This window comes from Streptopelia decaocto (genome assembly GCF_964273445.1).
Source record: "Streptopelia decaocto genome assembly, chromosome: 6".
Lineage (NCBI taxonomy): Eukaryota > Metazoa > Chordata > Aves > Columbiformes > Columbidae > Streptopelia > Streptopelia decaocto.
In genome coordinates this window covers 53,666,555-53,738,643 of record NC_138660.1, presented here as the reverse complement: position 1 = coordinate 53,738,643, position 72,089 = coordinate 53,666,555, and the positions used below count along the sequence as shown (strand labels likewise).

At 39.3% G+C, this 72,089-nt stretch overlaps 1 protein-coding gene across 1 annotated transcript; it reads left to right on the top strand.

Annotated features, from left to right (window-relative positions):
* Positions 1-15,817: 15,817 nt before the first annotated feature.
* GYPC (glycophorin C (Gerbich blood group)) lies at positions 15,818-49,931 on the top strand. Its single transcript, XM_082057260.1, has 4 exons — positions 15,818-15,957; positions 16,187-16,372; positions 41,758-41,808; positions 44,217-49,931. Exons 2-4 carry the CDS (start codon positions 16,339-16,341, stop codon positions 44,411-44,413), a joined length of 282 nt encoding a protein of 93 aa, XP_081913386.1. The 5' UTR covers positions 15,818-15,957; positions 16,187-16,338; the 3' UTR covers positions 44,414-49,931.
* Positions 49,932-72,089: the final 22,158 nt, after the last annotated feature.

The following is a 72,089-nucleotide window of genomic DNA, read 5'->3' as shown; positions in this document are numbered from 1 at the left end:
ATAGGCCAGTGGCAAAGAAGAACAGTGGAGGCAGGGAAAAGGACCAGGGGCGTAGTATGCAGAAGGTTCAAAGATGTAACATTTAAGCATTGCAAGTACACAGAAATTGTTGCTGGTAAACACAGCATATAAGGATCTAGAAAAAGTAAGGGGTCTGTCACTATTTATCCATGCTCTTCTTAGGCTTCATATTGGATCAGTACAATTAATGACATCTCTTTGAAAAGAATGGCATTCAGTTAGGATAGCCAGGATCAGACTCTCAGTTTGGAGAACTCAAACCTTAAGTGTACTAGTTGAAACAATTAAAGTATCAGAAAATTTCAAGTGGTCCTTGCTAGCACAGGAACAACAAGCTGATAAAATACGAATTTCCAAGGTTTCAGAAATCATACAGCAATACCTCAGAAGAAAATGGACAAACAAACCCTCAATTAAGCAAAAGTCCTCCATTTTTTTTTTTTAAAAGAACTGGTGAAACTATGAACAACCAATACGATAACTGTATCCTAGTCAATATTTTTGTGTTACATATATACAGAACAATTAACAGCATCCAACACAGAGCCAGGCTTTAATAAATAACACAGTGATAGATGAACGGATAGAAGATCAGGCTTATGGTCTGAGACAGGGAAAGGCTCCAAAAAGCTCAGAAGAAAAAACATGTTGAATTTAGGAAGGAAGCGGCTAGGTGATTTCACTATCATTTTGCTTACCTTAAGGGAAAGTGCAGCAATTTAGAGTGACACAGCTGTTTTTCCCTGGGTATCCACTTAAATATTGGTCCTTCCTTTTAGGGATCATCTCCAAAAAAAGTATGGGAAGCAAAGATCTGTTTTTTTTAAAGTTTATCTGCCTCTACAGGAAAAAAAACAATGAGATGGTCTCTCATTTCCAAGGACATCCTGAAAGCAGGCAGCAAGCACTCAGCTTCAACAAATGGAAAATGCATTAGAGAATCCAGAAGAAACATAACAAAAAGCTTCAGCACTCCTTTTGTTTTGGGACATTTCCTTTGTGCATCTTTATGACTGGATATTTAACATTGTTCCACATCAACTGGCTGCATATTCTACTGTACTAAAGGGCACTAAGCAGAGCCTTCAGATTTTGTAAATGTTAATGACTATTAGAGTCATGCTAAACTACCACAGTGCATATGTATAACTATGGACATGACTGATTTGCAGCCAATCAAGTGAGATACAAGTCAGATTACATGTCAGTTTTCAGCACTTAAAGGGGTTGAACTGTATAATAAATGCTAAGAGATGCTGGCTGGTCTTCTGTCTTCTGGATTATGATACCACAAGAACTGGAACTTGGTCCCACAGTGAATGTGATGTGATGGACCTACCTATGTAGAAAAGTAGATTAAATACTTGGGTGACTGATGTGCATATGCAACTATTATTTTGCTCACATAAAGTATGTAATTACAATCACTTAATTTGCATATTTTATCCTAATTGACTATGGTATATCAGCAAACCTCACAGATGAGATGATGACTTTATGCCTTTTTTACAGACATGATCTTACCACCAAAGTTTTCAGTGATTTGGGGTCTTGTTATTTATTTCTATTGTCTTAATCTATTTCCACACAGACAGGAATTACAGGAATTTCTAACTGTTTGGTATAGAATTATCTAGACGCAACGGTTTCAAAACCATGAAAAATATTAATCATAGGAAAAGGAGGAATCAGAGACATTTCAAAAGGCAAATAATGATTCAAGCTTTTTGCCAAGACAGTTTTTATTCGTACACTTAGAGAAGCAATGGCATAACTGTATACAAAAAGCTATAAGAGGTTCCTCTACATAAAGGAATAATAAAATGTTTGCCCTGACATTGACAAAGCAACCTTTTTCTAGTGAAGGCATCCACTGGTAGCAGTCTGGATTCATCATTGATACTGATGTTTTGGAAGCCTCTTTTCTGCCAAAATGCTCTCAATGACGGTTCATCTTCATTGGTCTCCATATTTTTCTTCATTGTCTCCCCAAGATATATTCCCTTTTGGTGAAATGCATATGTACAACTCAGATCTTTGAAGCCTACTGGTAAATCATCACTTGTGCTATTTTACAAACAGTTTTCCAGGAGGGTGGCATTTGGTTCCAGCGTCTGCAGCCTTGTCCTGGGCACACAGCACTGCTTTGATACAAGCTCCTTCCATAAACTTCAGTAGAATTGCACATCATGTAATTCAAACTGAGTGAATTTAGTAACAGGTGCCCTCAGCTTTGAAAACAGATGCCTCATAAATAGCATCCAGACGTTAGAAAACCTGAAGACTCCTGAGGACTTCACAAAGCGTAAAAGAAAGTAATATTAGTACATGATTTGGAGAAATCTGATGCCAAAAGAAGAGCAGATATTAAAAGCAAACATCAAAAAGAAATAACAGCTGTTTTGAATAGTTGCTATAGATTTAGGTATTGGGGAGCCATAAAACCTTCTCAGCCATTCTTATTGCTATCATTTTCCTGCATTGTCACTAATACCCAAGATACTGTAGCAATTTAATTTTACTTTATTGCACTGCTTTTCCGGCCTTTCTAATGAGATAAACATTTCTGACAATGTTAAAACTTAAGGTGACAGGAAGACAGACCAGAAACAGAGTATGAACTGCATAAGTTAGAAACAAAAAGGAGGAGGGGAAAAAAAGTATATTTTGCATTCCTTGGAGTCAGATCAGAGAAGGAGGACCCCAGTTCTCACTGCTGAGAGGTACTTGAGATAGTGAGGAGCTGGCTCAGCACATGACTATCCATAAAGTTTGGCTCCAAGACAAAACGGGCTTTCTGGTTACATTAAACAAAAGGATGGCTGCCTTTGTGATCCACGTACTTGGACCATGCTCAGGAGGATAACCAGTTTGAACCATATGGGTGACCTTTTACAGGGGACATAGAAAATACTATTTTGTGCAAGGAGGGTATGTCATGAAAAGCTAGTTTTCATAGTTATATGCAGAAGCAATCCAGCTATGGAAGTACAGAGCTTTCCAGGGCTGCTTTCCTTCCTAGAAGAGCTCCTTGCAGTATTGGCACACCATCCCTGCTTCCTAAAACCCTGAATGACAGAGCCAGACAGACTGTCTCATTCAGAGGTAGCTTGGTTTACTTTATTGCACCCTTGCTCTGGACAGAATAGCCATAGTCTGTCTCTGCTCCTCCTTTGCCTGTGTCTAAAAGAAGGGAGAATTTCTTTCCCACTCCTTTTTCTGGAGCTCTTCCCCACTTCATCTTTGCTCTGCAATATTACCTAATTTCCTATTGTTTACTACAATACTACATACTACAATACTTCATCAATGATTATTTTTTATCTTGTTACCTTTAACCAAATGATGACTACCTTCTATTTCTCACTTGTATGCACTAAACCATCCTTGACCTCTTTGTTTGCTATAAGTTTTGTCAGCATAACATTTGTTGGTAACACCACATCCTTTTGAGAGTATTTTGGGAAGGTAACAAAAAACAGGTTATTTTTGGTAGAGCACATTTGGTCACACCAGGGAAGAAGAGGTTACACCACAAAGGCAAATGTGTCATGACTTCCAGGGGACATCAATCTGTTGAGAAGCTGCAACTGCAGGTGCAAGAGAGCTTGTGGCATTGCGCTGACGTCCACAGCAGGAGAGCAGAGAAAGCCTGTAGTGAATGACTCTACAGTGAGAAACTTTGATGACTTGGGCTCACGCTGAGAGTAGTTGTGCTGAAGTCATGGAATAAAGCAGAAAACAACATATCCTCCTACTCAATTATTCTCTCTGGGTAGTTTTAAAGTATTCTGAACCCCAGGTCAGAATCTCTTTTATATCTAACTGAGGTCTATTGTTTTATATCAGTGGAGAATTTGGTCCTCTCTATTTTGTGCAGGGAAGGGTTATATTGAATTTAACACCTAATATCACTCTCAGTTACATAGTGATAAATCTGAAGTTACTGTACTCTTTTTGAGCTAAAAATGCTGAGCACAAATCCAGTAGGTTTATCCCACATTTACAGTGAGATAATAGAAAATAGGCTGTGCTTCAAGACATTAACAACAGAAGTAACATACAGTAAAATGACTAATCTTGGAAATAAATTATTGGGATTGTACAAATACATGAAATAAAATTCTCCATAGGCAAGGAGAGAAGAGTTAAGACACTCTGCCTGGAATTGCAATATATTTTCTTCTCCTGGTAAAGCTGTCCTGGACCTGATATGCCAGCTGCTGTCTCTGATACATGTCTCCTGCCTTCCCATATGCTTCATCTATATACTTGCATATCACTCTGCAGTCAGCCAGCAGCTTCAAAATGTCACACTGATAGCTCACTTGGTGACACTCCCCACCCTCTGTGCTCATGACTTAATTTGTAGTTCTTGAGTTTACTTATTTACACATAAAGGCAGAACCAAGCAGGGGGTTTACAGTGAATTTCTTGATCAGTGCTGTAACAGTGAATGCTGGAGAGAGCTAATACAGATGGTTTCATTGGCCTATGGGTTGTAGGGGCAGAAGCAACAACACAATCATGTCGTCAGACACTCTGCTCTTTACAGGCCACAGATTTTCGTTGGCTGATTCACAGATTAATACCTTCAAGGTCACTCAGGCCACAGAATGACGTTGAACAAATTACTTCTGTTTGAATCATAAATGTTCCAGCAAGGTGTCTATAAGATTTCAAGAAATAGAAAAATTCATACTTTTTCCCAGTAATTTGTTCCAAATCTTGATTGTTTTTCTCATTTACATCGTTACAAAGTAAATGCACAATTGTTCACTCTCGTTAAGCTTTACTCCACTAGATTCAAAACTCCTTTTGCTACCCAGTTTTTCCTTCCCTTGGAGACACTTGCAAGCAATAATCAAATTGCCTCTTGATCTTCTTTTGGATAAGCTAAACAGATGTATTACTGCAGCAAGGCCTTGGCTTTGTATGAATCATAAACCCAATATACTTAAAATATCTACCTTCCATGCTTTCAAAATGGAAAATAAAAAGCTCCTCCATTATGCTGATTCTTGTTTTCCAAAATGTTGACAAGACCACAGAAGTTAGCTCAGGCCACCACAGTTCCCAGAAGAGGTGAGGTCAGCCACTGGTTGTTCATGTCAGACTTTTTGCAAAGATTTGCAGCTGATGAGATATTTTTAGAAGTGAAAGGACACGTTTAGTTTCAAGCAATCAAATGGCCTTCCCAGGGAATTCAGACAGTCTGTGTAAGGATGCAAAAGTCCCTGTACAGTCAATGGAGGAAAATGAAATGACACAAAAAGGCAATTTAGCATGCCTAAGAGAGGTAATCCCTCTTCTGTGCTTCAATTGGTAGCCTCCATTTCTTCATGGGGTGGTCAGACCTTCTCACACTGAGTGGGTTCCCATGTGAACCTCACATCATAGAAATGGTGGGGCACAGGGGAAGTCCAAATACGAACCCAAATGAGTCCTGTGTAGCAACCATTCTGGATTAAGAGTGACAAATTCACTATTCAAAGCAGTCACCTGATAGTGAAAAAACAAGGAAGAAGCTAAATCATTCAGTGGCCAGATAGCCTACCCAGAAACCTGGAGCGCTCCCTAAGGGCTTTTCACCCCGGGAGCAAGAAATCGATTATCTCAGTTGTCCACAAATAGCTCGAACAGCACTATGCCATGACCCCAGAGGAAGATAATCTCTCGGCAGACAGATTTACCTTGAGAGAGGTAAAAAAAAGTCAAGAGTTATCAATGTATTTCTGTGGCAAAGACATCAGTTAAGAGCAAAGTGGACATGCATTGACTTCTTGTTTTGCTTGCATATGTTTTACAAGGAAAGACTATGTTGACATAATTTTTAGTCTGACAGATTTGTCCACATCTATACTTTCAGACTGAAAAATATTTTTACCTGATTTAGATTGAACTAATGTGTATTCTAAATGGAGAAAAGGCCATCATATCTCAATATTATAGGTGTGTTTCTCTTTCTAGATAATATTTGCAGTACAGGATGCCTTTAAACTTTTTTTTTTTTTCCCCCAGTGATCAAAAAACTCAACATTTCCAACCTTTTCTGTCAATACGTTGTAGGTGATCTTCTGTTCCTCTAAGGAATCCAAATAATTTTTAGCTGTCTGCCAGCAAACTGCAATTTTGCGATATCAGCTCGCTAGCAGAGTATGGAGAATTGCTAGAAACATTCAGTCTTCCTTCTGCTATTAGGATAAACCTGTGAATAGAATTACTGAATCTCCCCACATACCTTCCAAAACTTGAAAGACACTGACTTGACACTGTTGAAAAGCTGACTATAAACATAAATACTCCTTTTTTGTGTGTGCATGTGTGGAATTAATGTTTAGGTATTGCCCACAGCCATTCAATTTGCCATTGCATTGACTACTAAGTCAATGCTGACTTTAGTGAATAATGTAAAAGTGTTAACTGATATGATTACAGCAGGGTTAGATTATCCATATACATGCACAGCTAATTTGTTATGAGGTACAGCTAACTGGATGCAGCTGTTAGCACACTCTGTGTCTGTGCTGGGCTGACCACAGGGTAGTTGTGCTGGACCACCCATGGTTTAGGAGGAGTTAGATGGGAAGATTAATAGGTCAGAGCTAGAAGCAAAAGAAGTATGTGGTAACATTAGGGAAAAGCAACAGCGTTATTTGGTGGAGACATTTCTGATTTTTTTCATGTGAATTGCATGTTTTGAATACCTTAGAAGGACAAATCATCATCATAACCATTGTGAACAACATGGCTTTATACATAGATGATATCTGGGTACTCTATTCAGTAAGATCAGATACCAGCAAGACACTACCATTTTATTTTTCATTTTATTTTTTAGCTGAGATACTCTAAGTTAGATTTTTTTTTTTTACATGGGAACCGGGCCCAGATTCCCTAGATATCTTTGAGCACTTCTTTTTCTCCTTTGTTTCTGCACCTAAAAAAAATCACAGAACTATTTGCACAGATATCAACTGTGTGATCTCACAGCCCAAAGATTAGTTATTTTAGGGCATTATGTACCACAAAATCATGAAACTTTGAAGGCACTACAGGGAAAACACTGTTGCAACAGTAAAAGAAACAAAATAAGTCAACATTTACTTGGCAGTAATTACTGTATTTTTCAAGCAATTAAAGCTTTTATGGCATTATGTCTAACATGCAATAACCCCACTTTATTTAAAATTATTTAACCTATAAGCAGGACATTTCAGAGGATGTTTGACAATTGTTTTTTGAAGTTAAAAGAAGAAAACAACAGAAGATGATAGCAGGTGAAATTTCAAATGATGGAATATGAATACAGAGTGTTAATTAACAGGGTGTTTATTCATGCTACATGGTGCATATAAACAGTTACATTTACTAAATGAGGACTTGATTGCTCAATATTCCAAATCATACCAGCACTTTTACATGGTAAAGACAGCGACTCTGTCCATTTGTATTTGCTGAGTGTAAGAGGGATACTCTTTGTGAGGAGCATGACATGGCACCAGAATACAAATAGCAAATCTAAATATTCTTGGAAATGTTGCAACATCTTTTATGTCTGGATATCAGCAAAGAAGGGTGTTGTCTTTTTCCTTAGAGAGGAAACAAAATTATTGGACATGAATCACCTTCTGGAAACCTCTATCTCCGCTTTTGACTCCAAGGGGAATGCAGAACACTAGAATAGATTATGTGACTAATATATCAATCACTGAAGTTACATAAAATGACACTAACCCCTTATCTTTAAAAAGCTTCTTCAATAGACTGCTTTATCGCAGAGTCTAATTAGGAAATTTAATTTGGATGATGTGCTAAGAGTAAGTGACCATGTATGAATATTTATATGAAGCCTTCAGTAATCAGGAAAACCTCTAAGCGTGCTTTCAACTTGGAAAGAAACCTAAGAATATGTTTAAAATTAAGAGCCTGCTTTGGGTTTTCTTAAATCAAGGTAGCCATAAGGACATTCTTCAGTGCTCTCCTAATAACAGAATTGAGCTCCCAGAGATGAATCAGCAGTGTAGCACTGGTGCTACACAGAATTTCCCCAGCTCTCATTTCAGTGTTTGAAAACAACTGACAAGATCTAGTGATCCTAGAGTTTTCTGAACCTAGGTCTTTCCCAAAACTTCCTGATATAAACCAATTACATTCCTGAATTCTCCCCATCAGATCTAGATCTCCTTTCAACCTGACTTCACAACCCAAAATACATATTAATCTACTTGGTAGAGAAAATATATGTTTAGATTATTAAGATTTTTTTTTTTCCTGTGGTTATATTTATTGTCCTGACTTATAACTTCCTTGGCAGCTCTTTGATTTAATAAGGAAGAAAACATAGCATTGCACATTTCACAGTATGTATATACAGTAGAGTTTGCTTGCAGCTCATTACAAGAAGAGAGTAATCTCTACATATTCTCTTTCAGCATTTCACCTTTTCTTTTCAGTGTAATGCCTACCATGTCCAACAGGAAGAAAAGGACAATAAAAAGTAGATCTGCAGGAGTGTTGCAAAATTTGCAGCTAAAATTTTCAACTATGATAATGCATGTCATTTAACTAAATTGCAAGAAAATCTGTAACATTGTATCCAGAGTCTGCATTTGGACTCTGCATTAAAACAAAACAAAACTTGTTATAATTTAGTCAGCAAAAGCATTCATTGTGTGTCCCAGTGCCTGATTAGTAGTGAGTGGGTCTGGTGAGCTATTGCAGTTGGGCTTGTTGCCATTCCAGCATGTGCAGTTTTAGAGTTTTTTGCTTTGTTTTGGTTTTCCAGCTGTATATTCTTCTCCTGCTGAACTTCAAAAATCTTGAAGTGGTGCCAATCAGTTACAGCTGAATTGCCTTTTCTGCAGTAAAAGAAAAAAAAAGAAAAAAAAACCTGATCAGCATGCAATTTATTATTAGAATAGACCCTTCTAAATTTTTACTCACATCACAGCAGACAACTATATCAATTTTTGTATAAAAAATTACTTAGCATAAGTAAAAGGAACAGCAGATTAGCTGGTTTTAAGACCATATCCTATTTTAGCTGGACTCACTGGGAAGTGGACCTCCAGGATAGCCATATCCAGTGCCTTTACTTGCACTTCGGGAACTCTTTCTCTCCCATTCCCTGTACAAAGCTTGTAAAACAAATTTATTCTCAGTGGCTTAGGTACCTCAGTTAAATGAGAGAACTACAAAACATCCATTAAGCAGGGGTGGGTGAATTTCCTTTAAAATTAAAAGGAAAAATGAGGCACCCACTTGTGTCTTGCTGAAAGACAGTGGGGAATCACATATCTAATGTTTGGTTTTGGCTTTGAAATTCCTCCCTAGGGCTCTGATTTTATAGTCACTTTCTCATCTGCTTAATTCCTGTGAATAGTCTTTTGAAAGCAAAGGGTGGAACTGACTGCAGGATGTTAGTAAATCCAGTCACATGATTGCCTTGGGAAGACACACGTGTTCATATGACAGGGGTCAAAAAACACGCTGTTTTTTTTTTCCTTAGAGTACACCAGTGAGAAGATTAGGTAAATTTATTTCTACACTGTAGCTGTACATTTACACCAGGGTTTCAGCCAAGGATCTCCAGATCCTAGGTCTATTAATTCAGGAATTGTTTTGAATAAGACTTAATTTAAAAAAAAAAAAAAAAAAGTGCCACCTAGGGGAAAAAAAAAAAAAACACACCACAAGCATAAAAGTGTTTATTGCTTTGGGAGCTTCCAAATTTCATCTCTGAGGTCCTAAGGGATGCCCAGCATTCAGGATATGGTAACCACTTGCCACTTTGGGAACGATCTCCAAGAGGCTAAGGATTTGCAAACACTACAACTACAGTTCAGAGGAGAACACACCCTGAGGGAGCTTGGGAGGACCCAGATCTCTGCTAACTGCTTGTAAGCCCTTTTTTCTTGCTGCAGTACTGAGTTATTGGTGCGATTCTAATGAACTCCACAAGGATTGCTAACTATGTATTCTAATTATTTATTTAATCAATTAACAAAGGAAGCAACTTGACTGAGTAAATACAAACATCTTCATGATTGCTCAGACAAGTTGCAGAATAAGAGAAAAAACTATGCAAGTCTAAGGCTGTTTTAAAAGAAATACAACTAAAATCACATGACTCATGAGAAAAATGAAGTTCAAGCCTCCCTTGGGATAGGAATTTTGTGTAGTTATTTTTAAAGCAATGATAGGAGCCCTGTTAAGCAACAGGGTCTCAGGATCATCAGACACGTCCTCATGGTGCTCTCATTTCATTCACTGTAACTATGCCTTTATCACATGCCAGCTTTGTGCTCATTGTGGGTTGAAACACTAAACCCTGCACTGAAGTATCTCTGTTTTATAATAAATCCAAGGCTATGGAAAGCAGTCTGATAATCAAAGTGAAGACTGCTTCAACATCAATATGATGAGGAGGATATCTAGCACAGTTATTATAAAGTGTGCTTGTAAAAATTACCAGGACAGCATTAATTTGATAGGATAAGTACCTTTGAGTAAATTTAGCCTGCGATCCTGCACAGATTGACAGTTATGGATTGTCCAGAGGTGCAGGCAAAAAAGCAAGAGCTTTCTGCTCATGCACATATAGAAGAAACTATTCTTAATCTGATGCCCTTTTATCCAGAGAGGATAGTACACACAAGCTAAAAATGAGAGCAAATGCCTCAGTGTTATGTTTCAAGAAAAATCATCTGCCAGTCCAACTGTGTCTGTTTGGCTCCATGTCGCTGCAACATGGGAAGCAGACGCAGGAATGCATTTAAAGCACACACACTTATCCAACACCTTTGTTGGATGCAACCCAGCTACTGCTTTGGTGAAAGCATTCACACTGTGATTAGAAAGGTCTCAATTTTGGATGTGTCCTATTTGAGCCTGATCTATCAAGACTAGAAAGGGACGAAAAGAGGCTGAAGCCCTTGCTAAAGTACCAAAGAGTTTATGATCCAGCCTGTCAGAAAGCTCAGGCTGAGACAAGGCCATAGTTCATGTTACACAAAGACAGTCCAGGTGATGGACAAGCAAACACTGAGAGGATTAAGTCCTGCACTTAATTGGCAGTGAAAGCATAATTTAACTCTTGGGTAGCAAAACACGCCAGGCTTTATAGGCATGAGGACTCTTGACTTTCAACTTTCCAGTCATTTTGGAGTTATGCAATGACTCAGAAAAAACAACAACAAAACTTATTGAAATTATGCTATAGATAATACAGTTACAACTATGCAAACAAGAATGAAGGTTTTCAGTCAAACTTAAGGTCTAATGACACCAGATCCCCTAGGAACAATGACTTCCAGTGTTTAATTCTGTTTCCACAGAATCACAGAATCACAGAATGTTAGGGATTGGAAGGGACCTCAAAAGATCATCTAGTCCAATCCCCCTGCCGGAGCGGGGGGATTGAATTTTGTGTGAGCAAGTCTTCCCTGATGTTTGTTCTAAAGTTGAGCATGATTATTTTATTTATCTTTTAGTTCTTTTGTTATGAGAAACCCATGTGCCAAAGCCTGCTCTCAGATTTCTTGAACTCAGCAAGAGTCGATAGCGTGATTCACCCCTTCCATGTCTACCCAGCTTACGTTACCACTGTACCAAATGTGCACTATCAAACTGCATGTCAACATCCTGGTGACTGATTTAGAGTATGAGCAGATGATGTGATTTTCAGTGGTATCAGGTATTAGATTGGAGAGGAGGCAGGATTCAGTGGCTCTAAGACATCCTGTCTAATCTTTGGACATGATAACATTATAGACAGTCACAAAGAATTTGTAACACTTTGTCCACTTATACCTTCACCTTATCTGTTTTCCCTCCATGGTGTCATTAAATGAACTACATTTCATGGAAAGCCAAGAACAGGGCTGTAGAGAAGATGTTGAGTCTCCTCATATTTCCATTTCACAGAGTGATGGCATATTTTGAGAAGGATTTGTATTGTAGTGACACTGGAGGTTCCCCTGAGAACACAGATACTTTAGACACAAATGGAAAAGAACTTTCCCAAATAAACTAACAGCCTAGGTGGTGATGCCCTAAACACAAACAGGCACGCTACGTACTTTAACAGCAAACAGTTGTGAAATAGGTCAAAGCAGTGGACACGCTGTGTTCCAGGGACAGGAATATATCCCAAAGGTTCAAGTAGAAGTCAGAGTGGTGATAAAAATGAAGACATATGCCTGAGATACAAAATAAGGAGGAGTGCTGATCTCTTATCTCCAGAGTAAACACTTCGCTTTTGGCCTTATGCGAGGGTCAATAACTTGTTCAGTAGCAATTACTGTTACGACTACAGACAAAATTCCTCCTCTGTGCCCCAAGGTTTTCACAAGCTAGTTGCACTTACAGTCACTGGCAGCAAAGGCACCACATAAAATGTGAGTTATACTAGCATCATAGTCCATCCCGGGTAATAAATCTACTTTGATCCCTTTTGTATGATCACAAAGGTTTTGTTCTCAATGACATTCTCCAGAGATGAGTTGGCCCACTAGGGGGATGGGTAGTCTTTGGCCAGTAATCCCCACTCTCTTAGCACAAAAATAAATGGGAAACAGGAAGGAAACAAGAGGACTGAAGTCAGGGGGGAGACCCTCTTGCACAAGGTAACAAACAAATAGGGTATTATCCCTTCCAGAGATAGAGAGGAAGGTTATTGGTAGAAAATAGTTTTTCACAGAGCCAAATATGTTCCTGAAGCATCTTTCTTATGAAGTATCCCTCCTTCAGGATTTTGCCTAGCTTCTGCTGCACCATAGCTATATCTCTGCTTGACATGCAGAAAGTATTCAAAGTTTGGGATCCATTCCATCCACACATAGCTCACCTAGCTTACCATCCTGGCATGTTTAAGATACCCTGAAGTGTGTAACCAGCAGAGGAGAGAAGAAAGCCAACACCATCTCTCATGCAAGCTGACCAGGTGACAATAGCACATGGCCTGGTAAGACACACTGCTGGCTCATGCAAATGTGTCCATCAGTACCATAGGGTGGACAATGAAGGGTATTACTGAGAGCTTTCCATTCAGCATCTTTCAATCTTGTCACTGTTTTTACAGGCTGAAATTAAAGATTTTGCATTATGTTTTGTCATGAAAATCCAGAGAAGACAGGTATTTCTAGTCTGATGTCCTATTGTTGTCAGGCATAACTTCCTGAAGAGACATTTCTTCCTTTGGCTTGTTTATTTATTTTCCTTCGAGTGCAGCCTTAACCCTCCCTTCCTGTTGGGAACAACAGCTGTAGCACACAGCATTAGCTTGCCAGGCCTGAGTGTGAAATATCATTTATCCTGGAGCAAGATGGTATCAAAGAGAACAATCATGTGGGCCTGACTATGAATTCATCACATAGCCGTGCTTCAGAGGAGGAGCACTATCAGAGGCAATAGAGGTCCCAGTTCTGAGCTGACATTCTTGGACCTGAAAGGACTGTCATATCTGAAAGCACTACTGAGACAAAAAGGGATTTTTGGTTTCCTTGCTCAGAAAAACACTCTGAGTTTTCAAAGACTGGAGATAAAAAGTATACATCAGGGCAGGAAACCGGTACTTTTTCTGTATAACCTACAGAACCTATTAACCATAGGAACATGGTGGCCCCAGAAGATTAAGTAATTGGCTGTTGAAGGCCACATGGCTGACACACACACTTCCCAGCATACCTGCACGATCTCACAGATCCGGTGGATCCTGTACGAACCCTACAGCCCTCAGGTAAAAAATTCTTTCAGCTACCCTTATGTTATCTTCACCCTTTCACCTTTTTGAGGGTCTTTTTTTACCAGAAACAACCGTTGTATTTAAAGTTTAGGAGAGAGTTCAGGCAATCTGGAAATTAGCAACTAATTTTCCCCACCACCACCTCACTCCTATTTTTCCTCTGGATTCCTTTGGTGCCTCCTGTCCCCTTGGGGCAGTCAGCTGAGGGTCGGGGCAGGCAGTGAGCACTGTGCTGCCCTTTGTTTTGCAACCCGGTCTCAGACTCCTCTGGAAGCGTGCTGAGCTGCATGGAGCTGTCATCCTCACTTCCCTTTTCAACCTCACATATTTCCCATTAATGAGTGGGAAAGGTCAAGGAGGGTCTCTATAATGACTTGCTTGAGGACATGAAACAGCCCTGGGAAATGGGTCCCAGGCTTTCTTATTTCCTGGCAATCCCAGTCTTTTCAATAAGCAAAGAAAGTCCTAAGAAAATTGAAAATATCAAGGTGCTAAAGGGGATTTCCCCATGTGGGCTTGGTTCTCCTGGAATCCTCTTCTGTGAGCTTGGGTATAACTCTCCCAGTGATATTGGTGGTAGGACAGTAGCCTTAATAAGAACAAAGAAGTCAGATGCAGGGAGTGTTGCAGAGATGCAAAGAGATTAAGCATTAGGAGATCACCAGGATCAGTTTAGAGCCGCCCACTTGCAGGTGTGTATGCCATTTTGAGTAGTCTGCCACAAAACTCCTGTGAAGTATCTAGACCACTGGCACTAACATAACGAAGGCATCAGTACCTTCCATCCTTCAACTCAGCTATAATGGCTGAGAGGTCTTTTCTCGACAGCAGTTCTGAAATTCTCAGGGATGAGGATGATGAAAAATTTAAATGTAATAACTTTTCATGACAATAATTCTCATGCCCCAGGGCAGAAAGCCCAAATTTTAACCATGCACACTGTGCTTCAAATCTAGAAGAATAGATAGATACTATGCCTATTAGTATTTTCATAAAGAAGTTATCTGGTGTGAATCAATGTTACACTATAAAGTTGAAGCCAGCGGAGCAACGTCAGGAGTTTTTGCTATTATTTTTCCCTCTTTGTTTTGTGCCTTGCTTTGCTCTGTCTATCACTAAATGTTCCAGGGCTCTCTACCATCAGCCAAGAGCATGGAAAAAGCTGACCGAAGCTGTTTACTGTATCCATGCTCACAAACAAGCTGTTACTTGTCATTGGCATGTAAAGAAGTCACTGTTTTTTTCGTACTATAGCTGTTAAATAAATAGTGTGAACCAAGTTCACAGCATTGATTTCTTGTAGGAGGCCACTGAGATAATTTCACAGAAATATCCTGCATCAGTTTTGCAAAACAGGATGAGTCTCAGCCTGAATTTCATGACTCTGTTTTTTTCCACTTCCATTCCAATGGTTACTGTGTTTTTGCTGTCACAGGCAGGCAGTTAATTCATCGTGACTCACAAAGACCAGGGAAATGAAAACTTTGTCCACTATTCTTAGTGTTGAAGATGTACGTGTTATAAACTACTTGGATTTTGGTGTGACCTAGAAGTCCTAGCCCATGTAAACCACAGGCTGATTGTATATAAACACAACAACTACATACTGCTGATTGCAGTATAGCACGCAGATAGCCAAAGAGAGAGCTTTAAATGGTAGCACTATAAATGCTATAACAGCTGGTAGCCTAGTCCAGGCTGAAGAACTTGCTGCAAAGTATGAGTAAATTAACCCACGCAGACGCAGAAATATCTTATTTATAAACAACATCTGCCTGCAGATTAAAATAAAAATACCAAGACTGGAAGGAAATCAGTTCTATCATCTTAGTTCTACAAATGACAAACTGGGGCAGAGATTAAGTGCTTTGCCCAAGGTGCCATGAGAAGCCTATGCCAGAGCCAGGACTGGAGTCACCTGTGCCTCAGCCTGTACTGCAGCCACAGATTCCTCCTTGTTCTGAGCACAGTGTAGGTTCGTGCCACACGCTGACGTAACTGCTCTGACCCAGTAAAAGTCACTCTCAGTTTTCACCTGTTAAAATGACAGGATCAGTTAGACTGTGAGTGTAAGGATGCTGCTGGGCAATGAAAATCGAAAGCTCTACTTTTTATCTCACCCACTGCTGATAGGCATTTTGGGAAGAGATTCAGCAGCAAGTTTTTTACTCAAATAATATCAACAGTGGGTGAGTAGGGGTTTGGGAAGCAAATCTAATAGGTGTGTCTAGATTTGGCTAAGAATGAAAGGAGCATTTTCTTTCCCCTGGTTGCTGGTTAGTAAAAGCAAAGGGGTGGAATACATCCAACTTGCAAAACTCGAATACAGTTACTGCTATCTGCAAATGGGTGCCCCTCCCCGCTCATGTGAGCTACACAGGCAAAAGAGAATGACACATGTGCTGTTTCCTTTTCCAGTTGTAAAAGGGTCAGGAGCCAGGCAAGGAGAGCCCGAACAAGAGGAGCATTTTCCTGGGCTCTTCCAGCTGTTCTGTTCAATCCCGCCGTCGGTTCTGAGCAGGCAAGAGAGACTGTCAACACAAATAAGGCATTTTTCAAAGGCGTAAATTATGAGTAACCAAAACAATACGACAACTCAACCACGTGAGTACCCGTATCCCCCTCCTCCTTACAATAAGAGTGGATTTACCAGTCTGCTGCTTAAGGAAAAGATTGTCTAACGCATTTCATGTGAAAAAAAAAAAAGAAAAAAAAAAAAAAGAACGCCTGAGACTAACCCTGAAGAAAATAAGTTGTGATGAAACTGTTTTCCTTTTTTATTCTTTGTGTTTGTGTGCACGAGTGTGTGTGAAGAGCCGAGACAAGCTCTGCAAACGCCAGCTCCTAAACAAGACCTAGCAAAGTTAGTAATGTTTCCGCTTAAACCATGGCTTAGAAAAGTTTCGTTTGAATGTTTTCCCTCCCCCCCCGCTTTCAGGAATGAAAATATAGAGCATTTTGTAACTGTACTGACACTTTTCTAAGATATTAATGGTCCTGCCCAACTTGTGTTTAGAGCCTCAAGCTGTCTGTGTGTAATATGAGACTCAAGCCACAAACTGACAGTCTATATTTAAAGCCACAACGCGTTACAGCTCCTGGAAATTTAGAACCGTGGTCTTAAGGACAAGCAAATTAGTTTCTCAGCAAGTGAGAGTACAGGATGGCAAGTCCTCTGCTGGCATAACTCTGCATATTTCAGTAAATCTGAAAAGAGAGAATTTGGCCCAAACAGTCAAACGAGCAAGAGGTTTAGCTGCAGCTTGGTAGCACTCATTTTGGGACAGTACTAAAAACGAAGTGGAGGGGAAGGAGGTGGATTCTGATTTGATAAGCTGTGAAGAGTCAATGGGAAAACTCTTGAGATTTTGGCACTGCAATAGCAACTCCATATCTCTTTTATGGCTTTAGTACAATCTTTCCTGCTTTAAGTTAAGACAGTAGTTTTGTATTATTTTTAATAAACTTCAGATAACAGAATTGTTTATCATACTGTGGTATCAGTAATGAATACTGCCAGCATTGCTGGGAGCTGCCTGCGATTCAGGCTTTCATCCAGAGATTGCTGTAAGAGTCTGTAAGGATGTTGACACTGACAATGTTTCTCAAGCTCTGAATGAGGCAGGCTGATCCAGCATGACACAGAGAGCAGCATTTCTGGAATCCTACACAGCAATTTCTATTTACCTTTGTGTCCTTTTTCAAGTTCTAACCAACAAGAAAGATTAGATGCTAGCTTTATAGTACATTTTATTCTATTTTATTCAGGAGTTTTGATTTTTATAGCTTGTTTTCTATTGTTTCTATTACAGCTTATTTTCTATGATTGATATGGAAGAAACATGTAGGCTAATTCAAGATTCTGAGTGTTTGGGTTTGGAAAAGCTTGAGTAAATTACTGCCATTGGTGTTCTTCAAGTGTGTGCAGGAGGGTGGTCGTGACTCACTGATGTGCATTTTGCTCATTGTGCAATATCTACAAGGGTACAGACCTGATCTTGTACCTTTAGTGACAGGCTTGGTCAGGTGACAAGTCCAGGACCAGCTCTACAGTCCTGAATACATTATGAATCACTTCTCTGACAGACCCAGGCTGTCAAAAGATCCCACAGAAAGCCCCAGGGTGGATTTGGATGAGGAATTAGTACTCCATAGGGCCTTTTGTCTGTTCATAATGGAAACAGGCTGATGCATCAGGTTCTCCTGTTTTTTTCCAAAATCTAGACGCGAGTTCTCAGCTTGCATCATTTTAAGATCATCTGATTGCCAGTGAAAATAAATGGCTTACAATCCAGCTAGAAGAAGTATTATGACTGAAAAATAGTGACTGTCTATTGTTTATTTGCCCTTATAATTTCCCTTACTTATTCAAACAGGATGCTACTGTATTTTCAGTCTGCCTCTCTTTGTTTTTTGTTTGTGTTTGTTTTTTTAATGAAATGGATCAAATTTACAGAACAAAATTAAATTAGAGGGAAGTTTGATAGTACTATAATCCTGTATAATGAAAGTATGGTGCATTTTTTAAATAATGATTGAGGTTTTCAGGGTAGGTCTTATTTCTTCGTAAAATTCCAGGAATTTTTGCAAGAAACAAGATATTGAAAGATCAGTGTATTGAAAGGCACTGCACAGCATGGACAGTGGATGTTTGCCAGAGAGATAGAGTAATTGGGAAAACAAATTTGCTTCATAACTATAGTGAAAATCTCTGAAATGGGTGTGAAAATGCATAAAGAATCAGCAAAAACCTTTGACTATACTGAACTTATCAATTCTTTGCTAAGTACCTGCAGGTGAAACCACAGAGCAGCTGCCTACTGATGTAAACTGAACAACCTTAAGTAATCTAATTACTCATGTTATTTGCTTATCTCCTTGTATTCACTTGCAGCTGATAAGGAATTTTTATTCATTTCATAAATACAGTATTATCCTGGCAAACCAGGTAGGAGCAGACTACCATTTCAGATTCAAAATATTCAGTTCGGTGAACCCTACAAATGTATTCTGCCTCTATATGAGGATGCCACACAGTCTAACCTCGAGCACTTCCCATGCCTGGCTCAGATATCCCATTGCTCTGAGTGGGTTCTCTCTGTACTCAATGGCAGACGAGCCAGTAATTCAGCCTGCTGATGTTAGGTGGTGTGTGTATATTTACTCCATCATAGTTAATGGCCATTTGTCTGTAGCTGAATCAAAATGGAATACCTAAATATAGAAGTCTGCTACCAAATCCAAAAATGGAGTTGGGCTTCAATTTTGTTGGCTGGGATTCAATACAATATTGTGTTGAGAATGTATCTCCAGTTTCTTTTTTTTTTCTTCTTTCTCTTGTGACGTAAAGGTGATCTAGCCTGATAGCAGGAATGTAAACTTCCCAATTTTTAAATGTGTCTTTTTCAAATGTGCTATTACCAGAAGGTGATGCATTTTCTTCCTCCCACCTCTGCTCAAATGTACAGGCAGTAGCTGCCTCACTTATTACAAAATCTAAGGAATTGCACAGTTTTGGCAACCTCTGTTCAGACTGCAGCTTTTGCCCTCTTGCTTTTAGGCTGCAATGACCCAGTTCCAAGGTAATGCACACGTCAAATGAGGTGAAGGACTTACACAAACATCACTGGGTCAAAGAGTCAATCTGAGGAAGCAGTGATCTATCTTTGGGGGTCAGAGGCATTCATCCCCTTGGAGAAGGTGTTCTGCACCTTACAGGATTTAATCTGTACTCAGCATGCGGGGAATGTTTTATTGGGGACCTCTTATACTCCAAATGCCAGAATTAGTGGTTAAGGACAGTAGCTTGTGGAGGCTTCTCTTCTTCATAATCTACTAGCAGATAACGTCTTCCTTCTGAGTGGGTAGGGAAGCAATGCGGTCTCTGCTATGTAGAAGAACTGGCCCAAAAGGAAATCAGGAGGCAAGAATGGACCTCAGGCCATGGCTCAGCTGCAGAGAGGGGAAGAGGGTCAAGAACAGTGTGAAGCCCAGCAAGCCTTATGAGCTGCATGCTTTCCTTCTGCATGGCCAGCTGTAGTTCAGCAATAGCCCAGGTGCAAGCCCTGCCCTGCTTAGGAGGAGCAGACTCTGGTGCTAACTCTGTCCTGTGAGCAGGAGACCTTAGGTCCACCATGCTCAGCATCTCCACCTGCAACAGCTTGAGCTTCTGGCAAAAAGAGCCAAGTATGTGTGGGCTACCTCCTCCAGAGAGGCTGAGAGCTTGGCAAAAGCGGCACCTGATAAAGGCAAAGTGAGTTATAGCTGTGCACAGAGAGTCTGGTTCTGAGAACAGTCTTGACCTATCTTTAACTCATTCTAAGATATATTTTGGGGCTACAAACTGTTCCTTTAAATGTTCCTGTAGCAATACCGCTACCTTTCACACAAGGCCTGTGAAAAGCTGCAAGTGATCCCCATAGACTTTTAACCATGTTGTTCACTGCCTTGGCAACAGATTTTATTTCATTGCCATTAATCAACAGAAGCACTTGTCTGTGGCAGTGACTAATAAACAAAAATAGAGACTATCGATTATGAAAATTTTGGTCTTAACTGGTGAACCTGTGAGCATTTATAAACAAGGAAACCTATAGATTATAACCTCTCATTTTTAGCACAGAAGTCTCAAAATATATCCCACAAGCATTTATGTAAATTGCATGTCTCTGCTTGTATATTTGTCTTCCACCACTGTGCATGTGAGTTGGAAAATTTGCTCTCCCTGACATCCTCATTGCCTGAGATGTTGATATGAATGTCTGCAAACTGAAGGGCTCAGAATGCACCTGAAATTTCGATAATTAAGAGCAGAAATGTTGGCAAACTGCTGTGCTGGAGGGAATAGGAGGGATGTCCACCCACACAGGAGTCTGCTTTTTGAAAGTACACAGTTCTCAGCATTTCTGGGCACTGCTTTTAACACACACACACACACACACAAAAGACAATTATTTACTCAGTAGAGGTTAAAGATTTAAAGATTCAGGTCATGGCTGACTACATACTTAAGCATATTATAATAGTATTACAGACTTGTGCAGTGTCTGCATCCCATTGCTGATACTGCTGCACCTTTCTTTCTAGGCTCTTGTAGAACATACCCCATACCCATGACTGTTCAAATGACTGAGTCCAATCAGCAAAGCCTTTTGTGAAACAGGCTTTTAGGACTGCATTCTGTAATGAAAGTCTGTTTGTGTGTCTGCTCTGTGGTGTGCCTGTCTCTATTGTTGGGAAGGGATTAGTATTCCTATAGCATAGAGAAATTTAAGCCAACAGAGGAATGTGATTGTGCTAGGTGCTGTACAAAAGGCTGGTAGAGAGGACAGATTACAGGTAGGAGAGAAATGACTGCTTTCCAGAGGCACTGCTGGAGAGGCAGCTTTTGGCTATGGGAAAGAATTTATAGCAACCAGGAGGCAGGAATTAGTATTGATTCCAGTAGATCCACTGGGGCAACATCTCTTTGCTTCACACCCTCTAATTTTGTAATACATACTTAGGAAAAAACACAGAAGTCGGTTGCAATTGGCCGATTTGTTTCCCATAGAGAGATCAGAAACCTTTTAAACATGGTGTTTGACACTAGGAAGATCTTTCTTTACTTTTTTTCTTTTTGCTTTACATCCAAGTTGTGATAGGAAATGTATGAAAAACTGGGGGACACTCAGGTGCTGCAGTGACAAGAATACATGAACACCCTAGTTGGGCAAGTATTTGGACAGCAGACAGACTGTGTTTTACTTATTTTTGGAATACTTAAGTTCTTAATTCAAATTAATTTGGCAGTGTTTCCCCAGTAATGAGTTGATGAAAAATTCACCAGCTGCTAAACACTCTGAAAAACTACGTGGCAAATAAAGAAAAGCGGCACTTGGAGAAATCAGGTTTGGTTTGCCAACAATTTATGAATACAAATGGAGAAAAGGACCGTCTTCTCTGAATAATTTATTTGTAACCCATAACTCAACTGCATCAAGTAATGATACTGCAACGTTATAATAATAGGCATGCAACTCATAATTTGTAGCCAAAATAAGACCTGTACTCCATTTCTCCAAGAGTCAGCATGATCTAATTGACACCAGATTCCTATCTCTCCAATGTTAGCATGGAAATCAAATGCATTGGTGCTCCCTTATTGCAGATGTACCTTGCACGTGAAGTTTCACCAATAAAACATCTGGCTAAGTTATGTTCCTATTAGTTAATCTGCTCATCTGCAAAGTAGGCCAGTTTCTCATATCTTCTTCTCTTCTGACATACGTTTCACCACACGGTTCTTCCTGATAGAGCAGAAAACTTCACTTAAAATCTCAATGGGTTAAACTTATTCTGCTGCATTGAAGTTTTAAAGTGATTTTTTTCCCTTTCCTCTCCCTCTCTCTTTCATCTCAGAAAAAGAATTCAGTTATTTCATGAGGGCCTACCTCTTTCTTGCTCAGATAAGCCCTGAAATGTAGTTAAGCTTTTTATCAGTAAGTTGCAGGGGGGCTTTCGAACACACCCTGAGACAGCTCCATGTTATCATGAGTGATAAATGCCTGTTTTACTGGGGACTGCATGTATAAAATGTCTGCTTTCATGAGACAGTCCACATTGTGAAAAGCATGTGTGACAAGGTCACAGCAATGTAGAATCAGACATCGAGTTTTTACATATGCATAGGTGTTTAGATTTGCAAACAGAGACTATTTTAGTAACATCAAACCTAGAAAATGGATTTGAATTCTTTATATATGTACATATATACACAAGGTATATGTATATATAATATATTGTATATATGTATACACAGGCATACATATACATACACACACAGCCTTTTTCACGACCTATGTGGCTTTTCACTAATCAGACTTCTGGATATGGAGAGTTTTAATTCCCTGACAATATCTCTGTTCAGAGACCATTACCCATAAGCTCATGTTTCCCTTTTTATATGATAGATGCCTCTAAAAGTAGCAGAAAAAATTACTAGATTTTTGAAGGGTTCATGGAGACATAAACTCAGTGACAAGAAAGAAAGTGAGAGGAAGATTTGAGCTATATATAAGGAATTGGGAAATATATAACAATGTCCTTTGTATATGATATAGTAAAACATCAGTGAAGCAGCCTTATGCAAACTATCCCTTGCAGATGCCAGATTCAGATGTGTCTCTGCTGACTGTATATACAGTAAGAGCCTGGCAGCTCATGATTGTATAGACACTGAATCACTCCATGTTTTGAATTCAGACATCACAGTATTTGCCTGAATCCATCTTGGAGATTATTATAGGGCGCAGTCCACATAAGCAAAGATCCAGACAAAAGCAACCACAATGACTTCAGAAACAAGGAATGAGTAGATGTTCCAAGTGGATCATCCTATTTAAAAGGGGAATCCAGATTAGGAAAGGCCAAGTGTGCACTCATGATGCAGTGAAGGGTACAAATTCATACCTCAAGGGTGATTTGGTCAGGGATAGGTTTCTCTCATAACTCATCTGTGCTGGGAGAATTTGGTAGTTTCAGGACAGTTTTCCAGAAACACTGAACATTTTAGCATATTCATGGTGAAATAAAAGTTATTTTTTAGAGTAACTACCCTCCTTTGGAGATAGAATACTTATTCAGGAATCAGTTCAACCATATTATGTAATTCTTGTCCACCTCAAACAGTTATGAGAAAATTTATTTATACTGGAATAACTTTCATAGAATTGTTACTCCAAGTTAACTTGATCCTTTTGTGTATGCCGATTTGTTCTTTGAAAAATAAACTTGTTTTCTCTGAAAAAGCAAGATGCTTCTCATCAGCTAATTAGATATTTCAAAAATTTCTGTCACTCAACAGGGATGGAAAAGCAGCTCCTGATGACCAACTTTAGCTAAACCAAATAATCCTTAGGTAAAATAAATAGCCCCAAAATCACTTAAACATAGGTGATTAAAGAGTTACATTTTCAAAAATTGTGAAGTATGTTTAAAATTACACTCTGTATTTTTGTATTTTATTTATATTTTCTGGGATCTATATGGGTATGTTCAAGTCTGTTTTCAAGGTTTTCTTAGCATGTATTAGGGCAAGAAATTTACCAATTTATTATGAAATTACATTTTCAGTAGAGTCTTTTATTTTTTTAGGTCTTAATAACCAGCACTCATGAGCTAGCAGAGGTTGTTCTCAGTATTGATGGTTCACTCGAATGTTATGACCACAGTCTGTCCTACACAATACAGGGAGCAGAAAATTAAATTCTTGATGCATCCATGATGCAAGGATACCCTGAGAGAGTGGACCAGTCTTGATCATTACCTCTCTCTCACACCTGACCTCTCCAGTTGCCTAGTTCAGATATCCTCTGCACCTCATAATCCTCCCTGCCTGTCCCTGTCTCAGCCCACAAATAAGTGCTCGTTCAGCAATACGGGAGAGACAGACAGGTCCCAGTTGTTAAATGACATTTCCTCCCTTCTTTCAAGGACCTTCCACAGCCTTGGCAGTAGGAAGGAAGGAAAGCACAGGCAAGGAAGACATAAATCTTCCCTTGTCACCTTCTGGGTTAAGGCCTTGTTTCCTTTGGGAGTCACCCCCTCTTCCATCTCCCTCCCTCTTCTCCCTTAGTTTCTGTTTACTGCCTCATCTTCACAGCTCGCTATGAAACAGCACATTTCCCCACTCCAGATCTTTCCTGTCATCACACAGGAATTTTTATTCACAACTTGGGACACACTTTTTGCATCCTGGATCCCATGACTGAGAGAGTTTACTATTGTCTGTCTCCCTTGAATTTCCATAATTGAGTCAGTGGACTCTGATTTTTGGAGCCTGATGCATACAAATCCAGGTTTTTTCTTATGGAACTCATCAGGATTTTTTTTTTTTTTTAAGAAGTCTGTACTGCCAGTTATTAATGGCAATTAACCCTCAGTGGAAAATGGGGATATACACAGGATTAGGCTGCATCTCTGCAGAAAACCCTGCAGAGCAGACCAGGAAACAAAACTGCCATTGAGAGCCATTCTTCCGCTCTAGCTTCCCCTTTGCTTTGGGAAAAGAAGAAGTCATGGTTGTCTTGCTCTTTTTCAAAAACACTCAGTGTGCTCTGCACACCCAGCTGCTTTTCCTATTACTCTTCCTATCCCTGCTCCAGTCGTGAAGAAGGTGAATGGTTTCAGCTAACATCAGTGTGGCCAAGAAGAATAGCACCAGGTCAGGGAGGAGAAGGGTGCTTTATAGTTCCTTCTTGTGCAGGCTGTGTCTGCCTAATGGAAAGGGACCTATGCTAAATAAAAATCACCAAATAATTTTTTGCCACTTCAGTGTTCATGATAAGGAGCACTGACCACATGCATCTTCCCAACTTACCTTATCAAGTTGCTTATTCTGGGCAGAGATCTAGGCCTCCTGAAGCATAAAGATAACATGCAAAAACAACCTTAGGTATGACATCAGTTGACAAAGCGTATCAAGTTGGAAGGATTTTAGGGTTTTCTCCTTGAAAATATTTTTTTGCTAAACATATTCATTTGTATTCTCTGAGATAGTCTATAGACTGTGGAGATCAAAGCAAACTGGAAATCCAGCAGAGTTTTCAAGTACATTAAAGGTAGCGTGTTTTGAAGCCACATGCCTGAACATTTAAGCACCATGGAAGAAATGAAGTAGCAGGTGTAAACATGTAAATCATGTAAACATGATCGTTCTAATCTTCACACTTTCAACTTGTCAAAGACACAAAGTTTGGCAAAGACTAAAAATAGGGGATGCTGCATGCACACACATACACACAAGAGAGAGCACAAAACCCAAGGACACCAGACAGTTTGGATTTTCTCTTTCAGCCATATTTGGGATCTTGTAGGTCATTTACAACAATAAGGATGTGAATTTACCAGACTTAAATGGAACCTGGAAAATCTGGGCCTGGAGTGAGTGCTTTTTGGGAGATTTAAATACAGAAATGTAGTTCTCTGCTTGACATTTTTTTACCAAGGTAAAGAGTATAAAATGCCATCCACTACAGACTAGTGGCATTTTGTAAATGTCTGTGTATTTTGAACAGAGATAACAAGCCTTTAATGTTCTTTACTTAGCAATTGAGACATTGTGAAAATTTTTTCAGGTGTTTTCAGAGAGTGTAAGACAAAATAAGACTATTTTTCTTTATCTTACCCCTAAAGCAATGAGAACATAATAACAAGAGGTGTCCACCAGATCTACCCCCTTTCCAACTAACTTGGTGCATGCTTTCTGATCAGCTCTAGCTGCGAACACACAGCTTCCTCACCTGAGGTCCTGGCATGTAAACAAATAGCTGACCATTTCTGTCTCCTTCACATTTCTGCTGAGCTTCTCAGGAAATGCTTTACTTGCTGCAAGTTATCATTGTGTTGCCAAAGTCAGTGGTGTTGAGATACTTGTACCCTGGAATTTGAGATTGCCTGTATTGATTTCATTGGACTTTGGATCAGAATTTACTGATTTCAGATCTTCATTTTTTAATATTACTCTCCTTCAAATGCCTTGTTTTAGCTCACAGCAGCCTTGTCTACTATCACCACAGATTTTAATGAAGGCAAAGTTATTTATCAGTGGGAACTGGAGCTTTGGTAGCAACCTCCAATGAAAGCAAAAGGTAGTGGGGAGCAAATAAACTGATCCTGTATGCTATCAAAGAAGAAAACGTCCTGCCGATTCAAATTCTTGCACATTAAAAAAAGCTGTCAATGGCTCCTGAGCTCATTCTAATTTTGGATTAATGATCCATAAGGGACTCCTTTTACCACTCCTTTTACCTCCCACTTTTGGCAGGCAGGAATGCAACCGGGGAGATAAATGCTTTTGCATCTCTCTGAACTTTGTTTTGCTCCTCAGTAAAAGATTTCCACTTCTGGAATCCATTAAAATCTGCGTATCTCAGACAAAGACTCTTCTTCCCCCTCCCATGTTCTGTGTGAGATGCTTAATTGCTGCATCCTGGGGACATAACCAGTTGTGAGCTGGAAACAGAACATGAGCCAAGCCCTTCTCCTCTGGGTTACCTCCACTGATTTCCTTTGCTTGCGATGAATAAAACCTTTCATTTCAACAGCATCTGACTTATGTCAGAAGGTTCATGATTCAATTTAGAAACAATGGGATGGCAGAGATGGATGAAACTGTTTTAAAAGTGTCATTGCTAAATGAATAAGGATTAGCTTTAAACACAGGGGGAGAAAGCATGAGGAGGTACGGCTGCATGGCATTTTCTTAAGATAAAATGTAGCCTGGACTCTTCCCCCCTACTCGTCTTCATGACTTACATTTCCTTTAAGGAAAAGGTCATGCCTTCTCTCCAGCGCTGCTACAAGCCTTCCACAGGCAGGAAGCATATCCTGTGTCCTGTTTTCTCCAGAGGCCAGTAGCAGAGCAGATGGGAGTACAACTCCCACGTCGCTGCTTCCAGTGTGCTGTTTTTAAGTGACCTGAGTCCCAAACTGCTGCCTGAATCTCCCTCACTTTCAAGTGTGGTGCAGCCCAGCCCCAGGACCTTGCAGAGGCTGGCAGCTGCTGGAGGGGGAAATGCAAGCTACTCCCTTTAGAGGTCTGGATGCCTATTTTTGTCAGATATAAAATTGCAGCAGTCATTGGGGGGTGGGAGGGAGAACATGCGTCCTGTAATTAAAGATTGTGTCTGTGATTCATTCTGGAAGAGAGGCATGTATTTTCCTCATAGAATGAGGAAAATAAGCTTGGGAACTGGAACATCTAGCACATGCTATTTTCCACCACAGTGATTTCCTTCACAGCTCACACCTGAGAAGAGGCTCTCAAGCCCTAAAGTATCAAGCACGCCAGGTTGTGCGCTGCTGCCTGCAGCACACAGCAAGGTCCGGGACTTGTGGGTGGCTGAGGGAAGTCTGTCAAGGGGATACTGATAAATGTGAGTGTCCAGCTCAGCAATTGATTTTGTTTGCCACTATTCAGCACTTTAAAGTAGCAACTTGCTGTCCATGGTCATGAGCATCTATATCCCCTCTGTAGAACATAATCCTGGGTGAGGGGAGATGAAGCAAGAAATGCAAATTCAGTCCCTTGCCAAGTGCAAAGCCATGGCACACCAGCTGTGGCCACAGGCCATATCATCTCTCCAGATTCCCAGGACACATATGTCTGTTTTTCCCATTCCCCACCCTTGGTGGGATATATCCAATCCATCTTCTAGCTAATGGGATTTGGTACTAGTTTTTCCCATCCTTTGTTTCACTTCCATTGCACAATGAAGCGATGTTGCGGCGTTACCAGAGCTGCCTGTGTTTTTTCCTTGACCATCACCATCTGGCTGTTAGGTTACGCGAGTATGAAGAAAAAGAGATTTTCTTTCCCAGGGACACTGCCACCTCTTCTCATCTGCTACAGTATCCATGACAAGTGATTGCTAATGTACCTTTGATTCTGATGGTGCTGGGTGTTCTCGTCTATCCAGGACTTTAATGCTTTTTCAGCTGTGCCCATGAAGTGCTGTAGCGAGCATGGAGTTGATGGTCCATCATCCCTGTTAGAGCCAGTAGCAGATGCCTAATGGAGAGTTAAAGCACAGGTCAACCATCTAGGGATCTGAGGCATGGGAAATTCTTGAACCAGTCAGTATTTCAGCTTTTAAAGGGTTGCCTTGGGCTATGAAAGCTTTTGCATTTACCAGAGTTTCTCATACGAAATACTTTAACCTCCTGCTCACATCCAGCCTTACCGCTTGGCAGGACTGAGCCTTACCTCCCCCTCTTCCCTCTTCTTGAATGAGCTCTTTTAACTTGTAGTTGAAAGAATTCAGCTTTGGGAGCTCAGAATTACTGAAAGGCACAGCTTACTGAAGGGTACGACTCATGTCAGGGAGCAAGACACTCCTCTGCCTTGCTCCCCCAGGTAACCACAGCACCTCCAGCAGCCATGAAGAAATGCATGTGGCTATGACCTTATCTTTTTGTCCCCTCTCACAGCACTTGTGCATTAGGAGCTGGCCCCAGCAACTACAAAGGCTGTTGCCTGACTATCCATGCTGCTGTCATTCCTGACCCCTGTCTGGGAATGCAAATGGGATTGGGAAAGTCTTTGCCACTCCCTCTTTCCTCTTCACTCAGCTGAGCTCCTGTTTGTCAGACAAAAATGTTCAGTGGAAGGCTTCAAGGAGTATGAGCAGCCAGACTGCTGTTTGTATCCCTTCTTTATAAAGCATGTGTGTATCCTAGGGAACACTTCTTGCTGGCCATCTCCTAAAGGGAGTCCCAAGGGCAAAGAAGACAGAAAGACAAGCCTTAGAGCTTCTGCCCGCGTATTTAACTCTGGTGGGGCAGCAGGGGCACAGGGAAATGCTTCAATATCTCATGAAAATAGCTTAGTGAATACAGAAACACAGGCATTCAGGTCTTGTAGAAGAAGGAATTGAATTTGACAGAGAGGCCCTGTAAAATGTGGGCTGTTTTATCCACTTCTTTCACTTTTCTATTCCACCTAGGCAGGCGGAACCAAAAAATGCAAAAAGGATGTGGGCTTCACTCCTCTCTGACTGGTAACAGATACATACTTGTGTCCAAGCCTTGCCCTGACATGAAATACAGCACAGCTCCCCCTGAAATAAACTGCAGCTCACACATATCTCAGGGTGGAACTTGGCTCTTAAACAAAATTTAATGGGAGTCTGCTCTGGCTGAACTCTACTTATGACTTCATATTTTCCAGGGCTGAGCTAGTGTTGTTGGTTTGTTCTTTTTTTTTTTTTTTCTTCATTCTCTTCATACTCATAGGTGTTTCAGTGGGATAACTTGACCTCATAATACTGTTCCGAAGCAGACTTCTCTGGAGGCAATGGTAAATAGTTTGGGTATGTTAAGAAAGGGCTTTGGGAAATTTGCAGGCTCTCTCATGACTACTTGAGAAAGCAGATTTTTACAGCCTGTTAGACAGGATCAACTAGCAAATTAAATTGGGAATCTGGAAAACAGAGAGGATGGACAGAGGCTATGTATGATGACCTTGACGATGAATTCTTCATTTTATCATTTTTCTAATATGCCTAAAACAGATTTTTTAAAAGCTTCCACCATGGTCCAGCTGAGCAGTTGGAATGTGTGGGAGATCTCTTACCGGCTGGTGCCCCGCTTTGATGCCAGTGTAAACGGGATCGCAGTGACTGCTGCTGCTGCTGCTGTGCTGCAGAATGTGATTGCCTCTGATTCAGCTATGGAAGAGCAGCATCCATCCAGGCAGAGAGGGACGTACAGAGTAACAATTCTGCCCTAGGGTCCCTATTTTGACTGCTGAGAGAGGGCCCTTACTTCTTAATGCATTCCAATAAATTCTTACACAGTGAATACCAAGCCAAACTTTTTCCATGGCCTTCTAGAGCTGTTGTACTTCAAAGGAGTCATTTGGCTGTGAAAATCTGAAGTTTTCTGCTCTGTTCAGGCCAACCTAGCAAGGAAATCTCCAGCTTTATCCAGCTGCTTTTCTCCTTATGCTTCTCTTTTGGGTAACCTGCTTATTCTGAGTGCAGATTTATAATGTACTTCACCCACTCAAAAATGCATTCCTGCTTTTTGCCCTCACTGTCTGCACCTAACAAACCCCTTCCTGTTAACAGATCGACTGACAGTCAGACCACACGGTGACTTAGATCAATTTGCCAATAAGTAAGTAGCCCCCACCTCATTCCTTTTGGTGGGCTGGTGTTCTGCTGGATCAGCTTGAAAGGAAAAGGGTTAGGAACCAGAATACCCTTTTCTGCTGGAATATAGCAGCCAGTTCAAATCACAATGATTCACTCTCAGCTTTCCTGCATTTATATTTAATACATTTAGGAAAGGAGCAGCCCAAAGGCTTCACAGTAAGTCAAAAATATGTTTATCAGAGAAGCACCATAGCAAGCATTTGTTGCTATTGAAAAGTACTAGACCATATTTCTTTGCTTAATAGCACACATTAATCCTCCATTGAAATTACAAGGCTGTCCATGCTGAATCTGGCTTTAAAGGTTTAAAATATAGCCCAAACTATAAAAATGTAGAATTCTGACCAAAAAAGGAACTGAAAAAAAAAATCTCAGCAATATCTCTTTGTTTTGTTCTTTTCTTTTACAACCACTAAGGACATGGTCTACAAGCTTTGAAATGGTTGCAAAAAATGGCATTTTTAAAATTGGTTACCAAAATATTAATATTATCCAAGTACTCACTGGTATTTCTGGTTTCAGTCCAGTTGCTTAATGAAATGAGTCTTATGTGTTCCTGCTGTATATCTGTCTCCTTAATCATCTGTTCATCCATCTGTCACTTCCCATCAAGAACTTTTGGATTCACTGACCACTTTCAAACAGATTCGAAAGAGAAGCAGAAGTCTCAGAAATTATTATCATTCTCCAAGTTGTATGAAAGTCAACATTTGTTTACAGAGAGCCATTCAAGTGAGCAGTAACACAAAAAGGACTCCTTATTAGAAGACTGAACTAAATGGATTTATTTTCTAGTCAGGAATGTAATAGTATCGAACTTTAGTGTGATACAGTTGCTTGCATAAACAGAACTGCAATTTAACAGACAAAATCAGAGTTTAAGACACTATCTAAGCACCTGTGGAAGAGATCTAGCCCTTCTGACCAGTGCATGTTGAAAGCTCTTTAAAAAGGGCTCTGAGTACCCCATGGAAATGCTAAACCCTCAGCACAGTCTGTGGAAAGGGATGGTTGAGTAATGCTAACAGTAATGACTGAGATTTATTTTCCCTTATTATAGATCCCAGAAAGCTAGGCTTCTAATCTAAACTTATCTTCTACATTTGCTGCTTCGTTGATGGGAAGAGAAATTCCTACTCCATCCTCAAGTATTCATCACACCTCCATTGGAGCTGAATGGATCTCCTTGCAAGAAGGCGTGTCAGGAATAGAATAGAATAGAATAGAATAGAATAGAATAGAATAGAATAGAATAGAATAGAATAGAATAGAATAGAATAGAATAGAATAGAATAGAATAGAATAGAATAGAATAGTTCCTGTTGGAAGGGACCTACAATGTTCAGCTAGTCCAACTGCCAGCCTGTGTCCTCTCTGCAGCACCTGTGGAGACAGTTTTGATCACATAGACTCCTTTCCAATAGTCAAAAATCTCACCAGACTGGTTATTAGCTCTCCATTTACTTGATACTTACCCTTCAGGTTTCATTAGGAGAGAGGAACACTTATAATGAGTTGTTAATGAATCTCACAACAATATAAGTCCCACACTGAAAAACATTCTGTATATGGCTTCAATTAAGGTTTTTTTTCATGCTCAGCTCTGTTAATGTATTCAATATGCTATTTGTTAAATAATGCCAGACATCTGTCCAGAAATAATAGACAAGCAAGACTTCTTTCGTTTTCTTTTTTTTTCCTCTTTTAAACAATTATTGCACAATCTGTCTAGAATTTTGAAAATGAATGGTAGATGTTAAAGAAGTTTTGCTAGAATTGTTCCACACAATTCAGACAGCTTGGACTTATACATACACCTTTTTCAGATAAGAAAATGAGCTTTGTCTTTTTAAATGAAGCAGATATGCAAAAGAAATCTGAATATTCATTGCAGAATCCTTGGAAAATGAAAATTATTATTGCTCTGAGCTACTATTTGCCTTGCTAGCTTCCAAGGTGTTTCGGTATGTTATATTTTCTTTTTTTAATATGCTCAATATTTAAAGCAGTTGGAACATTGTTTCCACTACAGATATCTCCATTAATAATATTAACCTCATCAGTGCTCCAGGAAAGATCTCTGTGTCTCTAAAGAGCATATGCTAAACATCCTGACATTTCCACTTGCAGTGCTTAGTAGACAGTGCCTTAGGCAAGCACTGGTGTATGAGCTGGATGTAGCTGAATACAATTCATATCAAATAAGCTAAGGGATGGAGAACAGAGAGCTCATGTTCCCAAGAATTGTCACCTGTCACACTACTTTGTTACAAAATGTTGGTGATGGGAATGAGACAGAAAGGAAGAAACTTGCCCATGTTGGGAAAATGATTATGCTTTTCTAAGGATAGTAGCCTGGCACTACATTCTTTGAATTGTCAGGATAACATCTTTGTGCATAACTGCAGGCTTTTGACAAGTTCCAGGTGATTTCTAGATGATATCACCTCTAATTTGATCATATCAACTGTGATTTAGGTACAAGGTCAAGCTTTTTAATCTCAAACCAAGAAACAGACGTTTATCAACCTTAATAGAATAATGGCCATGTTTCTCCCCTTGCATGTCAGTGTTCATTATACAAGTTTTCTGCCAGCAACAGAACCAGTGAAATACTCTTGCTTTTGGATTTATGTCTCTGACTCCTAAATCCCACCTCAGCATACACTGGCTCCCTCCCCCAGCAGCTCCCCATGGGACAGGGAAGCACCTTCCTGCAGCTCCTCTGGATCTACTGCATGATGACTGGAAAGCACATGGTGACCAGAGAACTGGCTGCTGCTAAACAGAGCTTAAAAAAACAGAGTCCTCATTGCCCTTCCCTCACTGCTGGGCTACTCTAGTCCAGCTTTTTTCTCCAGCCTATAGCTTTCATGAAAATTGAGCCAAAGTGCTTATCTTTGTCCGCTCTTCCTTTAAAAACAGCTGGAGTTGAATAATGGAGTCAAAACTTCTAAAGGTTACAAGGACAGTCAGGCACACAGCAGGAACAGAGAGAATCAGTGCAAAAATTCTGCCAAATCTATTTGATGGAAATATTTCAAATACTAACATATAGTTCAGGCTGTCTTAGTTGAGGGGACTAATTTTAACTAGTGTTTGTCTTGAATACTGCTACACCCGTTAAAAGGGTATGTTTTAAATGGAAACTAAAACCTAATCTTAAGTTATTAAGGTCATAAATTCAAGCATAACAACATTAAGGAACACAGAGATCAACTTATCTTCTGATGACACAGTCAAAAAGCCTGGAAGTCAGGACTGAGACTGGTAGACCTGTTAGGTACAAATTAAAAGCACGTCTTGGTAAATAATTACAAGCAGTTTAGCAGTTAAATTGTCTTACTGCATCATATAACCATTTATGCAATTATCATGCCCTCCAAGACCTCTTGGCCTCTGACTTTACACTCAAAGGCTCTGGCTCAAATTTTTATGCTTATGTTTCTAACATACAAGGTTCAGGTCAGAGAGTTGTGCTTCTTTCACACACTTTCTGAAGAACTACAAGTGTCTGTTACAAGCTGTCATAGGGGCTTTCACTATATCCATAACCAACTCCTTTGATTACCTATGATCATTTGCAACATTTGCAATGCTTAATCAATTAAGCAAGCCAGTCACTCCTTTCCATTCAGCTTTGATCTCACTGAATGAGCAAATGGCTGTTTTGTTCCCATTTTGATTCAGTAAAAATGACTAGAGCTTGAAATTGTTGACTTTGGAGGAAAGTCAGGCAGAAATTATTTGGAAGATTCACTGCATATTTAGTGTTTCTTTCAAAACCTTCCTGAACAAAACGTCCTTGAAAACAGAATTCTGTTCTGGAGGAGGTGGGAGGAGGAGGGACACATGGAGGAAAACGTCCTGAACATGGACTGTACCTTGTGGATTGACTCATACCCTAATTGTCACTCCTTTAATGAAGCAATACCACTTTGATTTATCTTCCCCAGCAAGATGCTGTATATTTGGAGAGTGAGCCAAGTTTGATGATTGTGGAGGAAAAATGTAGATGGTGGCCTGGCTACATTAGCATATTTCCATGGAAAAGTGAGGAACTTTTTGCAAAGATACAAATATAAACATGAGGCAAACAAAACAGGTCACAACTTGCAACTTGCCACATGCAGCATTTTTTGAAAGATATTAGACCTTCTTCCAGGTCCACATACCTCATGCACCCTTTGTGTGATAAGAAAGCAGCTTTTGCTCTTCAGACAACAAGTAGCTTTTCCTCAGGAGCACAGCAAAAACTGGCCACATACATGAGCAGCAAGACCACCACTGGGTGGATGTTGGTGGCTTCCCACATCCTATCTCTAAAGACAAGATTTTGACAGCATTCTTCTGTGAGTTTCATTGCCCACTTGCCAAGGAGCTCCATCTTATCATTAAGGGATATCAAAGGATTATTTTTTGGCAAAGTGACTGTCAGTGTATCTTTCCATCTCAGACGGAAAGTGCAAGACTCAAGTGCAATTCAAAAGAGAAAGAGGGACTGTTTGAGGGAAGCCATTACTTCCTCAAACATTGGAAAACATATTTTCTCTTATTTACTTTATAACATTATATAATGGTAAAAAATATTTTGCTGACACTGCATACCAGAATCAAATGGAAATTGCTAAAATAATGTGGCAAACCTAATCTAATTAAACTAATTTGATAATGTCATTTTATCCTCACTGTATTACAAAGTGTGAAAAGTCTTGAAGAAACCTTTATTCTAATTGAACAAGACTGGATTTTGCGTTCTCAGAATTAATGACATATTAATTGCTAGCTACGATAGCAAGAGGACTGGGCCCAATGCATTTAAATTTTGTACATGTTTTTAATCTGCATGATTTACCTTACATTTGGAGCACGGTCTATTTACTTACCCAAAAGATCATGTGGTTGTTGTTGTATGTCACCATTGTTATCCTTATAACAATTTAGTATATAAATGGAAGCCAAATTATTCTGTCTCTTGTCCAGATTGACAGATGAGAAACTGTTCCTTAATTTTGAAAGAACAGCCTTGATGTGTTTCATTATCCAATGGGAGCTGGTGATGGCTTTTTCAGCAGAATGTGTCAAATTGATGGGTTCAAGCTGATGACCCTTTGGGATAAGAGATGCCAGCTCTGGCAGGGCACTGCACACTTACTGGCAAATATTAAAATAGGTAATGACATGGGGTTTTTTTAATCCAGAAAGACCTCCGTGTGATGCATCTGATATCATAACACAGACCAGAGAACAGCTTTAGCAATTAACATATTTTTAACATGAAGTTTTCAGAAGTTGGTTCAGCTCATTTGTACACATACAGCTGCACTGAACCAGTTCTAACTATAGCTTGTAAATTAAATCAGTATGCTAAGGTTAATAGATTAATGATTTTCTCATGAATGCGATGTGTTGGCAAGGCACAAACATTAAACCAAAGGGCAAGGAGGACATACCACAGTTGCATAAACAATGGAGATGTTAAGACTTCGTTGGTTCTTCCACAGTAAATGTGTGGTAAGGAAAGTCTTGCATCAGTGATGACAACAGGGACCCACTAAGACCAGCTATTACAGTTGAGAGGAATGATGACTGCAGAAGTGCATACAAAGAACAAAAAGAGCCCCTGGGAAAGGAACAGTTATAATAAATACATTTCAATATGCCTAATATTAACAAATTTAAAATTGCAAAAATTATAATAAAGGTTTTTAAAAATTACAAAAGCTTGCTGGTGGACTCTGTGTTCCTCAATACTTTCAGAAGTTTATAATGTTTTACTGAAACAAATTAAATACCTTACTATCATCTTCAGTGCAAGCAATTAAATCAGTGATGAGTGTTTCTGAAACTCCACCTAAATTGTTTACATAAAAAGGCAGCCTTCCTTTAAAATTACAGGTTTTTAAAAATAGGGCAAAATATGTATGATATGTTGTGTTAGGTCAATTGATACAACACAAAAAAATAGACAATAATTTATTGAACTGAGTAAACTACATTTCATTAGTCTCCAGTTATACTTAAAAATCTCTTTCAAATGTATGAATGTATGAAAGAACAATCAATAAAGAGGCAATATCCTTCTCTGAAATACATTCATATCTGGCCTGAATCATAAACTGGATGTTATTCATTTTTATCATCTTCCTTGTTTACTGAAAATCCACAGATAGACAGTACTAATATTTAAGACAAAATCATTAAACATTTAATGGTTGAATTCTAAAGACACATTTCAGCCTACAGACTGCTTGCTGCAACAACACAGTTAATACTTGGGGTGGTTCTGCAAAGCACATCCATGAATATACAGAGGTAAGACTGGGTTGTTCCACAAAGTCCCACTAGCAGTAGTGTTTTTCATAAGCTGATTAAAGATGAAATCTTACAGTGTGTTTCCTAGTCTGCATGCCTAGAAAGCCTTAAGAAGAAAACGACTGCCCTAAGGAGCTCAGCTCATCATTCACAGGGATTGGATGAATTTCAAGCACTTCTTATGCAATGAACAGGCACATCAAGAGAGAAAATGGGTTGCCCAAGAAAGTGCTTAGAGACCTACTTGAGTGTAATTTAGCAGACAAAGCTTCATCTGAGATTGTACCACAAGCAGGCAGCAGTGGAACATCATGATAAGGAATGGCTTAGGTTGCTTGAGAATCAAAAGCACAAGCTTGTGGGTAGGTAAATCCTGAAAGGCAGGAGCAGTTCTGCCTGACTGGTGTTGAGTGGCTTTGAAAATTGTGTTGCAAAAGCTGCTTATCATACACAGATATCTGTTTACTTACTCAGCTTGACTTAACCACTCCAGAAGAGCAGTATCACCCACAGCTGCAAGGAAATGGTGACAACATGAGCTGTAATCTCAGACTTTGCTTTCTATATTCAATACTGCTTAGCAGTAAGTACGTGTCCAGTTTAGTTGGAGCTTTATCTTGGTAGATGAGAGAGACACTAAGAAGTTCAGGCTACAGTCTATCAGTCTATGCCCCTTGTGGGCAGCAGAGATATGGTAGTTTGCACCAGTAGTTTAGATCTATCCTAAATGATGATTCCCATGCATTCATATCAATGTGCCAACTGGGGATCCCTCTGCAGGTAAAGCTTTCCTTTCATGCCTTTTCCATGTGTAAATCCATTACAAGCAAACATGTCACAAGCAAACTGCAAAGCCATTAAGGGTGCAAGCACCGGATTTTTTTCTGGAAGCTTCTTTGGCAGGAAAAAAAAAAAAAAAGCCTGAAAAATTAGAAAGCTTGAATCTCTATGCAAATTTATCCCATGCATCACTGACAGAAGCCACAGGAGCACTTTAAGGTGCTGTTTTCTGCAAGTAGCAGGATCTAAAATCTGTTCTTTCGGTGCTAGATGGGAGGAAGTATTTTGGGAATGAATATGCCCCTTCCTATCATCATGTAAGTCGAATAGCTTGTCAGTTTGTCTGTCCTAACATGATGACGCTTTTAAAGTAGCTCACTGATAAGTCTTGCATCTTTATCAGGATTCTCAGAATACTTTGGTTTTTCCTTAAAGACCTGCTTCCTGGTGTCTCAAAATCATGCCAAAACCTCAGTTTTCATCTACACTGTGCATTTTCTCTTTGGTATTGTAGAGAAGGGCTGGAAAGTAAGACTTGAATAAATCTGATGCATGAAAAAAGGGCAAGTAGAAAAGTTTTAAATTATTTTAAAGCCAGTGTCATACTTTTTGCATAGTAAGTGACTTATGGCTTTTAGTGGTTCAGATTTGTAAAGAACAAAAGAAACTATTACAACTACCAGGAGAAGTGCATAGCAAAACAAGGAGAGTGCTGAATCTCAGACATACATTTTCACTGCTGCACCTGCCTCCTTCAAACAAATACTCCTCAACCAAAACAGAATGGGATCAGTTTAAACTAGAAAAAAAAAAAAAAAGTCAAGATTTATTGGAAAATCACACATGGAGGAAGGAGGTGGTTTAAAAATTTACTGACACATTTAGCAGGAAATACTCACCATTGGCTACATTAACATATAAGGTAGTACTGGCTTTTCACCTTTGAAGTGCAAAGCCAGAGATCTGCTTGCAGTAGTTAAGTCAGCAATATTACTGGGGCTTTCAGAGGCTGCTGCCTTCTCAGGATGCTTTGATTGATGAGAATGAGACAGGTAGCAATTGTCATTCTATTGCAAAATTCCTTATCTGTGAGTTTATGGGCAGAACTTGATTTTGATGAATTTCAGGTCATGGCACAAAGGCATTTCTTTACCTTCATTCTAGCTTTTAGAAACGCGCTTTCCAAAATCAGGCAATTTGATTTGTATGTTCTATTCTTGATTTAGCCAATTCATTCTGATGGCCAGAGATTTTATGAAAAACAACTTTTCCCACAATCTTTTGATTTCTGTTTGTCATGGTAACCAATGGCAATAAATAACAACACTGTCTAAACACTTTCAGGACTAGGTTGTAACTATGGACGAGGGCCAGTATAACAGTGAGAGGAAGTTTTGCAAGGAGAATTTAGCAGCAGATAACACAAAAGATGTCCTTGAAACAAAGGAAAATAACCAAAACAGGTGCAAAGGCAGTTACTGAAACACAGACTTCGGAGTGCTCTGCACATGAAGAGCAGAATAAAGAAGGTGCAAGAAGGCCAAAGCCTTCAGCCATGGCTCAGCTAAAAATTCCTCCAGTATGTTGGATATCTTTTCTGCCTCAGAAAGTGAAGATTCAGTCCTACAGTAATGCATTTCTAACAGACAGTGAGTAGAGTAACCTGAAGTTAAAGACAACATGCTGAGATTCCTGGCCAAACATGGGTTTGCATCTGGGCAGTGGCTGTTGTCTTGCCCCTCTATGGGAAGATGACATCATTTCATAAGCATGTGCCTTGCATTTTCCTCAGTCGTGTTTCGTGAAGGGTGATACAGCTTGAATCTTGAATGACATTGAAACCTTCCCCCCACTGCCTAGCAATATTGTGATATTGCCATGAGTCACACACCTATTTTTGGACAAAATGAAATTTCAAGGACTGTGAGAGAGGCATTGAGGGTCCCCCTCTGCCCTCCATCATCCCTGATCCTAAACTGATCAGAAGAGGTGACCCTGGAAACTTCTGGCCTTTGGTAGTAGCTGCAATGCCCTGACACTCCGGATGATGCTGCAAAAGCCAACAAGTGCCGTCTAGGAGGACAGCAAGCACTTCCCCTGATCAAAAGTCAATACATGAAGAAGTCAGACTTGTGGTTGCAGTAAAATGGGGAACTGGGTGAAGCCACATCATGGTGTTAGCTGGTTGCTGAATGGTACAGCATCCTTAGCTTAACAGATCCATGCCAACTACAAGATAGCTCAAGATGAGTCCAACATTATTCTGACAACTTAGAAAGTACAGTATGGAAATGAAAACTTCTGCAAACCAATGATACTGTAATCCATTATCAAAAAGCACTTTGGTGGCAAGTACTAGAGATAAGGTACCTGCTTGTTATCTTAATCTGAGAGGCACATGGGAATGACAGGAAAGAGCAGAGAGTTACTCGCATACCTTTTTGTAATTAAAGGAATAATGATTTGATCTGGAATTAATGTTTGGAAGCAAGCTGTGTGGCTAGGGAAGCACTTTAGAATTCACACCTTCAAGTATTTGATTGCTATAGAGAAGCCTGCTTTATTGGCATACAGCATATATTTGGTGTATAAAGAAATACAGAACAGTTTGACCTTGAAGCAATTAATTTCTTCTGAGGCACACGGGTTTTGAATGGACGTAGACGTAATTAGAGTTTTTAAATTACACAAGGCGAGCTCAAACTTTCCAGCAGTGTATACGTGGCAGAAAACGTGGGAAGGATCTCTGGGGGAAAGGACTGCTACTTTCCGGAAAGTTTGGAAAGAGAAGTATCCTTTGAATCTCAGCTCTCCTCAGTTTGTTGCGATTTGATATGAGAGACTGGACATAAGTAGGGAGAATACTGCTGATAGTGTCTTATCCTTGCATCATCTATCACAGGTTTAACGAAAGAAGAGCCAGATATCACCCCTAGTGCCACCGTTGACTATATAGGATTTGAAATTAGCATTTTTACCTTTTCCAGATAACTTTTCTGTCCACTGTATTTACCAAACAGAAATTTAAAAAGACCTCACATAAAACTATTTGCCTTGTCAGAAACCAAAGTTGTTTAGAATTGTTTAAATAGTACAATAATAAACAAAGAAAGGAGTATCATCCTGTCATAAACCTAGCATGGAGAAACTGCGGGAGTTCACCTTCTCAGACATTCACATAATTCAGGACTAAGTGGGCTGATACCAATGACATGAAATAAGGAGCAGAAAACAAGATCAGAATTGTATCATGATGAACTACAGAGAAGCTAGTGAAGAAATACTTGTCTATATGAATTTACTTTCACTGAAGGTCTATAATAACATAAAAAAGAGAGAAAAATCCTCACTGTTTTCGGGACTTTTTTTTCCCTCCCCCCTTTAAATATTTTGGCTATTCATTAGTTGTTTTGGATACTTTTAGTAAGTGCTATAAGTAAGATCAAAATGTAATTCAAATTCTAACTGCTCTTTCAGCAGCTTACAACTTTTCAGAATAATTTCTTCTTAAAAGGACATGGTCTGGTACTTCTTTTTTTGGATGTAAATTGCAAAGTTACCTTTTTTAGAAATTATTATCCAGTAAAGAACATAATTTGATTTATCAGCACTGAATTCAGACTTGCTCTAAATGGGTACTGTGTTTTATACCACACACTTAACAGGCTTGCCTTGATTCCAAACGTAGGTTTAAAAGAAAATAAATGCTAAGATCAAAACCAGGATATTGCAGAAAAACAAATACTAATTGGAATCAATACAGCCAGATTAATTCGCATCAAATCTAGATCCAGACCATCCTCTGAAGGGCCATAAATGGGAAAATAAATAGGCACCAACATTTTTTCCCCAAAACTACCTTTCTGAGAGTAATCACAGTATCTGAATGCTTTTAATTTAGTCATTCACTGGAGGATGTAACAGGTATGTGCTCATAATAAACAGTAGGTGTTTCCCTGAGGGCCATGATAGTTTGCATAATGTGCTAGCTATTTATTTTCCAGTGTTATGGTGACAGAAAACTGTAACAGTACAGTTAATTCAAATTTCATAAATGTCTTTTATTAATGAGGTCTCTTTTAAGTTCTGAGTTTCAGAGGTTAAAAAATACAGCACCACCAGTACAGTCACTGCTGTTACGTATGATCCAATTCCTTTTTCCTTAATTACTTTTTGTGTGTTCTAATCTATTTATAGATGGAGACATTGAGAGCCCCACAGCTGAAGCAGATGTGGCTGTTATTGGAGGTAAGTAGCAGACTATACTAAGCAGCATCATTAGAATTAAAACAGCAGGTTGGTTCATTTCTGCATTTTGCAAAACCCCTACTTTGCTGACAAGACAACAAGAGCGGCACAATTAGAGTTAATTAGGCCAGTGGGAGATCTGCTCCCAGAGGGGCTATTGGCAAGATAATGAGATGAGATGATGAGCATAAACCATGTAGTGAGCAGTACCACCCCCATCCAGTCCTCATTTTAGGACAAAATACTTAAGAGTCCAGTAGTGAAGTCAGCCTCTGATATTCTTCATTATTCACTGGGCCAAGATTGTCAGTTGGTACAAAACTGGTACAGCACCTTTGATTTGAGCCATGCTGGTTCATACCAGCTGACCCTTTATTTTTACAGAATATGCCACGGTGCATTTCCTGGTGTTCCATTAAAGCTCTCTCATGCATTTAAACTAAACACAGTTGTCAGAATAAATAATCAAAGCTATGTTCATGGAGAGAACCTGTCTTTTTATTTTTATTTTTATTGTGTTTGTTCATTTCCATGCTAACACACTAATTTCAGGCATTCACTAGGGGGTATACCAATCATTAGTGCAAATTGGTGAGGTTCTGCTATATTTCCCTCAGGTCCCATCTCCCGTAACTTTAATTTCAGCTTTCTGTGAACAAGTAGCGGGTAAATTGATTTGCACTTAGTCCCTTAGGCTTATTAATATTGTGCTACCTCCAAAGCCTATTAAAGCCTCTTGTGTCAAGGGATACTAGTGAGGTCCTAAAAACTGATGAACCCCTCACCACAGCTATGATATTATAGTAAACCTAAAGTTCTCTGTATAAGCAATTTCATTTCTGCTAGCAGTAACTTCACTTTCCAGAACTAGGCACCATCAAAACTGCAGGAAAACAAGGCATGCATATTTTGTAAGACAGAGTTATCATTTTTATTTATTCTGCTATTGTTCATTCCCCTGTTTTCATGCCAATAGGATATCCCCACTCAGTTTACTGATGCTGATAAATATAAAGATTTGGAGATATTCACTCCTGTCACATGCTTTGAACAGGGAGGACAGAAGAGAGATACTGTCTTCATACCCCTATGCTCTCTGCAGAACAGTAGGCATTTCCAGAGAGCATTTCCAAATGTAGGAATTCAGTTCTAGAAGAAGAATCAATGCTCCACCCTCACCATCCACTGATGGTGCAGGAAGCCCAAGAGGAGCAATGCAGATGGAGCTTCCTGAACTGTAGATGCCTACAATGAGTCAGATGAATTCCTGCCTACTGCATCCTCACAGCAGCTCCATACTCCACATATGGGATTTTGCTAGGAATGTCCGATTCTAGTGCCCTTTATTGAGTATTTCTTTAATGTTTGGTTTACTGCTGGAGTCATTTAAATATACAATCAGCTCCATATCATGTACAGAATCACAGCTAAAGAGTTTATAAGCACATCCCAGCTGTATCAAAAAAAGCATTAAAAAATAAACGTTGCACAAGTTGAATAAGCTTCAAAATACTTCATTTATTTTTCTGGATTCTTACATGAACAATTTTTTCTGGAAGGAGGGAGATAGAGCTTGTATTTTTTTTTAACAATGACTGGTCAGAGGTCCCTGTATTTTATGGACTTCTACTTTTCACAGTAGAAGGGGAAAAAAAAGGGAAGGGTTCTGAGGAGCAAGGACACATGGTGTTCTGTACACAATCACCCCATAAATTTTAATTTACTTTCCTTCTTTAGGACTACTTCCATTCACAACTTAGTCCTATGCACATTTGAGTTACCTATGAAAATTTTTCTCCAGTCAACACATTGCTAGTAAATTAGCCTTAGTCTGGGAGACAGGAAAGACCTGCCCAGAATCCCTTTTTCCTCCCAGGTGTCATTTCCATATTCATTACAATCAGACTTCCTTAATTAGAGCACAGCACGAAATGGCAGCTTGCAAGTACAGAGCAGTAGTGCAGGCACATGGCTTCTGCTCTTTGTTGATTGTCTCCTAAGAACTATTCAGTGCCCCATACTCCCAAAATCAGCTACACTCACGATGACAGGATCGGATTGTCTGCAGACTCCCCTGGCTATATGATACCAGAAGGATGAAAGAAACCTATTAGGCTTCCTTTATGTTCTCTTATTTCTCCTCATTTTGTAATGAACTTTTAGCTCGAATGACTTCAACCAAATCAAGCCAAGATAGTAAGACTTTGACCTGCATTCCTGCAGTACCTATATTGCATCTTGGTTTTTAAAGCATCAGACTCTGTTCTGACCCTGGTTGCTGCAACAAGCGAACATCTTATGAGACATAGACTTTTCCCTGTCACGTAATTCAAGTTGTGATGCCTGGCTGTGAGATACTGCGGGTATCTTATTACTGACAACACATTCAACTGGTCTCTTTCCTCTAGGTGTGATTGCTGCAGTGGTATTTGTCCTCATTTGCCTGCTGGTGGTGATGATCCGGTACATGTACAGGCATAAGGGCACTTACCACACCAATGAGGCAAAAGGAACTGAGTTTGCTGAAAGTGCAGATGCCGCTTTGAAAAATGACCCTGCTCTCCAGGAAGCAGTGGATGAGAGCAAAAAGGAATATTTCATCTGAGAGTCGAGGATTTCCACGGAGACTTCCCCAAGGGAATCAAACAGAAATGCTGTATCAACAGAAGTGATAAGAAATGGATAATATGAGGGTGCAGGCAAACATCCTAATTGAAAAGTATATCTTTACTTTTTTTGTCACTGGGTTGTTTGTTTCACTCTGCTGGTGAAGAACTAAATGCCAGATACTTGCCTGTCAATTTTATTAGCAACACAGCTGGTCACAGTTGAAATCAATATCAGATAAGAAGAAACAAAATCTCAGTATGAGTGATACACCAAAACCAGATAAAGATAGCAAATGTCAAGCCTTGACATTTGACGAAATCAGCAGATGCCAATGGAAAACATCCTCTTAGAGTTAATGATGCATCTTATGCTGATATGATACAGAACTACCTGAAATTGAATTTCAAATGGTCACAGAATAAACATGAAACTAGATAAAGCTGATGTAGCTGGAACAAAAACAGCTTTGTAACCCAAATATGCTCCCTTCCCCTTAAATGTGCAATTTTGCTGGCACAGGGGTTGGTTTTGTTTGTTTGGTGATTTAAATTGGGATTTTTTAAAGTTTTTTTTAATTTCAAATTATATATATAAAAGTTAAAGGCAGTTCAAATAAATAAAACTGTTGGAAAACAAGAAAAAACATAAGAATGAAGGATTTATTTCTAACTTACTCTGCATGGTAGCTTGAGAATTGCAAAAAGTTGGAATGTACTATGTAGTATATAGTAGTCAGTAGACTTACAAATATGATTCCAATTAGTTTGTAGGTTCCCTGCATGCATGCATAAATAGATAGATATTAAAAGATAAAGCATCTTGGTTTGAGCAGGCCGTCTGAAACAGTGGAGCTCAGCTAGGTTTTTTCATGTCAGATGTTTTTGCCTGAGTATTTATTTATTTATTTTGCATTGGAAAATTCTCCTCAATGCCCACCAGCAGTATTTGGGATTTTTTCAGGGACAGTAATTCAGTTCTGGTGCAGATGCCACTAAATCTTTTACAAACTCAACCATAAGACTACCACTACAAAGAAGCTTTTTCATCTGCATCTCACTGGCTTGTATTGATGTCTCCCTCTGCATGGCCATTGTATATCCTTTGTATTGTGCTAGATAAGAGAACTACACCAACCATCAATGCTTTATTATAAATAAATAAATAGATTAGTCATGGTGGATCACAGGAAAATATCTTATTCCTCACCTAAGAATCACCAGTGATGAGTTTCTTTACTTCAGTAAGTTGACTTCCTAATTGAAGCCCTCAATTAGCTCTGGAAATAGGATAATTGTTCTATGCACCTGCTCATCCCCAGCTGCGATGGTGCCCTGGATTACTGAAAACAGAAGGGGAGAAATACACGATAACAAATAAGACACTGATAAGCTCTGCTCAACTCAGTATGTTTTTTCCTGCATTTTGATCTATATATGTGTGTACCTATATATAAAGTCATCTACAGCTATGCTTTCAAGACATTGTTGCTGATCACTTGTGTTCACTTCTTGGCACCAAAGCGTGGAAAACTCCTGGACTCCAGTATTCACTATTGACATTGGCCACAAAAATGCTTGAAGACAGACCTGAACAAGAAAAGACTCTGAGGACCCAAGTGGAGGAATGGCTTTTTTTTGTCATTTCAAGCACAATCTCAGTCTTTTCTTGGTACATGAAGATGGTCTCTGAATTGTTCTTAGAATCTAAATAGCTTTAATTTTGAATCTTAAATCCCTGCATGTTTTCATTTTAAACAAATATCAAAATCATGCCAAATTTACAAAATGCTTAAGATGTTTTTCATAACACACCGTTGCACAACTATGTTGTATTCTATGGCTAGTGCAGTATAAATTGCACAAAACCCAGCACTGGTTTTTATACAGCTGACTGTTTCCTTCTAAGATACATTGTTATTTTAATCTTTTTACTGCTTTTGAAAAAGGAATCTCATCTTATTTTTCTAGGACAAATGTTGGAGAAGTTCACTAATCTTAGCTGTAAGACTGAGTGCTAGCAGGACCTATAGAGGACTACCAGCCTTTTGTCCCCTTCATATGACTTTAGAGAAAGGTATGAGGCACATGGGGAATAAGTTCCTATCTCCCTACCCAGTCAAGAAATTTGGTTTTATGCAACTTGAGTTTGTGGATTATAATTAGACAACTGTGTCATACTTGATACACAGGAGGACCTCAATTAGTGTCTCTTTTGGGGGACAGGGTGTGTTTGTGATTTTTTTCAGTTATGAGGTGGACTGAGAAAGACTAACTGTCCCTGTTGGAACTACAGAGGACAAATTTTCTGGTGGTACAACATGAGTTTGGTGGAGCTCCACCAGTTCTTACCAGTTGAGTCAATATCAGACTTTGTGTCATTGCTTCGCCTAAATCTGAACTGAATGGAGCTCCTGGTCTTTGACTATATCCCTTCTTAGTAGCTGAATCAGATCTCTTTATCCCATTTTCCCTGTTAATCTAGGCTGACAGTCCAAGCATACAGCAACAGCTTCTCTATCGGTAATGAGCCACTTTGAATATTTGCAGAGAGGTGACTCTGGCAAAAGCAACAGTTTCAGTGAGTTTATTTTTTCATAGTATCTTTTTGGGTTCCAGGGCTTTGTGTATTTAGAAATGACTCAAGCACACTGAGCAGTGAGAAGAGATGGTTTGTGGAGATCTGTTTATTTGCTTTTTTCAGGACAAATTTTGCTTTGTAATTAAGAAAGCTCATGACATCTAATGACTGGCAGACTCTAATGGCCTGATTCTGCTATTTTTTTACACATACAATAACACTACTGTCTTGAGTCATTCAATTTAGTTGTAGAAAGAGTATGTTACAAACTTCATATAACTTTTAGGAGTAATTAGCAAAACGTCTTTCTGCAAGCAACATGCTGTGCTAAAACAGACATTATGTACAACGCTGAGACATTTCAGTTGGTCGCCATAGCTTTTCATCACTGATGATTAAATTATTTTTACAATTTGCTTCCTGAATTGGAGAACTAAGGAAACAGCTTCTTTTCCCCCCTGTACTTCTATCCCAGGGGCCTCCACAGCTCTGGGCTGTTGTCCTGCAGCTCGCTGGTGCCCCATGTCCCCAGCCATGACTGCCATTCTTGCTTGTAGTCCCCCAGGCTCCCATCTGGATTCCTACTGCCTTCCCTGTGGCAAAGGATTGGCCATTTACTTATGTATTTCTTTCTTTATTTTTATCATGAAGATATGCTGTTCCTCTCTGCCAGCCAAGAACCAATTTTCACAAAGATTCCACCTTTAGACTTCCAATCCTGTGTCAAATTTGATAACACCTGACCTGCAATTAATTTATAGAACGATCACATATGCCATGTTTTCACAGAAAACAAGTCTAAACATAGTAATGCAATCTCTCTAGTTAGTTAGATTTAGTGCTGTCTCTAGTGTTCACTAAACAGGTGAGCAAACTGACAATTCCTTAAGCAACTCAGTTTCATCCTGATGACTTAATGCCCTGTGAAAACTCGTTGAATCCCCCTTTGCACAGAAAACCACATGCCCATGTTTAGAAACATAAGTCCCTTTCAATGGTGTATAGGAAAGCTGTGTATCAAAATTAGTAATATTTGCTGGAGTTGGAAGAGAGAGGATAAATATTATCTTGTAGCAACACAAGACAGTTTTTAAGGATATACAGAAATAACAAGAATTAAAGATTATGTTGATGAGCTTTAAGAGTGGGTCTACAGAGCTTTTAAATTCTCTCCCTTAAAAAAAAAAAAACATGTTTGCAAAAGGAAACTAATCTTCTTTTAAGCCATTTCTTCCTGTCAAGCTTTGAAAACAGCTGTCTCAGATTCAATATTCTACCATTCTTCCTTAACATCTGGAACTCAATTTCTTCTAATTTTTGGAGGATGCATATACAGTCCTTCCCTGCACAAAAATGACTGCTTGCCAGTGCCAGCCTCTGTAGCAACTCAGCAGAATAATTCTGTCCAAAAGGTCTATCTGGCCACCCACTACCAGATCTGGTACACATTTTTTATTTTTATTCTGGGGCTCAGCCTCTATCATTCCGGATTTTTTTGAGGTCCAATGTGCCATTGCACATCAATGCAGTCCAGAAGAGTATTTAAACAGCCACTAGTCAAGATAACCAGATATGTACATATATATTTTTAGAACAGGACCAAATCAGTTTGGAGAGCTATTAAAAATAGTAACAGAGGATCCCTCAGAACGTCAACATCAATTTTTCTCTTAAATCAAATCTAGGGATCATTGGGAGAACACCAGGACAGGAAAATAAGAAAGACTGTTCCCTTTCAGTAAGGAATGCAGACAAGGTGCTGAAACATTTATAACTGCAGGATAAGTAGGATGGCACCACTAGCTACAGCCTGCAAGGATTCCTCACAGAATACAGGAAACACTGAGATAAGATCTAAATAAGCAAAAAGATACAGAGGGGGAGAAGGTAATTAGATGCTAATAGAGATGGAGAGCAGTTATTCATCAAATAAAATACATATTGCCATTTGGAGAAATCAAAGTGTGTTTGCTGAAGGTAACTGCTGACAACAATTTTCTTTGAATTATAGGAGCTGTTAGAACTCCTTGCGTATGCCAGTCCAATCAAAAAATGCAGGAAAATACACACCAAAACCGTGCTCAAGTTAAATGTATTAAGAGCTGTTATTGCATTTTAGAAAATCTCTCAATTCTTCACATAAGAATGCTTTATGTGTTTAGAAAATTAAGAAGCTTCGCAGCAGCAGTTCATATGAGACAGAAGACTAAAGAACCCCTGAATAAGCAATGAACACATCTGATATCTGGAAATTCAGGGAGTTAGCAAAAGAAGCTAACAATATCAAAGAAAAACATATATGGTGAGTAAAAAATTCAACCATATTACAAAGAATGAAATGTTTGTATTAGCAGAGGTCCTCCTCTATTTCAAGAAAGTAATATTGCTGGTGACTCAGAATAAAGAATCCTTATTCTACATGACTGTTCTCTGTGTGATGGGATAAAATCCCACTGAATTCAGTAGGACAAGACTGTCGTTGACTATATTTATTCTTTCTGCAAAAAATTGTATTCCCACCCCTGTCAGAAAGAAACACACTAAATTAAAGTAGAAGTCTTTATAAGGCTTGATTTTTCAGCATAACCTTGTGTCTTCACATAATTTTTCTGTTCTTTCAAACTGTATGTATGTTGGATTGTATCTGATATGTTGTATTAAAGTCTATTTGAATTGCAGCATTGCTATGAGAACACAGAGCACTCAAAGCTTACTGATGATTGTATGTTAAAGCTGACCATAATGTTTGTATTTACCAAAGCTATTAATACACTGCTGGTGTAAATCTACTATATTTTGAATTGGTTTTAAAAAAAAAAAATCTAAAATGAGAAGAAACAAATAACTTTGTAATTAAAGTTGTCATTTTCAGCATTTAAAAAAAACTGTTCTCAAATTTTTGCTTTCTTTTAAAATACCATGAACTCTGAGAATTTCCAATTATGGTGTTTTCATAAGGATATAGATCAAAAGGAATAGTAAGCTAGAATTTTTCATAATAGAGAATGCAAACCCTAAGAGATATACTGCTGGGTTTTGCATTAAAAAAGTAAGAGAAGATTTTCATATATATAAGGAGAAGTCAAAGTTCAAATAAGAAATCAAACAATAATTCTCTCTGAAGGAACATTACCCTGTGGGTGCCAATGGACCTGTACAATTATGTAATGCATGGTATTCTCAAAAATTCTAGGCAGTCTTGTAAACATCTAATGGGTATTTACCAAAGGATGGCCTGGCTTCCACCCAACTGCTACCAAATGTGAATGCTTCTGCTTTGTTCTTCATGCTTTCCCCACAATTTCTCTCTTATCTTAATATATCCCTAGTTAAAGAGTAGAGGCCATGCCAAGTATACTATGAATTGTAATCTTGCCTCTGACACTTCTTTTTTCAAAGATCATTGCTGTCAGTGGTGAAAACAAACAAACAAATAAAGTAGGTCTTTCAGTGATATGTTATTGCATCAAACTGATGCCTCAAAATGGTGAAAACCCGGAGGGTACCAGAAGGACAGTGGATCATCTAAATTTTAATGTCCATAATTGGAGAAGCTGCGTTAAGAACAGCTCTTCCAGTGGGCCTTTCATGTGCCACAGGACTTTAATGCATAAGACTGTTAGGAGGCCAGCAATAACCAGATGGTTTGCTAGCAATGTTCTTGCTGGGATGACAAGCAGACTGCTGAAGGTGGGGCTCTGGATACTCCACTATTAGCCAGTATATTGTGGAAAGTTGACCTGGACTTCATACCACATTTGACAATGGAATTCGGTGTTATTGGAGGTACTTCAGCAGCCCAAAGCTGTGATGGCTTGTACTGCTACCAGTGGTGCTGCATGGCATGTAATTCCATGGAAACTGGCCATAGGCTGTTTGCCAAGAAATCAGGAAAGTCTGGTGGGACCAAATTCATCCTTTAGGGATGACCTGTAGTTGACAAGCTTGCATTAGAAACAAAGAGGAAAAAAGTAAAAAATACAAAAAAAGGGAAGTACATGAAAATAAGACTTTCACCAATATGTACCATCACATAGCAACATCTTACACATATATGTGATTTGCTTCACACCTCTTGTATCATTGGTGATAGACCTAAAGCCTCAGTATAGAATATTTTGTCCACACTGAGAAAGAAAATAATCTTGACCTTGCAGTGATGAAGATTTCTATTAACATTTTTGTTATCATTCTACTATTATTAATATTTCTAATTCAGCTAAAAAAAAAAAAAAAAAAGTACCAGGAAGACCTGAGCAGTCACTCAGTTTCCAGTATCTTGGAAAGAAAGTATTTAATCTCCCAAAGGTGTTGCTAGCAGATTCACTGGAAAGCCCTTCTCAATGTGACATATGGATATGCTGATAAAATGCAACTCACCACCACATTCTTGGTTACTGGGAACAATCATCTTTATTCATTCTAACACATAATAGAGTGATCAATAGCATTTCAATAAAGCCCACTATAAGTCATATTAAACTCAAATAAGGTTTTATATTGTATTTCAATTAAATTACACTTTTGCCATTCTTCGCTGTCAATTTCTGCTTTCCTCTCCATTCATAAATTTATGTTTCATGAATGCATGTGTGACCCCCAGGGCTCTCCATACCTTTTCTAATATTCCTGTAATGGTATGCATAAATACAACCTCGTGCTCAGAAATTCTTCTACAGAGATGAAATATCTCCATTCCCTTCTGTTCAGCAGCAGCACAACTTACCCACCAGAAGCGGAAGAATCAGAGAGATTATTACATCTCTCAGTGTTCTGGTAAAGGGGTAAAGACCGTTGTTCCATGAAGGAAGCTCAAGACTCTCTTAGTCTTTCTTCTTGCATGACATGAACGATGCTTCTGACACCAGGACGTAAGAAAGCAGAATGAAAAATGAAAGGCACAGCACAGAATCAGGAGCAAGCTGATTCCCCTGAACAGCAGGGAGCTGAACACTTGCCAAGAGTTAAACTACAAGAATTAGTTATAGGCATTTCTGCCCAGCACCCAAAGAACTATTTTTCTTAGTCTTTGCATTCAATGCCTTTCCCTTCTTTCACCCCCAAAAAAAGCTGGCAGCTGTGTCTGAGTTTAACCAGATCTCTCATCTCTGCAGCTACACTGACTGCAATGAAAAATGAATTACAGGCCCAAGAAGAAGAGCAAATAGATCAGGGTCAGATTACTTTAAACCTTATCTGATTTACCAAGCCAACTTACTTACTATCCCACTTGAAGGTATAAGTTACATAGATTTTGAAAGCCTGCCCATTTTTGTTTTTTTTTGTCCCAGCCCGCCAGTCCAGTTTTTGTCCTCTCCTGCTGCAGGATCAGGAAATTTCTTGTTAGGTTCTGGTTGACTTTTTCATAGATCCAGTCTTCAGGGGAGGGAGAGGATTGCTGTTGGTTTGATTGTGGTTTTGTTTATTTCTGTACAAAAAACCTTATAATTTTATAAAACAGTCATCAAACCCCCATTTCAGTAAGAAGTTTATGGCATAGTCATGAATGAAGGTCACATTCCCAAAGAAGGTCAGCCTCCCTGCACAAAGCAAGGGAACACTGAGGATTTGAAAGAAAGCATTACCAGAATATTGTTCTGACATGGACCAAAATATATTTTCTATAAACCAGTTTCTTGGCTAAGGTTGAATTGGTTTGGGAAAAAAAGTCACCTCTTAACTCCTCATATTTGTCTCCTTTCTGCAACGAGGAGTAAATAAATAATCAGTATGATTAAAAAGCATTTTTAATCAAACAGATGAATAAAAAGTCATTACTCACAAAAACTATCTTCCAACAGTTCTGTGCTGTATAGTAAAATTTGTCAACATTGCACAAAGGCCAACTAATATTTTTGTTTCATCTTCTCTCTGCAGTAACATTCGTGGAATGTATTTGTGTCATTTTATCTAATAATCATTTTTGTTGTACAGCACCTTCCCAGGTCTTGCCCTCTCTATGTGCATTGGGTTAAGGTGGAGCTGGGAAAATATATATAATCATTCACTGCCTGGCTCTGAGTCCAGACAGGAGTTCACACCTTGCAAGGCCTCTGTTTTGTTTTATTGGTATTATTATGGAAAATTAAGCCCCTGAGAAAATGCTATGCAATTTCTTAAAATTGTATATTTAACACATGTATCTCTGTAGTTGCTATCCAGAGTATCTGCAAGAACATATCCCTCTTTTTTGTTTGGTGACCATCTTCTAACATTTCGCCTTTTCCACCTCGTTGCTGTGAGTGCAAGTTTAAAACTGTATTTCTTCGGTCTTCTCTCTTAGCCAATATTCTTAAAAAAAAGCCTGAGAAAATTACAGTGTCATCTATCAGTACAAGTCTACACAAGAATGCGGCTGGTCACATAACATTCTGTTGCTAGTGGTAGGTTTGTGGGATATTCATTTCATTTTAGTTGACGTCTTCAAAGCTGACTTTGGTTTCCTAACTGAAGTTGATTCTGAAGAAAAACAGAAAACTCTTTGGATTCTGCAAGTAAATAAAAAATCTCCTGTGTTTCAGGTAAAGCTCAATGATTCCTAACAACAACAAGTTTGATGTCTTCCACAAAGGCGAAGACTTCTGCAGTTACATGCTGGTACCTTAGAAGCCATTGGTCATAAAGAGAACTGAAACTGTGAATGTTACAGTTAAAAGCAGAAGATTCTCCAGATTTAGCTAAGCAACTAAAAGCTTGCAGCTGAGACTGGTGCCTCCCTCACATCCTTAGTTGGCCAGGAACACTTATACACAAGAGGTGTAGTGGTATAAGCATGCAACGGGAGAACTTCTGAAAAATACAAGACACTTCCTGCACATTTCGGTCTACTACATCATGTTCTACATATATACATATATACTCAGAAAGTATCCCTTTTCAATAAAGACAAATTTTAGTTCTCTCTGCCCCAACAACAAATTCACACAAATATTTCATCCCATCACAGCTAGAAAATAATTTTTAGGAGGCTCCCTTCAGCTGTACAATATCTTGTAGACAATGTAAGGGCACCACAAGCCTTCTGTGAGTTAAAGAGCAGAAAAATTACTTCCCCAAAAGAGCAGTTACATTAGCTAAGCGAAGACCATCAGAATACAAATGATGCATTTCCTGAGAATTATAAATAAAAGAGCAAACATTTGAAATACCAATTTGCAGCAAATTAATGATGAAATAGTTAAGTGTTGGATTATTTTTATGGTGGTTTCTGGGGTAACCAGGAGCCAGCAAATACAAATTCGCTATTAATTAAAAACAGTTGACATGCATTTTCAGTACTTCAGAGCTCAGGAGATAAGGCCCTCTGCCAACTTTCTAAAGGTATCAGCTGGTAAACACTTGAGGCCATAAGAACTATTGACTTCCAAGCAAATCAGAGTTGTTTTGATTTCTCATGTCCTTGCAGTTAAGGAAGTAAAATAAAACAATTGTACTTCTTAAGGTCTTTTGCTAAGCCTGTGTATAGAATGTTATGCTTTGCACCACTGTACCTTTTAACACCAGCAAAAATCTTTGAATTATTTGTATCCCCAGGTATGTATGTCCTAATTTGGGATGGATCTTTTCATAGACATACAAGCAAATGCCTCACTTAGCTTCATAAATGGAAGAAGCATCTAGAATTGCTCTGGGTACCCCAGACTTGCACAGCTTTTTGTGGCTGTGGCTTTGTTTCGGAGCAGCTGCTTCATCCCACTGTTACCACAAGGAGCTCTGCTATGTCAAGTCTCTGTGCACAGATCTGCATTCCACATCAATAATCTTCGCACCTACATCTGCCCCCAGCTTGTGAGGGCCATCAGCTGCAGACAAAATGCTTTCCAGAGGGCCTTATCACTTCCAATTGAACCAGAAAAATGCACTTTGCAATAACTTTAACAACTCTGAAAGAGGCTGCAGAGGCTGGACAGAGCCTACAACTTGCAACAGCAGCTGGATCAGATGGTGTAAACCCAGAGCAACCTGTGAGCCAGAAATGCTGTGTTGGTGAGTGAACACACAAAGACATGGACCTGAGAAGACAGATGACCTCTACCGTGATATGCTGGGAACTTTGGAAAGTGAACTCATATTGCCTAGCACCTGGTCTGCGTAAATCCAGCTATATACTTGTGATACAATAGCAGCCTGGCCGCAAAGACAGGCTGAATTAACCCAGCGCTTGTCTGTGGTTGTTCAAACTCAGTTACAACATAATCTGAGAGAAATCTCTTCTGACAGCTGAGTCAAATAGGAGTGGGAATTGATGGTAGTTACTCACTATGAAGATCAAGCTATGGATCACACAAATATTTTATCACCATGTAGCACAGAAAAGCTGTCCTTGAAATTCTCTGCACCTGCACACTGATAGGCGAAGTCCAGGCAAGACATCCCTGTAAAAGGCTGTTGTCTTCTTGTTTGGATCCAGAATCTCAGCTTAGCTCACAGGCAGCTGGTACCAATTAACACGGATCCATTGACTTCAATGTAGCTACTTTGACTTAAAAAAAAAAAAAAAAAAAAAGCAATGTAAATTGCTCTAGGATCTGATACATGAACATATTGGAATTGAAATCTGGACAAAGAATAGTTATGAAAAGGCTTGAATCCAAGACTTAAGAATGAGTTTATTTTCTGTTATGTTTCCAGCAGCAATTCTTGTTGCAATAGGTAAATTGGAGAATTAAAATTACCTCAAATGCAGAAAACAAACAGCATATTTAAAAGCATAGGGATGTGATCCTTTCTAAATTATACTGGCAGAGTCTTAAATTTGCAGAACTGAAGGATTTTATCTCCTCAGCACAGTTAATCTAGCAATGTGCTACTGTAATTATAAGCCAAGGCAAACTTGCATACACTCTAAGGAGAGTATTCAGTTAACATGAAAAAGAAAAAAAAAAAGAAGAAAATAAAGAAAATAAATACACTGTTACACATTAATGAATTTATTAAACAAATTTCTCAGGATTTGGGGAGGGGGACTGAAATGGTGGGCAAGTATTATCTTCTTCAAACATCTGGGAGCAGAGCACAGCTGGCTCTCTATTGGAGTTTGGCACTCAGCGTGCTACGAGGCATACTTGAGTACATGAAAGAGGTTCTTAAAACGCTGAATCATTTGGGCAATTAACACTCAAAGCAATTTTCACACAAGCCCTTGATATACGAAATTTGAGTTTTCCATAAGTGACAGGCAGGCTTCTGCATGCAGATAGCTCCAGCTTTTCTGTAGCACTTCAAGGTTTATGAAGGGGAAAATGCTTTCAAATATGGAAAGTGCTTTAAACAAGTTTTTCAGCTCATTTGAAAAGGAAGACTTACTGACAATGTTTTACTACTATGGGCCTGTCCAAAGTTACTTAACTCAAGGGGGAAAGTTTGATCACAAGCATGTAATTTCTTAGAGGACTGAAAAATAATTTTTAATTGATTTTCACCTTTTGCACAAGATCTTCCTTTGGGTGTAAGCTGGAGATTCTCTCTTAAGAAGGCACAGAGTTTTGCTCACATTTTCTGTGGACAGTAGCAGCTTAAGGTAATGGCAATAAATCGAAAGAAATGAAAAAAAAAAATAGGAATTTTTTAAGTGTAATTACTTTGGATCAAAATTCCTGGAAAGTCATTGATTTTAAAAAAAAAAAAATCTATATTAAATCCCAACAAAATTGAATATTAATGTTAAAAGGCCACATACAATATAGTTCACTGACTCAGAATTCCCAGAGATCTGAGAACTGACTACTGGATCTGTAATGCTTAGAATAGGTAATCCTGTTCACATGGCAGCCAGAAATTGTTGCAGGCAGGTAAGGAGGGTGAAATTTGGAGCTGGTCACGGCAAGATTAAGAAAAAAAAGTATAATTTGTTCTATCATCACCCATAACCCAAGCACTTTGCACAGTAAAGATATCATCCTTAAATTTTAAGTATAAAACAAGAACAACAACTTTATTCTCCCATCCCTGCAGTTTGTGAACTGTAAGTGAAGGTTCAATGTTCACAAAATTAGTTTAACTCATTTTTGAATATTTAGGTTATTTTTCACATTTTTTTAAATTAAGTGCAGGACTGAGTAAAATAGAAAACAGAAGAACACTGTTGCTGCTCCTTTGGTTCCATGGGGAGTGATTTCAGGTATTCTTTGAAATAGAATAATGTAATTTAATAGCAGTACAAGGAAGGTTATTTAGAAGACAAAGTTACGTAGAGTATACACTGCCTACCACTCTGCTTTTATACTGTCAGCTGGTTTTGATAAAGCCACTCAATTTCCACAGAGATAACTGAGAACAGAATCCACGTGAAGACACCTAGTTTGATTAGAGTTTTTAAGTCAGAGTTGAACCCTGTCCTCAGAAGCAGTCTTCCTATTAGTAACTGCTTCATAGTAAGAAATAAACAGTCAGATCCTTTTGACCTAACAGAAAATTGAACAGAGATGCCTTCAAGAGGCAGACCTATACATTTGAGGTACCTCAGAAATCTATATTTACTGCCTAGTAAGGTCAATATTAAAGATTTTATTTATGCTTTACTACTAAGACTGACAACAGCACTTCACCATTAAGTGCCTCAAACTCATTTCAACCTAAACCTGTATTCTACTAAAGTTATTTTAGGTTCTAATGACCACAACTTTTTTTATCAATGACTCTGAACTCACAGCATACCTTGTGTCTTGACACTGGCTCATTCTCTGCACACCTGGATTTCATTCCCTAAAATACTGCTGTTACACAAGAATCGTGAACCTGCCAGTCACCTAGGGTTTACAATGTAACACAGCAACCAGGTGTAGTTAATTTTCTGTGCTGGCTTCCACTAAGAGGGTAATCCTCTCCTATTTAATAAATAGCCACAGCTGGGGAGAAGCTTGTATAAGAAAGTTTTTTAGTCAGGCCTCTGATTTGGCTAGGGGGGTGCAAAATAGAGCGGGTTTTGCATGGGTTTCAGAACATATTTGTAGACAAAGATGAAGTATGGATTAAAGTTTAAAAGAGGAAAAAATGCAGTGTGAAAATGCAGACTTAAAAATAGCTCTTCTTGGAGAACAGGATAGTCTGAATTAGAAAAGCAGGTCCATATTTCTATATAAAGCTATATGGCTATTCTATGTGACACTGATTTTCTGGAAGAGCAGGATACTTGGAGGGGGTGCAACTTCTTACACGCTCCTTCTCTCTCCCTGTATACTTCAGCCAGTGTGGAGTGGGCTTCTCAGTCAGATCTCAGCATTGCATGATTTCCATTGAGACACAAGCTACACGCAGCACAACTCACATGCTCTGGTCTGTTGTAGCGACAAGCAAGTACACCACTGGGCAACACCTCTCTACCCTGCTGTCCTGTTGTCACCCTGCTATCAACCTCTTGACTGCACCCAGCACTTACTTGCTGCTAGAGCAGCTCCTTCCTACTGCTGAGTACTGAGTTTGATTCCCTGTGTAGCTGGCTTTTCTTTCCATTTATTTTGTCCCTAATTGATCCAGGGCAACAAATCTCTTTCGTGTTTCTCATATTGATGTACCAGCAAAGTACAGAAGCAGTTAGAGGCTGCCTGTGGTGTTGTAGGGAATGTGTGTACCTCTATAAGAAGGTGGGCATAACATAAAAGAGCTTTTTTTGGGTCAGAAAAAGGTTCCATGTAACCTAGTACCTCATCTCCATTTCTTTACCAATTGCAGATACTTAAGGGAAGAATACAAGAACAAAGGCATATTATGGTGCAATTTCTCTAGAATATACTCCAAACATTCATGATCTAGGGATTTCCTATATCAGAGGAAGGTCATTGTGCTCTCGAATGGTAAGGATTTTTCTTCCATCAACTTATAAGGTAATGTTTTGAATTCTCACATTTTTTGTGTCTCAGATATGGTGAAGCAAGAAGCTACGTAGCTCAACGACACATTTGATAAAGCAGTACTTCTTTTTCTTTGTTCTGAACTTGTCCGTGATGGTTTCTCAGGAGAGCCCTGGTAGTCTCTTCAGCACAACAGATGACCAACAGTTATTTCCATTAACTTATCTGATGGTCCTCGTGCCACTTGGAAGTCCTGTCCACATTCTGAGTGGCTATTTAAGACAGCTACAGTAACATGACCTGTCATGTACAAGGGAAACTGCAGCAGCACTTTGAAATATTGTGAGAGTAAGTACCTAGAAAGTTGTATTCTTTAGATATTTTTCTTATTGTTCTCAACTTCTGTTAAATGGCTCTTTTAAAGCTTGATGCCTGTTCTCTGTTTAATACAGTCAGCAAGATACTGCATTTGTGGCAGAAGCTTTATTCAAGAAGATAACACTCTGCAATCCATGACTTCTATGCAACAGTCAGCATTTTAATCTTCCTGTTATTACAGACCAGTATGTGGTTTTCAGGAGTGTCTTCCTGTGTAGCCTTGATATAAACTAAAAAAAAAAAGTTTCACTTCCACTTAGTCAAAAATTGTTCTATTCTCCAGCTAATGAAGTGAACTCATTGGACTGAGCTAGAATAATATGCAAGGCAAAGTCTTGATGGGTATATAACAGACTTGAGTCCAAAGTTTGTTTTATCTTGGATGTACTTGCTTAAGGAATCCAGATAAACTGGTGGCTGGAATCCCTGCTAACAAAGTAGCTGCAGACCGCAGATGGGATAAATTCTAGTCATGGAGGTGGCATATTTCACACTAGCTGACAGCATGGGAACATTACCAGAATGCTTCACCTACATATCACTCTCTAGTTTCCTTTCATGATCATAATGCTATTCTTTACTAAGGCTAAACAGGAATTCCCCTGTCTTTTCATGAAACTGTTCTGCATTAGAACCAGGGAATTAGAAGCCTGAGCTGTAGAGTTCCTTGTCAACTTTCCTATGGGAGCTGGAGGTAAACATGGAATTGTTCCTCATCAGAGGGGGTGACATGATGAATAAAAGTCAATAAGGGCAGTTACAGATTTTGCTTTGAAAGTTTGGTCCATCCAAACAAATTGTATTTTAGTTAAGTGAAACGCAACATTACTGATCAAAAGATAAGTGAGGAACGGAATCCTGGTAACCAGTGAGTCCTATTTATAGTTCATAATAAAGAAACAACTCAACATAGTTTGCAAGGGTGATATAATGGGTGAACAAATTCATTCCTTGGATGCACCAGCAGGCAAGCACTGCAATGATTTTTAGCTCCCCATCTGGCACTGCTCACCTGATGCTGGCACATTTCTTTCATACTGGAATGGCATGTCCAGTTCTGGTGTTGACATTTCAAAGAGGATGTCAAAAAACTACAGGGTGTTCAGGGACCAGACACAAACATAGTTCAAGGGATGGAGACAAATATTTACGGGGAGCAAATTTGATCTTATCTCAAAGAAGATGTGAGACAGCCATGATTAGTGAGTGCATTAGTAACCTTTCTGGGGAGAAAATAGCATATATAAAACAGTCCTTTAATCTTGCAGAAAAAGGCATAACAGACAATTTATGGAAATTGAAATTGAGCAAATTCACATTAAATATTTTTTAATTAATGTGATTAACCATTGAAATAGACTGAATCAGAGCATAACAGGTTCTTGTTCTCTGTGGCTGTGGCTGTGCTAATACTTAAAAGAAGCCAAGGCTCTCATCAGCAAAGCCAGATTTTTTTTAGCTAGACGTGGTCTAAATGGATCACACATTTTATGGCTTCAGATCCAGACTAGCTGTGTTTTCTCAAGTAATATGTAAGCCAAAACACAGCACAAGCTTTTGGACTCTATCCAGGAGTAACGGTGTGAGACTCACTGGCCAGGCACTTAGACTATTTCATCCAAGGGCCATGTTTTAGTCAGCAGATCTACAAATCTACACAACCTTGTTTGCAAAATGTCTAAGAATACCCATGCTTGCCCAAAGCAATCTTGCTTGCAAAAATCATTTGCCTGCATGGAGGGAAAGTATTGCAAGAGGTAATAAAACCAGCATTACAACTGTGCCTCATGCATGGATGAAGCCGGTAGATATTGCCTTCTGTAAACAGCAGCGCAGGAGCCCTATCAACTGCTCAGGTGCTGTTTAACCTGCAGGCATTGTTGTTTGCGCTGCTTAACACAAAAATGTGTTACAGTGTTATCGCTCACTCCAGCAGATATAGCGCTGCTAATTATCCCATCATGTAGTCACTTTGCAGTGATATAAATAGCCCAGTTAGTGTCATTTTACATTATCCAGCAGAGAACCTCCAAAGCCCGTGTAGGGCATAGAAATTGCTTAAAAAGAAAAGCAGGTCACTTAAAGATGGATGCTGTAATTTCTTCCCACATATTTCAGATGCTGCTGTTTGATGAATCAAGTCAGTAGAGAAGGAAAATGGGAATGATGAAAGTGGTTAATTAGTAAATAGTCCTGTTGCTGAGAATTCACCAAAACAGATAGGTAAAGGTTGATACATTTAATATTTGCCTCAGTCTCTCCGAGATAGTACACTTCACAGTTCAACCCTGCAAATTAACTCCATAACTTGCATCCCTTTCTTCCTCCCTGCAAATGCTCGTGTTTCTTTGTTGCCAACAGAATGGCTTCTTCTAGAGCTCTGCCTTAAGGACCTCTTATGCTTACCCTTGAGGTCCACCACACAGCCGAGAAATTCTGCTGTACCTGAGCTGGACTCCTTGCCTGAGTAAGAGGTTCAAGATTATGTCACATTACATATGGGAGGTAACACCTAATGAATGTGACCCCCAAATTTCAAGCTGAGATTTCCAGAACATGAATAAGAGGGAACTGTGAAACACAGGCTAGTTTGGACCATTTGTGCAGATGTGTATGTCTGGAACAGCTAGGAATTCTGGAAAAATGTCCCAGATCCTCAAACTCTTCCTAGTTAATATTTCCAGGGAGAAAATACATCTAGATGGGAAAAAAAAAATGTTCAAAGGAGTATTCATATTATTCTAAGCATTTGTAAGAAAATATTAGAAAAAAATGGGAAGTGCAGACATAGCTGTTGGAGAGGGAATTGACAGAGGTTATTACAACCAAGCTGAGCAATGGAAAATTTAGACAGTCTTAATGAAAATTTGCTGACAGTGAGATATTGTGCTAAGTAGTAGAATCATTGACAGGAATCAGTGTGGGCCGTATTTCACAGCTGAAGAATGAAGAGAATAATCCTGGTTAGGTATTTGGAAAAGGAGGTGACACAGGGGTCTGAATTTTTTTTTCCTTTTTTTCCAAGTTCTGTAATCATCATTGGCACTGTAGTCGTTTCAGCTGCATCTTACTTATGCTGTTTCTTTGATATGTGAGCAAAATCCATTTACCAGGAACCCCATGGATTTTTACCATAGCCAGCTTGGTTCTAGAAACAGCATTTTTCTTCCCTGGGGCTGAAGGCTGGAAGTTTTTCCAGTGGTCAGTTTTCATACATCAGCATAGGTAGCACAGGTTACCAAATGGGGTCTATGAGCTTCCAAGGATTCTACAAGACATTTTCTGCTTGTTTTCAGGTAGTTAATTTTGCTGTAAGACACCTAAAGAATAAATATGTTTGCAGTGCTACTTTCCTAGTTGAGTAGCTGTATGGGTTGCCACAGGGACAGTAGTTGATTGGTGTTAATAATAATAGCTGGAGAGGAGACAGTCCAGCTCAGAGTGCATCAAAGGGTATTTCCTCTCCCTCAGGATGTGGCCCACACTGGAAATCTGAGACCTTCTGTCCAACTGCAACCATGGCAAAGGAATTAGACAGGCAGAATGTAATAAGGGGTTATTGACAAGGAGTCACTAATTAAGTGAATTAAGAGGAACCTGGTTGAACACCTCTTTGAATGTCCTTATGGAAAGGACAGCATTTCCATGGAAGTATGTCCTTCCATCCAGATTGCATTAATTCATATAGTATGGTCATCTAAAAAGTGTAAAGGCAGAAGAATATGGTCTGGGACACTAAGGAAATAATTCTTTGCAAGCAGAGTGTTGTACAGCCTCTGTGGAAGAGGAATAAAATTTCTACAGTGTTGGACATGAAGTTCTTCCCCAAATTTGCACTGAACTCACACACAGTTTGTGTCATAAATTCTTTAAAGTGAAGAGGTGATTTGCAAGCTCTGAAGCAACCCTAAGATATTATTTTCTGAGCAAACACCTCTAAAATGAATGTCGTAAATCTCATCCATTCTTTGAGACGTCACTGAGCCACCTGCATGTCTTAAGGCAGAACCAAAGTTTAAAAAACTTACATACAGTTTTCCATGGAATTTTTCATGCACATCTCAGGCTCTATTTGCTATGCAAATTGGATAGCAGCATGCCCAAAATAACTTCAATATCTGCCTGCTTATTTGCAAATGGAATGATGTAAGTTAATAAGCAGCAGAAGACTGGGTCCCCACAGCAAAGTACATAGATTTACAATTTATAAATCAGTAAGACCCCTCTATTGCTGCCTCATAACTCAGTTGCCCAAGAAAATTGCCTCCCATCTCGCATACCTCTAGCAAATTTGTTTTTCGTCTGCCAGTCTTTCTAGCATCACCATTTGTAAGTATGCCACTCCTCCGTGGGCCAGCTCCAGAGCCCATTGAAGTCAACAGAAAACCTGTCATTAGTTTCAGCAGCCTTTGGAGTAGGCAGGAAGTAAATAGGCAGGTTGTATGAATTGTTCTTCAGAGGCTTTTCTTCATGTCAAATTACTCAAGGCACAATTGTGAAGAATTCAGAAGTGGTTTGGTGGAAAGGAACATATGCCCCACAAAGTCTAGAGAGCTGGAGCTGAAGCTCAGGAACTCAGAATGTAGCATGTACTGTATGGTTTTACTGACATTTTGACATTTTTCCAAGGATTAATTCACAACACTTCTCAGCAAACTCAGCGTAAGTAGATGTGACAGACCAGACAGGATAAACCGTTTGTGTACATCACCTCCACTCTTGAATTTCACCTCTAGCAACACTGCTGTGTTTCTCATCTCCTTAAGCTATTTGGTGTTTTAAGGGTAACTGGAAATTCTATTAAATAAACATTTTTCCCTTTCAAGAGAAATGTTGCTTTCTTTGGAAACAAAACTTTTAGCAAGAATATGTCCTTCTGGATGAATCTCCTATATGAAAAATATTTTCAGTTAATTAAAAAAAAAAAGTTGATATTACCTATTTTGATGTACCTAACAAAAAGTTATGTTTTCCATTCAATTGAAGTTCCACTTGCAGGTTATTTTTAGCAAAATATAGAAAACTGAGCTCAGTACTAGTGCTTTGAAATTACCATAGTGACTTTTTTTCCTCAAACCAATTCATTATATGTTTCTACCAATCCATTTCCAGATTTCGCACCTCTCACCTGATTTGTGCACTGAAAATATGACAAGATTATCCCTTCCTCCACACCTCCTGCCCAGTTTCCTGGGGTTAGGAGGACAGAGTTTTCACCCTTCTTATTAGCAGCTCATCACTGACACCTTCTGTTATTTCGTTTCGGTCCAGGCAGGCTGCTACATTTTTGCATCCTTTAGCCAAGCAGCTTCCTTACACATCCTAGATCAATGTTGCATAGATGAATATTGCAACTGATCCCTTCCCTTTTCTTGAATGAAGTGTTCACTGCAGCACTGGTTACTGTTCCAAATATGCACCATGCCTCAGACACAAAGTACTCTAAGCATTTTGCAACCCTAAATTTAGTGTTTGCTGGCCTATGAACCCAGCCCAGTGGGCAATACATGCAAAAAGCTCAGGCACGTTTGTTTTGCGTGGTAAGACTACAGTACAACTAAGTGAAGAGGAAGGGATTTCTGTACCTCGTCTGGGTAGCTGTGCAGGGGCTTTGTTCCATGTGATTGCAAACAGAAGGACATGGACTCTGGGGTAAATTTTGCCACCACCCTCCCCACCCAACATAAATAACTTTGTGTTTATCTCAGTGTGGCTTTGTGAATATTGGACTGAAAGTCAGAATGAATGAAGGGTGATAGGAAAAGCATAGGCTATGTATATCAATATAATCAGATTTTAGACTTGCAGACCTCAGGGATGGCTGCATTTGAAGTCGTTTGTGGTTGCAAGGGAATTAAATACAATTCTGTGATACCTGACTATAAGGTTTGGTCGAGGACAGCATTGCTTTCATTTATTATGCATAATGCACTTATGGTCATGGGATGCTTGGTAAAATATATATGAACTGCTCTGCAGTAGGCACCTACAAACAGGATTTTGGGAAGGACCAGGAGGTCTTACATCTCTCCCTGAAAACCCTTACTCCTTCTTTTCAATAGTATTTGGAAAGAAGAATAAAAGGAGTGAGCTTACAGCTACACTCAGCTTAAATCAGTATCTTTCCTACTGCTGCTGGGAGTTCATGTTGTGACAGGTCATTGCAACATCTGTAAATGCAAAGATGAAAGCAATTGAACCTCTTGAGGGAAAGGCAGAGAGGATAAAGCTGGAGGTAGCAGCAGGATGCCACAGGGTGGGAGGGGAAAACTGGAAAGAAACCTTGAGATTTGCTCTTCCCTGCCTGGCAGGGCTTGAGCTGTTCTTGCCTCCCCTAAGAAGGCTTGCTGTTTCTGTAATGAGGTCGTTATCATTTGAAGGCTAATTATCCTCACCAGAAAAAGAAAAAAAAAAAAAAAAAGTTGGAAGAGGGTGACGTTCTAACAAAGTGAAACCTGACAGAAACATATGAAATCCCCATCCTGTCCAAAAGCACAAATCTGAAGAGACCCTCCTTTTTTTTTTATCAGAGAAGAGAGTTGCTGGTATCCTGTCTTACCCTAGCTTATCATGTGAACAACTGTTTCCTAACTCTTGGTGTTCTCTACAAGCATGCACTGAGCTGGTTAGTCCCCTCTGGCTTTCAGTCTTTGAGCTTTACTAAAAGTTAAAGCAGCGTGGGTTCAGGAAAGATGAGACTAATTTTGATACTTTCATCTGTGATGATGTATAACTAATACAGGGAAAAAATCCACTAAAAAAACTTTCAGAAAGAAAATAATTGTTATGCTTAAATATAAAATTGACTTTTTGACTTAAATAGAATACCCCAAATCCCAATTTTGTCATTTTCGATAAAACAACATGGTGTTTGTAGAGGATAATAATTCTTGTGTGTCATACCCTGTCTTCTCATCTCATTCAGGGTCTCATAGAATGATTTCATCTCCAACACTGAACTATGGTATCACCCCATGTCAACTCCATGATATACATCTCTGCAGGTACAGGGGTTGTTGCTATTGAATTTTGCAGGCTATTTTTAGCCTTCATCATTTGCTCTGCATTAGAATTGGATAAATATGCCTGAAACAGAAAAGTTTCACAATTTGGCACTTTTTATCCCCCAGTAACTACAATATATGGGTACAAGTCAATATTGGGAATTCTGAAAATTGTGCCGCTCTTTCTTTGGAGTACTCCCTCAGCTGCCATGAATAGAACCTGTAAGTCTGGCAGGCAAACTCTGTCAACCACAGGGAGAATATACCCTTAGCTCTTTGATCTATAATATTCGTTAGTATCCTGCACATCCCCAAGAAATTGTTGCTCTGATTTAAATCTAGTTTTTTTAAGTATATTTGAGTTCACAGGATATTTTGATTGTCTCTTCAATATTTTTACATGCAAACTTTCTGCTATAAAGCTGCCATCTCTTTCTGAAATATACACCAAACGTACTGGGGTGTTCCTCCCTAGAGAGCTCCTATTCTCTATGAAACACTGGATAACATTCATATGGGTATTTCAAAGCCAAGTAATTTAAAAAAAAAATAAAAAAGAAGAAGAAAGAAAGAAGAAAGAAAGAAAGAAAGAAAGAAAGAAAGAAAGAAAGAAAGAAAGAAAGAAAGAAAGAGAAAGAAAGAAAGAGAAAGAAAATAGCTTTTCTAGGATTGAGGAGTCAGATTTAACCATCTTTACCAGCACTTTGTCATCTAAGCAATGTTCTCACTACAACAATAAAAATATTGTTGCAGTTAGCCTGTACAATTCATCCTCATATTATACCACAAATATTAGAAGGTTTGTGCCACATGTGAGGTTTACACCCTCTAGACCAGAAAGGCATAAAGAAGGATTTGTGTTGTATGACAAAATGGCATCAAACACTGAATAAAGCTCATGGGCATCACTCATTAATGGTGAGACATAATTAATGTCTTTTCATTGTCACTGGACCAGCCCTAACCTCTGATGCACCCTTGGGGAGCAGTGCCATTGCTTTACTGCTGTTTATCTAGTCTGTCCACTGAAAGCACATAAGGACCATCCTAAAGATGACACTCATCATCAGTTTGGGTAGCAAAGCTTTTGATCACAGACTCTGATAGGGCCAGCAGCTGCCCAATAGAGTTTTGCACATCCTGAGTTTTCCAGTGTCCTTAGCAGGTTGCTTAGACCTAGAACTAGCAGATGACCATGTCAAAACACTGGCAGGATTTTGTCTTAATCTGGGTAGGCAGTGTCCCATAAGCAATGTGGGCCAAGCCCATTCATGATAATTTAGCCCACTGCTTTGATCCACAGCCTCGGACACTCCCATGTGGGATTACTCCTATTTCCATGAGTGATTTATACTGTAATAATGGCCCATTCAGGAGCCAGCTGCCATACTGATGGACATTGCAGTAACCCCGCATCATGGGCTGGACTGGCTGCCATCTTCTATGAACTCTGTTATGAAAATAATTGGCTCCACTGTGGATTTCTTTGCCCCCCTCAACTGGAAAGTCGGAATAGTTAAGGCTTCCAAAGGTTGATATTGGAGAGCAGGAAGCTGCTGTGCTTCAAAGTGACTTGCTCCTCTCTTCTGCTGGTGGATGAAGTGAGAGGTTCAGCTGCTGAAGAGAGAAAATGTAGGTGCATAATGCTTCAACAGCTCCACTGGAAAGATTTTCTGATGCATTTCTTGGGACTTGCTGTGAAGTGCTACATCAAGCAGCTCATTCACTACTAAAAGCAGCAATATGCTGAATCGAATCTACGGATCTCAGGCATTATGCTGTGTGTGTGCTTGGTCAAAGTCCATGACACGCATGTCTTAATTAAGAATACAGCTGCTGTTGTCATGACACAGCAGTTACTCAGTTATCTGACTTCCCTGCAAAATACAAAAAAATGCTCCAGCTTTGGAAGATATGCCATCATTATTTCATTTGTAACACAAAGGCAGCGTATAGAGCAGGAAGCACTGCAGAAGAGCTGTTTCTTCATCATATGCTTTGGCAGAATAAAATCTAGGTAAAGGAATTGTCCATAGGGTTTCTCAAAAGAAATCCCTGAGAGACACCATTAAAACAGGATATTTGTTGATTTCTTCTGCCCAGGCCTGGCTCATAACATTAAACCTTGTGGAGCAAAAAGAAAATCTGGTGTCCTCAGAGCCACGGAAAGATACTGAGGCACAGCTAGGAAAGGAAGCTGTGAGTCCTCAATTTTCACACCCTCCTCTTTTAGCAGTAGGTAATCCACCCATGTAACATAATTGAAACACAGAAGTCCTTTCATTTTAGACTGTGCTACAGCTTTGGTGCAAGCTGTTTATTTTTATAGCCTGACACCTTTGAGGCAATAGAAAAATGATTGTTACCCTTACTGAAAACCACATCTGTCTCTAGGATCACATACTGTGTGCTGGCCTTGTAATATCGTGGGACTCAGCTGAAGATTCAGAGCTCACTGGTATAGAGGGGAGTTTTTCCAATGAGTTCCATAGGTGTCAGATAAAGCCTTTATTCAGCTACTTTATGAATGTTCAGTGCTAAATGTTTCTTTTTTACAGGGTTATTAGTGTATAGGTCTGATGTACACAGGACACTGGAAAGCATTTTTACTGCCAGCCCTCTGTTTGAACCAATGGGCCAGTTTGGCATATTATGGTCCATTATTTTTGACTGAGACTCTAAACTTCACTGTAAAAATGCTGTCCTTGTTGTTAGTTTGCTGTCCTGAGCGTTGCCATAAACACAGGTTCTCACCAGGCAGGAGACAAGTAAGGTAATTGCTGATGATCTGATGAGCAACGAGTTACTCCCAGGCAGCAGTATGATGCCTGAGCTGGGATCTCAGTCAGTTAAACACCAGACTGAATCAGAAGTGGGGCTGTACAGTACTTTCACAGATATATCTCCTCCTTGGCTATTTAGCCACTGTATACCAGGAACTCACACGTGAAAGGATAAACAAGAGCCCAACTCATGCATTTCACCTGATGACTAAGCTTTACCTAAAGCCTGTTAAAGATTTTCATGTGTGTTATAGGCCACCGAGCAGGAGATTACCTCCAGGCTGGTGAGCATGGCACTTATTGACCCTGTTTTACTAATGTCATTTTGGGGAAAGCCGTGGTTTTATGTCATCAGCAGCAGCACTGGAAGGAGATATGACAACCTGCACCTCCTGGCAGATTCCCACTAGCTTCTGAATAGTTCTACCACATTTCATCTTACAATTTTATCAATCTATAACAAGAAAAAAATAATTAAAAAAAAACAACAACAACAACAACAAAACTTTAAAAATTACACTAGGCAGCCCTGCTATAAACAGTTTTGGCTCAATTTTTTTCCTCACCAGTGATTTATAAAGTTGTTATGGGTTTGAAAAGGGATTTGAATAATAAATTGAAAAATAAGAAGAGTGTAAATGGGGATGATAAATATGCAGACAGCAGCCCTGGAGGTGGGAGAGCATCGTCTGTGTGTGTGTGGTAGCATCCTATCTTGGAGTCTCCTCTTGGCACCATTGTGGACAGGATCCCACCTCTGTCTCCCCTCTCTGAGTCATTTATGATAACCAGAGGCAGATTGGGGGTTGTGATAAACTAGAAAAAATATGAAGGCTTCTAGAGACAGGAACATAACAATGATATCGCTAAGGAGTGAAGCTCTGTATAGCTTTATCTTCCTTTGAAATCAAAGAGGATTTCACAACTGTCCAGTGTATATACTTTTGCAAAGCTTACCACTGCAGCAATATAGTTAAGAACTAATTGTGCCTTTTTACCTCCTGATTTGAAAATGACAGGTGTTTATATGCTTTAAAAGGTTTCAGTAAGCCTTTTTAAAATAAAGAATGGGCCAGAAGCCTTATGTCTTGAGCTTTGGCTCTCAAAATAGATTTTTCACATGGTAGATTTGTATGCAGGTGGAGAGCAGCCAAGGTGTCCTGCCTGCTTAGCTGTGAGAGAGCTGGGCCGGGCAGTGGGGCAACCTGCACCCCAAAGAGGTTGGTGTCAGTAATGAGACTTTTCCATCTGGCCTTTGCTAAGAACAGGGAGCTATGGAGGGAGCCCATGTTTCCTCTAGGCTGTGGTGCCTGGGCAAGGCCACTTCTTTGTAATGTAGTAAAAGCCTAATATTGTCACCCAGGAGATGAGTGAGGCCAGACCATTCCTGCTGCAGAAAGGGAAAGGGGATGAGGGGACAAAAAGCAGGGACGGGAGATATAAGGGGTGACACTGAATTGGTGAATTCACCATCCATGTGTCTCCAGGTGCTCCACCTTCTTCCTCAGAGACGACAACAGCAGCCTTGTACTCCAAAGCTTCAACATAGATTTTCTCTAAGGACTGGTGCTACAACTGCTGTGTACACAGCAACCTACAGTAAACAGGTTTAACCCAACAACACTCCTGCAAAAGCTGGCAAGAGTCTTTAAAGTTTTAAGATGGGATAAGGGAACAGACTACATGATTGCAAATGCAGCATGTCCCACCAACTCTGCTGAGCCTGTGGGAGCAAGAGGTCATTTTGTCATGGTGTATGTTAAGTAATTGTTCCTGGACTTTCACTGTGCTTTTAAGTAGGGCATATTTTTGAAGATGCTATATACCCTTATTTTTCTCTCCAATCAACAGACAGCTATGCTTCATGTTGGTTTTTTTTGCAGAGTTACTTGTGCTTGCTGCTGTGATCAGGTAAAAAAACAGATACCTTTAGCAAATTGATTTAAAACACACCAGGGAATAAAAGTAAATCAATTAAGGTTAAAATATCTGAAAATCAAAAGCCAAACTCATTCTCATCTCCATCATCTGTTTTAATTCAAAATGATCATGTTTGGTTGAAAAGGCTATTATAATCAACAAATGTCTTTCTATGTAAAAGAAAAAAAAAAAAAAAAAGAGGACAAAGAAAAGACCTGTTAAGTGCTAAGTGCTAGCAAGTTTAATTGGCCAAGATTAAAAATGCTTTTACAGAAATATAACAACTACCTAGGAGAGAGAGAGGGGAAAAAGAAAAAGTTTCTGCCTGTGAGGTCTGTTTTATGTATTGAAATGCTGTAAGATGTATCATTCAGCTCCTGTGCCTCAATAGTTTAATCCAGGAACCTTTTCCTGGGTTTCTTCCCAAGAAGAATACTGGTTCCCAGTCACAGACTTAGAATACTGCTTTGGGTTACTTTTAACCCAAACCAATAACAACTTAGTCACTAAGTGGAAAGCTAACAAATGTCAGAATGAATTGGTATTTGGCATGAAGCTCCATGATAGAGACAGCTGGATGAAAATGCAGAGTGCTTATTTCATCCTAGTGTTACTACACTGACTAGTTGCCACCTTCTTTAAGAAAAGTCCCTTGACAAATAAGGTTTTCTGGTCCCCTATTAAAGGATCCTTCCCATAGAGTTCTTGTAAACCTAGTTTGCAATGCATCTGGCAGATATAAATTGAGTTTCAGTGTTTCATATTATTCAACTCAAAACTCCGTGAGACTGTGAATCTTGGTCCAATTGAAGCCAAACTAGAATAATTCAATGACTTCTTTTAAGCCTTCTTTTGAAAATTAGAAACCATACCTTCATGTTCCTGTTCAAATCTTGCCATGAATGCCTTGTTCAAGGGAGTTTGGGGAGGAAAAGTCATTGAATTCAAGTCTCCATGGCTTTTGCTCAGTGCTGTCATTTCTTTACCATCCTTTATGTCAGGGTCAGCAAGCAGCACACAGCAGCATTAATAGACACTCACAGAAGGACAGCGCAACATGTCAGTCATCAGTATCCACTCCTTTGACTACAGACCTTTTCCAGCTGGATCTACTCATAAAAACCCTCAAAGCTCCATCTGGAAATGGCTGGTGACTCCAGTTGTGCTGCTGTGACTCTGGAAAGCTCCTGCAGACAAATTAAAGCAGGAGGAAACGGGTG

Excerpts from the sequence above, each read along its gene's own strand:
- GYPC (XM_082057260.1), top strand. The coding sequence starts at position 16,339 with ATGAGTAACCAAAACAATACGACAACTCAACCAC. Across the intron at positions 16,373-41,757 it reads CAATACGACAACTCAACCAC|ATGGAGACATTGAGAGCCCC; the intron begins GTGAGTACCCGT and ends ATCTATTTATAG. Across the intron at positions 41,809-44,216 it reads AGATGTGGCTGTTATTGGAG|GTGTGATTGCTGCAGTGGTA; the intron begins GTAAGTAGCAGA and ends TCTTTCCTCTAG.